Here is a 72,089-nt window from a genome sequence, read left to right on the forward strand (position 1 = left end):
GGGAGCCCCAAGTACTGGGATGCCCACTAGAAGAACCAGGCATAGATGAGTCTTGAACTGATGGTGCCTGAGTCGAACTTTAAGCTGGAAGGGCACTGAGAGATGAGTGGCCCTGATGTGAAATGTGATAACCGTGGCCAGATGGCCCATCATGGTGGCCCGAATGGGCTAGCTGAGCATGTCTAAATGGACGGCCTCTATCGTATTGAAACTGACCTCCCGAAGGAACACCACCAAAACTACCAGATCCCGAGGCCTCTTGGCCTCCCTCTCAACTCGCGCCTGGCATCGAACCGACTCAATCTCTCGAGCAATGTCAACCACCTCCTCAAAAGAAGCACCAGACACCCTCTCTCTGGTCATAAGAATCCGTAGATGATAAGCGAGGCCATCCACGAATCTCCTGATCCTCTCCCTGTCTGTAGGAACCAACCAAATAGCATGACGGGCTAACTCAAAAAACCTTATCTCATATTGCATCACAGTCATATCATCCCAATGCAACTACTCGAACTGTCTACGCAACTCCTCTCTGTGGGACTGCGACACATACTTCTCCTGGAAGAGAGCGGAGAACTACTGTCAGGTAAGGGGTGCTGCACCAATAGGCCTACGCCTCTCATAAGCCTCCCACCAAGTGAAGGCAGCTCCAGAAAACTGAAAAGTAGTAAATAAGACCCCACTAGTCTCCAGAATACCTGCTGTTCGTAACATCCTCTGATACTTGTCCAAGAAATCATGGGCATCCTCGCCCTCTGCACCACTGAAAGTTGGAGGCTGAAGACTTCCAAACCTCTCCAATCGACACTCCTCGTCATCGAGCATAACTGGAACTACGTAATCTTGAACAGGTGCAACCGGTTGGGCTGGTGGTGCCTCCGGTGTCTACAGTCCCCGAATGACCTGCTTGGGTGTACGAGCGGTGGGAGTCTGAGTGCCTCTCTCGACCTAAGAAGTAGTTGTGGTAGTAGTAACTGCAACTACCTGAGCAAGATTAGTGCATACGGTTAGAATCTGAGCCAAGGTCTCCTAAAGACCCGGAATAACAATAGGCATAGTCGGTGCCTGAGTTGGTGCTGCTGGAGCATCCCCCGCTGGAGCCTGATCATAAGCAGGGGCGGCTGGTGGATCTGCAGGTGCTACCCTAGCTGTGGTTCGAGCTACACCCCTGCCCCTACCATGATCTTGACCGCGACCTCGATCTTTAGTGGCTGCAACTGGTGGTACTGGTTGTCGTCCGTCCTGACCGGTAGCACGTGTCCTCACCATCTGTGAGAGAATAGAATAACAGAAGTTTAGTACCAGAATCAACAAATTCAAACGACAAGAATTCAAGAATGTCAAGTTTTTCCTAAAGGTTCTACAGCCTCCCGAAGATAAGTACAGACGTCTCTGTACTGATCCTTGAGACTCTACGAAACCTGCTCATGACACATGAGACCTATGTAACCTCGGCTCTGATACCAACTTATTACGACCCCAAAGCCGACTCGGTCGTGATGGCACCTACCGTGAAACTAGTTCAGCCAACGCATTTCCAAATAATCCATATTTCGTTTAAAACTTAAGTAAAACTATGTTTTCAACTACATTTCGATAAAAGATATAAAGTAAAATCAATACAATGCGGAAAATACAAGCCCGGCCTCGCGTGTCAATAGGTTATGAGCAAAATACTACAACTGTTCGAAATAAAACAAGACTAGCATAGTCTGAGAATAGCCAACAAATACACTAAGAGGAAGATAAGGAAGGAGAAAGGCGGGACTGCGATCGCCAGGCAGCTACCTCGCTATCTCCAAGGGAAGTCCACAACTAAAATGATCAGCAACCGTTACCGTGGCCCGAGATACCTGGATCTGCAAACAAGGTACAGGGGATAACGTGAGTACACCAACTCAGTAAGTAACAAGCCCAAACTATGGACTGACATGTAGTGACGAACCAAACCTCAACAGGTAATACAATTAAACTGTACAAAAAAGTAGACATGCTTGTAGTTCAAGTAAAAACTCAATAATAAATAAATACAGTCTGAACAGTACGGAGTATAAAGCTCAGGAAATCTCTATGTACCAATGGTCAGATAGCATGGTCAATGTTTCATGTACCTCCTCTCATAAGTGCTCAACCACTCAGTACTTTACATGGCCATCCAGCCCAGGGAAGATCCATCTCGGAATATATACACATCACTGACCGCAGTCATCCAGTACTGAGGAAGGCCATTCCAGCCCTATGGAGAAGATCCATCTCCAATTATAAATACTTCGGACAAAATCCATGTCCAGGGAAGATCCATCCTTCAATATCATCAACTAGCTCACTGGGGGTATGTTACAAACTCCGGAGGGGCCTCTACAGCCCAAACGCTATCATACCCATCAACCTAACTGCTGCAGCATACAGCCCGATCCCATAACTGTCACTCACAATCAGGCTCTCAGCCTCACTCAGTTATCACTCTCCAATCTCACACACACGGGCTCACAATGTCATGATACTAGCCTGAACAATGATATGATGTGCCAAATAACAATAATCGAGACTGAGGCATGATATAAAATGATTGAATAGGACAGAGTACAGAATATCAATGAAGCTAATGATATGACAGCAATAAATGACCTCTCGGGTCTCAACAGTATCGGCGTGAAGCCTTAACATGATAATTAGCATAATTTACATCTCATTAACTTAATCACATAATCTCGACATAGGTATCTGCAAGAAAGAGTCACTAAGTGGTGCCATGGAATGATCCAGGCCGTGATTCTCAAGGTGCACGCCCACACGCCCGTCACTTGGCATTTGCGTCACCTCAATAGTAATCATAGAACACATAGTTTGGGGTTTCAAACCCTCAGAATCTAACAAATAATTAGTATATTATCATCAATATACGCTAAAGGAATGAAACTCATACGAAAATTATCAAATTAACTCAAAAATCCCGAAGTTGGCCGAACCCAACCCCCGGGCCCACGTCTCAGAATTCGATAAAAATCACATCACAAGAATTCTCATCCTCCCATGAGTCTATACATACCAAAAACATCCAAATCGGACCTTAAATGGCCCCTCAAATCCCCAATTTAAACTCTCCAATTTCAAGCCCTAATCCCTCAAATTTTAACCCTTAAATCCCACAAATTTCATGTCTAATTAGTTAGAAATCACCATAGAATCGAGTATTGAGTTCACAAATCTTACATCTAAGCGATACCCCTTGAATCCCTCTTTAAATCTTCTCAAAAACCTTCAAAGCCGTTCAAAAATGGAGAGAAAAGAGCTGAAAATCGCGAAGGCCTCTATTTATACTTTCTAACCAGATGTTCCCTTCTTCACGAACGCGGTCAAAGCCTCGCGTTCGCGAAGCACAAAAATTCCACTGCTCAATTTTCCTCTTTCTTGAACGTGAGTACACTCTCGCGAACGCGTAGCTTCACCTACCAGACCCTTTGCGAACGAGTGTTCTCTACGCGAACGCGTAGAAGAAATCCTTTGGGGTCCAGCTGATCCATCTTTCCTCTTCACGAATGCGTTCAACTCCTCACGTTCGCGATCCTTTCACTGGCCATACCTTTGCAAATGTGAGATCCCCTTCACAAACGCGAAAAACAAATCTCTGCAACAAAAATGCTAGAAAATCTGCTATCCTTCCAAAGTCCAAAATGATTCGTTAACCACTCGAAACTCACTCAGGCCCTCGGGACATCAACCAAACATGTCAACACATCCCATAACATCATTCAAACTTGTTCCAACCTTCAGAACACTCAAAACAACATCAAAACATCAAATCACCATCGGATTCAAGCCTAAGGATTTGCAAACTTCCGAATTCCGCAACCGATGCAAAAACCTATTAAACCTCATCCGAATTACCTGAAACTTTGCACACATGTCACAAATGACACAATGGACCTACTCCAACTTCCTAAATTCCAATTTGAGCTCTATATCAAAATTTTTACTGCCGACCGGAAAATGCCAAATTTCCAATTTCGTCAATTCAAGCCTAAATCTTCCACAGACCTCCAAAATATATTCTGATCATGATCCTAAGTCTCAAATCACCTAATGAAGCTATCCAAACCATCAGAATTCACATTCGACACATTTTTCACATAAGTCAACATCCGATTGACTTTTCTAACTTAAACTTACTCAAAAGAGACTAAGTGTCTCATGCCTCTCCAAAACCACTCCGAACCCGAACCAACCAAACTGATACCACATAATACAGCTGAAAAGACATAAAGAAGCAGAAATGAGGGAAACCGGACTGAAATTCACAAAACGACTGGCTAGGTCATTACAACATAATGTTGTTGTTTCACTCACTAGAGAATGTTATACATGTTTGCTTCATACATATATTGGAGACGTTTCCATGTATCTAGTCCCTTCATCGCCCAGTTTGGGGAAGTAGTCAGCAGGTGGGTGGTGAATCATATTGAACTTTGAGACGTCCCCCTCGTCGCCTCGTTAAAAACCTCCCCGAGAAAACACAATTGGGACAAAACCCGAGTGAGGGAAAAAGAGTACGACTTGAGGGATGTCCTTTTTCGGAAGTTGAAGTATTTGAGGTGGGAGACATTCCAATTGTTTTATAGTAGTTTTCCTTCCATTGTTTCAAGTTGGAATGCTCCTTTGCTCGCTTGCATGTGCGAGTGCTTGCGTTCCGATTTAAACTAACAACAGAGGACAAACCAAAATGAAATTTTCTGTACGTCGATCCAATGGGTCAGCGAAAAGAGCGGCATTGTAGCGTTACTCGCTCTGTCTGGTGTTCAAATGGTTGTTTTACATTTGGCGGCCGTGTTCAACTCGTTTTTAACAGCGTGTAGGCTTCGCGGGGGTTGGGCCCACCTCACTTGCTGAAGTGTTGAAATCGAGTCCCGGTCCGATCTCATTTGATTTGTACCAACAACAAGGGAAACATGTCATACTTCATTCATGGACCATCCAATGCGTGGGGAAATGTGAAAGTAGGGAAGGATGTTCACATTCTTTCAAAGGAGTCGTCCCCTCATGAAGAGCGAAAATGCGGGTTAATATATAAGGTAAATGAGTCAAATGGGGGTGTTGTCATGCCAGATGACCATGATCCTATTTTGAACGTGTGTACGTCTTGCTAAACCTATCACTACTAGCGAGATGTGGGTTTTGCATAGATATTGGTTATAACTTCTACTATTATGTATCAGCCTGACCTAGATTAGTACAGTGTCTCGAAGGTTTATTAACCGCTCTTTCGAGTGGGTGGTGACATTTTGCCGGTTCTAGATCTGGAGGAAATTAAGAAATTTGGTTAAGAAATCCCCACAGACGGCGCCAAATTGTTTGACCAAAAAGTGTAAAACCCTTTTGTCGAACTAATTATTGATAATAAAGAAGGTAAATCGTAGCCAAATATAATTAATTCTAGATCCAAGCATATAAAGTGCGAAATAAAAGAAGAATAAGAACGCGTAAGATTTCTTAATGTAATAATCATACATCAAACATGAGAGATGAGCTTACATCTAGGGCAGATATGCATCATAATCATGGGAGCCAAGGAGGAGAAGAGAGGTAATTGTTGATAAACAAGAGATTCCTCTTGTTTTTTCTCTTGTCCTCGCTATCTTCTCAAAAAAAAACCTTTTATCTAGGCTTTCCCCATATATATAGTTCATTTCCCTTTTATCTAATGGTGTTTGACCAGCGTACTTTCTAACGACTGTAACTTTCGTCGTCTGCTTGAACACAACGCTTGTTCTGTGATGTACACTTTCCGACGATTTGACCCTGGCAATGGCCGAGGTGTTCTTTGCTATCTCGCCCTGTGGGCATGATTACAGCTTGGTCGACCCCTTATCATTCCTCTTAAGGATGACCACTCTAGTCAGATTTTGACCCATACAGTTTCTACTTAGACTTAATCTAAGTATTAATTAGACCTCAATCCCCTAGTGCATTTATTTTGTCTACAACTAACTAGATTTTCTATGATATCTTCATATCATCCGAACTATCAGCTTTTCAGCAGTATAGTCCACACTGCATAAATATTCGAACATGATATTAAAGTCGACTTGTTTTTTTACTGCATAGAAAGAAGAAAAAGGAGGGTTGCAATTTGCAAGATTATCCTTAATTTTCCTTGTTTTGTATTATAGATAAAGGGAAAGAGTATTCCCTCCTGTTTTTAATTATTTATACCACTGCCATGTTTGTTTTTCTTCCATATAGTCCTAGTTATAAGATGATGATTTCACTGATTTTATTATTTTTATTTAAGATAATTTAGAAATTAAATGATGAGTCCAAATTCAATATAGAATAATGGAAAACCATTGTCCTCCTTCCCACCTCGGCTAATATTAACTTTTTGCCAACCAAAACCACTTTCACGACTAGCCGGATACAACCTATCATCATTATCCACTTCCGTAACACGTCTCCATGATTAACCATCTCTATTATCGACCTTCACGCACAATCACCACCGTCAACCCCTACAACCACATCACCAACCACCTCGACGATCAACAGCCACCGACCTCCATACACGACCACTATAGCCAATCGATATCACGTAATTCACTACTATCAATCACCTCTACCACAAGCCTTCATGGCATAACCATATTCACCATATATTTGCCATCACCAACCACTTCTATCACTAGCTTCGGCAGTACCAACCATTAACATTAACCACCATATTTTTTAACTTGTTCCCTTTAATGAAATCTGGAGGGAAGTGGGGTAAATGGCCGATACTACTGGAAGGATTTCTCTTTGGATAATAGGTACTGTAACTGGTATTCTTGTAATTGGTTTAAGGGAATACCGTCAGACCTCTCTATAACAGCATCCTTATATAACAGGCATTCACTATAAAAGCCTAGTTTTTCTCAAAACCAATTTTTATATTATATTTTACCTCTCTATAACAGCATTCTGCCTATAACATGTTCTCAGTACGACCCATTTTTATTGCTTGAAGAACTTGAACCATGGGAAGGATAAAGAGGTGGGTTGCTTGGTTGTTGGTACCATGTGGGTCTTTGAAAACCCGAAATTCAATTTGCATGATTATTATTGTTTTTCCTATTTTCTTGATTGTTGCCTCACCAATTCCCTTGATTATTATTGTTGTTATGCTAAATCCCATGATTGTTAGAACCCCAATCGCCTTTGGGTATTTTTAGAATGCCGTTGATTTTGATTGGAGCCTTAAAAATTAATATGTTGCCCTTGGTAATTGTTCACAAATTGTACATCTTCTTCTTGTTTTTGGTAAGAGTCATCTTGGCCATAGCCACCATCGTCATATGAATAATTCTTCACTAGGGATTGAAATTGTGGACCTTTAGTCATCTTCTTGTTGTCTAAGACATTCACTCCTTCCATCTCATAAACTTGCTTAGGGGATTGAGTTTGATGAAGTTGAGCCTTAGTGAGTTGAGTCATGGTTGTGGTTAATTCAGCAATAGCTTCCCGTGATCTTGTGATTCTTTATGAAGATGGATCATGTTGGGATCACCTTGGAGAATATTAGCTCGGGATTGCCAAGTGGAAGAAGTTTCCTCCATCTCATTAACAATCTCAGATGCCTTTGCATAAGGTGTGGTCATAAAATTTTCTCCAGCCAATTGATTGACCACACATTGATTCGTAGTATAAATACCACGGTAGAAAGTTTGTTGGATCATATTGTCGGTCCTATCATTGTTCGGGCAATCCTTCACCATTGTCCGATGCCGCTCCCAAATTTCATGCAAAGGTTCATTGAGCTCTTGCTTGAAAGCCAATATTTCATCCGTAGAGTAGTCACGTGACAGGGAGAGAAGAACTTTGAAGTAAACTTTGCTGCCAATTCATCCCATGTATGGATAGAATAATTAGGCAAGCATTCCAACCAATCCAAAGCCTTACCCCTTAGTTAGAAGGGAAAAATCCTTAACCACAAAGCATCTTTCAAAATATTTATTGTTTGCTCCCCCAACACTTATCTACAAAACCTTTCAAATGCTTTTAGGCATTTTGAGTTGGTGCTCCGGTGAAATAACCATGTTGCTCGAGCAAAGTGAGCATCATATTTGTAAGTTACAAGTTTTCCACCCTAATGCGGGGGGACAATGGAACTTGCATACCCTTCATTCGGAAAACTCATATGTTATGCCTCTTGTGGTGGTGGGGAAGGTAGAAGCACATTGTCTTATTGCCCATGGTCTTGGCGGTTTCATTGTGGAGCTTGAGGAATTTCATCAAGTTGATCCTATTTGTCGTCCACCTCTCCTAATGTAATGTTTCCAACTTTGTTGTTCTCTATTTGGAATCTACAATTACTTCAAAAAATTAGAATCACGAAAGTAAAAGAAGATACTTCAAGAAACAAACTCAAGTATATAGCTAACATTGTAAACACCCCGGCAATGGCACCAAAAATTTGATCAAGTCCAATTCACACCTAATTAAAGTGTATGAAACGGTTATTACAATAATAAAACTCAATACGAGTTGGGGTCGAATCCATAGGGAATTTAAAGTGGTGTTGAAGTAAACACTCAAGAGAGAAACTCGGAATATCTAAATTTATCTTTCAAACAAAAGTGGGTAACTGTTATCAAAATTCACTATTACTCCCTCCGTTTTAGTTTACGTGAACCCATTTAACTGGGCACGGAGTTTAAGAAAAGAGAGAAGACTTTTGAACTTGTGGTATAAAATAAGGCATATATATTTTGTGTGGTTATAAATCATTGCATAAAGGTAAATTGTTTCCAAATAAGGAAAGGGGTCATTCTTTTTGGCACGAACTAAAAAGAAAATAGGTTCACATAAATTGAAATGAAGGAAGTAAGAGTTTTAACTAATTAGTGAGCAAATAATGATTGAAATATTTTTGATGTCCCTTTATCAAATAGGGAAAAGACTATGGTTGTAACCTAACCTACGTGTAAAACTAATGGTTAGAGTAAATCTATTCTTGCTTGGTAGATCGGGGTTTATTATGACTCTCAATGCTCTAGTACCCACTCAATACCTCTTGGCTTGATTATGCCCAAATTAATTTTCTCAAGACCAAATGGGAGGCAATCAAAACAATTAAATATGAGTCCAAGTTGGATTATCCTTATCTCTAGTTCAAATCATTTAATCAACCTAATAAAAAGTTTTACTAGTTTAATTTCTTGTTAGCCAAATTTTTCTAGACTAAGTTCGCTTTCTCAAGTAAGAATTAAGTCAAGTAGGGACGAATCAATATTTACAACTATTAATTCTAAGTATAAAACATACACATGGCTAAATAACATCCACCCATTCAATAGAAAGCATTGTTATTGAATATTTATAAATTTTACACACTAAGTTTGGATGAAAACCCTAGATAAAATCTAGCTACTCATATTAATTGACATGGAAAAGTGAAAAGAAGAAGTAATTGAGACATAAACTAGAATTAAAGTGGAAAATAAATAGGGTTGATTTAATTATTGCTCCAAGTTGCCAAAAATAGCTAAATATAACCGCAGTAGCTACTACAGTACAAATATTTCCCTAAAATGTGTTCTTTATCTATTTATAGTGTTCTGAAATTCTCTGAAAAAAATGCCCTTCAGAGAGTTCTGCGGCCGCACAATTACATCTACAGTCTGAACTTTGGGATGTTGCACTTGCATGTGCTTTCAGTTGAAGGGATTTTGTTGCCGCACATAAGCTTTTGTGGCCACATTTCAGCTTCTGCGGCCGCATTATTTTGTTGCGGCGTGCACTTTGAGGAGGCGTCAGACTTGTTCTATTGCATCTTCTCTGATCAATCAGTCTTGACAGTGCGAACTTCAAATGCGACCGCACTTTTTTGTGTGCGGACCGCATTGCTGTCAAAGTGCTCTAAAGCTTCAGAGCTTCTTCTGCAGCCACATTTTGTTATCTGCTGGTTGTATTTGCTTTTGCGGTCGCAAATGTAATTCTGTGGAGCGCACTTCTCATTGCACTTCTCCTCTTGACTGATTTGAGCTGGAATATATCCTCTTTGAGTTAGATTTCTTTATTGATTTACATTCTCTAGAACACTTGCAATTCACCCATATTTGTTAGATCCGGGAACAAAAATCTTCACTTTTGGACTAAAACTAAAGCAAGAAGGCGCTAATAAGTGGTTAAAATTTATACTTATCAAGGTGCTGCCCTTCTAGAAATGAGATACTAGGTTAGAAATACGTTTTAAGCCCTTCCGTAGCTTAACCATGGTTCTAATGTCTTAATGTAGATTGAAATACGTCGGATATATATATATATATATGATCATTGATTAGGCAACAAAGGTATGTTAAAGCTAAACCTTTCCTTTATTTTGGCATGCTCCCGTAACTACATGCGTTTGATAATAGACATGAAGAGAAGTTTGTATTCCTGAATTTATGTACATTATTCTAGTCTCACAAGTTATAGTATTCTCCTTTATCAGGACTTTATATATATTAGTATTTATATAAATATTATAGTATTTTCACTACCACCGAGCTATAATCGGTGGGCAAGCCCCTATTGGGAAACCTCAGATCATATGGTAAATTATATACCGAGCCTACTATGGCTGAGCGCCTATGAGCAAGCCTAGAATGGCCGAGTTACCGAGCCTAATATGGCCGAGTGCCTATGAAGGAGCCTACTATGGCTAAGCAATTAAGCGTACCGAGCCTTAGAGTGTCGGACAACTATTTTACTTACTATATTGAGAGAGTTGAGTCAATATCAGCATGTAAGCATATCTTCAGATCATATTTCGCTCCCAGTTTCTTTTAGTTATTATATTATCAATTCAGTTTCAGCATTCAATTATTTTGTTGTCTTACATACTCGGTACATTATCTCGTACTGACGTCCCTTTAATCGGTGACGATGTATTTCATGCATACAGGTTTATCAGGTGATGTCCAAGTTCAATTTGATCGGTAAGCTCCACGTATTTTGGAGTTGCCAGGTCTAGGGTTTTGAGTACATATTATATATATACATAGAGATTATATGGGTAGGTGGGGGCCCTGATCAAACCACAGTACAGCCATCAGTGGAGCCTTGTACACATATCCTGTCACTCAATGTAGTATATTAGACTTGTAAACCTTGTATATATATTTTTTTGGTTTGTCAGTTGTAGTAGTTATGACAACCTTGCCGACCCAACTTTATATTCATGTTCAGTTGGAGCTAGTCTCCATTCAGTTTTGTATTCTGTTTTACAAATTATCCTGCAATGAGGCCTTGTCGGGTAAAGTATCACATTGTATGTTCAGAGTCCCTCAAGCTCAGGTTGGTATGCTCGATCAAGTGATCCATCGAGAGCCGGTCTTGCCTCCACTGGTTTTGGGTGTGACAGACTTAGTATCAGAGCGGGTATGTCCTAGGAAGTTTAAAGTCATGTCTAGTAGGGTCTTGTTTATTGATGTGTCGTGCACAATATTATATAAGCAGAGAATTATAAGGCATTTAGGAGTTGGTTACCCCTATTTCAAAATCCAAATTGTGCTGTAAAACTGAGTTGTAGGAAATTTAAGTTAAACTACATATTGGCATTTGCATACAAAGATGCCAATGACTAGAAAGACTACGGTTGGTTAGAGGAGAGATGCAACAGCAGGTGAGGGACTAGCAGGGTACCCCAATAGATGGGGCCCAGTTTGAGGCACGGGGAGAGATCCCTTCTCAACCATTAGTGGATCCTCCACCACCTGAGGAGATTCCTAGGGATACTGCACCTCCCGTTCCCTCTCCACTTCCATCTGATAAGGATTTCAGGAGTGCGGTACATTTTTTGACATAGTTGGTAGCTACCCAGCAACAAGCTAGGGAACCAGCTTGCGAAGGATCTTCTGAGATGTATGGGAGTTCTAGGTTCCGAGAGATTATTGCCTTAAGCCCCCTAGAGTTCACGTGGACAGATTAGGGGGCGGACCTGTAGGATTTCATGTATCAGCTCTATAGGATATTTCGTGTTATGCATGCCACGGAGAAAAAGGCAATTGAGTTGGCAGCTTTTTGACTCCAAGATATAGTCATCCTTTGGTACGAGGGATGGGAGAGGTCCAGGGGACGTGATACACCTCCAACTATTTGGGAAAATCTTTGAGATGCCTTCTTTGACCAATACATACCGCGGGACATCCGACAGGATTGAGTTGATCAGTTTCTAACCCTTAAGCAGGGCAATATGAGCGTCCTAGAGTATAGCCTCTATTTCGACTCATTGGCTAGATATGCTCCATCCATAGTTGCTACTATGTGGGACATGATCTAAAGGTTTATAGCAAGGTTGGCCCCAGAGTTGACCGAGGCATGGATATCTCCCATATTCAGCCGTTTTCCCAGAATATAGAAGAGGACAGGCATCGGCAGCAGGGCATAGAGAGGTGTGGCTGAGGGTGTAACGACCCGTCCGGTCGTTTCATGAGTTACTGCTCTGTTTCTCCCATTTCTGCTTTTTTTGTCTTGTTCAACTGTATTATATGGTATCGGGTTGGTTGGTTCGGGTTCGGAATGGTTTTGGAGATGTATGAGACACTTAGTCTCTTTTGAGTAAACTTAAGTTGGAAAAGTCAATCGAATGTTGATTTATGTGAAAAAGGTCTCGGATGTGAATTTCGATGATTTAGATAGCTTTGTTAGGTGATTTGGGACTTAGGAGCGTGATCGGAATGTATTTTGGAGGTTCGTGGTAGATTTAGGCTTGAATTGCAAAATTAGAAATTTGGCATTTTCTGGTCGGCAGTGGAAATTTTGATATTGGGGTCGAAATGGAATTTAGAAAATTGGAGTAGGTTTGTTGTGTCATTTGTGACATGTGTGCAAAATATCAGGTCATTCGGATGAGGTTTGATAGGTTTTTGCATCATTTGTGGAATTCGGAAGTTTGGAAATCCTTAGGCTTTAATCCGATGGTGATTTGATGTCTTGATGTTGTTTTGAGTATTCCAAAAGTTGGAACAAGTTTGAATGGTGTTATAGGATGTGTTGGCATGTTTGGTTAAGGTCCTGAGGGCCTCAGGTGAGTTTCGGTTGGTTAACGGATCATTTTGGACTTGAGGAGATATCAGATTTTCTGGTATTTTTGTTGCAGAGAATTGTTCTTCGCGTTTGTGAAGGGGGCTCGCATTCGCTAAGGTATGGGCAGTGGAAGGATCGTGAACGTGAGGAGATTAACACGTTAACGAAGAGGAGTTGGAGCAGCTGGGGACCCCAGGAATTGTGCATCGCATTCGCATAGGAGGGGTCGCGTTCGCGAAGGCTTTTGCAGCTGAAGCTTTGCGTTCGCGAAAGAGGAATTTGAGCAGTGTAATTTTTTTGCTTCATGAACGGGAGTCTTTGACCGCGTTCGCGAAGAAGGGAGCACCTGGGCAGAATGTATAAAAAGTCATCTTCGCGATCTTTAGGCCATTTCTCACCATTTTTGAACGACTTTGAAGCGTTTTGAGAGGGATTGAAGAGGGATTCGAAGGAAAATACTTGGAGGTGTAAGGTTTTTGAACTCAATACTCGATTCTATGGTAATTTCTAATTAATTAGACATGAAATTAGTGGGATTTAAAGCCTAAAATTGGAGAATTAGGGCTTGAAATTGGAGAGTGTAAATTGGGGATTTGAGGGACCATTTGAGGTCCGATTTTGATGTTCTTGGTGTCGAGCCTCCTTTTTCCTCGCGGAGTTCGGGTTTCGACATTCATTGAGAACAACTCGTTTCCTTTTGGGAATTGGGTATTTGAAGAGTCGCTACCTAACGGATTAAGGTGTGTTAGGGCACTAGAGCAATTAACTCATGTAACCAGTTTGCATTACCAGAAACTAGGGTAAGGGCTCAAAATAACCTTGAGGGAAGGTGTTAGGCACCCCTCGCGGTCCACAACAGTGGGTCTCGACCGAACTTAGTTATGTGAATTAATCATTTAACATTTATGCAGTCCAAGCACACATTTTGCAAATCAGGGAAGTATATGCAGTCTAAGCACACATACTCAAATTAAAGAAGTTTGGACAGTCTAAGCATACGTAAATTAAGGAAGGGAAGTCCTAAGTTGGTTAACCTATAGGATCACATCTGTACAATACCCGGTAAGCCTTCCTCAACTAGAGGGGTTACACATGGCATTAGCGCACAGGCCATCAATTCCTTTTACTACCCATTACCCTCCCCTTAGTGGTTATATAAGCAAGTTTAATTATCGAACTCTAAGCGTACTTTACCTGCCCCTTCCTTGTGGCCCCGGAGGTGCTTAGGACCTCTATACTTGCGCAGTTCTAAACACTCCTAAGATATTTAAAAGGTAAAATCTAAGTGACAACAAAGAACACATAGGACTGTCAAATAGGAAAGCAATTATGGGCTCATGCTTACCTCCACACATAAACAAATACGTAGCACGACTCAAACAACTGATATTAAAAGAAATTCAGAAGGTCCTAGAACATGATATCTAGATGAACATCATAAACATAGATATGCAGCTTTTGTTTCAAGGCGAAGTGGCGGAATCCTAATCAGTTTGCCTACTGATTTTGAAGCCTGTTAAAACTGGACAGTTTCACACATAAATAGAGCATAATTTCACAGTTATAAGACCATTAATTACCTAAAGCTTTCCTAGGCGTTGGTCTGTATGTAATCATAGTTCTAAAACTAGTTAAAACAACTTGAAATTATCCAGTCCTATAGGCATGCTGATCTTGGCGATTAATGTTACAAAACTGATTTCATGCAGGTTTATACTAGAACTTGATATCTATGTGTGGGGCTGTTTCAAAACCTTTTATAGACAGTTATTCATTTAAGTGACGTAGACATGATTTAGAGCCAAATGCAAACAGAGTCCTAAAGTAGGATTTCTAATGCACAAAGAAAAATGGTCATTTTATTAAGCGTGATTACAGTAATAACTTAATGACGGGATTTCCAGGTGGTAGCAACTTATGCAGAATCAGAAAAGAAGTGATTAACTTATAACAGGTTTGCTAATATGCAGAAGTAATAAACGTGAGCACCCTAAGGCAGGATTTCTAATGCAAATAACATAGACCTATGACATGTTTCTAATGCAAGTAACACAGCATATAGACCTAAAGCATGATTTCTATCATAATATAAACTCAAAGAAGGATTTCTACTGCATATTAACATATATAAACCTAAAAGCATGATTTCTACCTGGTTGGCCCACAAAAATCATATAGGTACCCTCCCTTTTTACTAATCACCCCAATATCTATTTACAAAGAATATTATTACAGACCAGGATCAAATGAATTACATAACTAAATGAAGCTATACTATAGGGAGCCTGAATCAGGCTCAAAGTAAACCTGGGAATGTCAGGCCTTCAACACAATCTTAGATGCCAAAGATCTCACAGCCAATAGTGTGTCTTGGTATGTCAGAGCTCCCTAAGGACCTCAAGGATCCCGTGCAGTGCTCACACCAAGACCTTTCTCAAATAGGGATTGGTTATGTGCAGTATGGAAGGTCCAGCCCTGGTGTGCTAGAGTTCAAAGGGATCTTAAGGATCCCTAAGCAGTACACGCATTAGAGGGGCAGAACCTAATAGTCTAAGAGTAAAGTGAGAGTGTTTGACATAGTTGGAACAAATTTTGGAAAAACAGTATAAAAGTAGAACATTTAGGAGCGAAAAAGAATTTCATGAGTGGAAACAGTTTTTGGAAAAAAAATATTATGAGTGAAAACATTTTTTAAGCAATTCTGAGAAACAGAAAGATTCAACAAACAACAGCACAGTCACAAAACTTAAAGTGCCCAGATTCAAATTCCTTTATTACTTAATTCTAGGGGAGGACAAGCAACTTCATAGATAGGGATCATGGGTTGGGGTACACAGGATTTAGAAACACAAAACAAGAGAGAGCACATTGAGTAACAAGGATAGACAAGGGTTAATTCCCATTTAGCAACCAAATTCATAGCATTAGAACATAGACTACTGATTCAGAGTCTTAACACAGAAATCATACTTGATGCTAAAGTGGTAATAGACAGTAAAGCATAGAGGCTAAGTGTAGAAATGGTCATGCTGAGGGTAGGGATTTTAACCATATGGTATAATTGAAATTAGTGGACAGAAGAGATAAGGGCCTTAAACATAAAAGTAGACACATTGGTTTAAAGCAATAAATAGACTGGAAACTTAAACAGGAATAGCATGCTGATTAAAGCGATTGACATGGAATAATGAACTTAAACATGATGATCAAGGCAGCAGACAGGAAAGAATGTAGCATTAAGTACATAAGTAATTAAACTAGTGCAGAAGAGACATGGATTTAGCAGACATGGAGCAATAGATAATCATATAGGTTTGAACTTCATAATGACATTAGAGATGGAAACATACTAGTTAAGGAAGCAAGAGCAGAAGGTAAAGTAGGTAGGATTCAAAAGTCTAGCCTTGGCTTCCAGCCAGCTAGACAAACAATGAGCACAAGTAGTAGAGAGAGATGAGAGAAAGTTTTTGTGTGTGTATATTTTGAACTATTGTTCGTGTCTTTAGAGATAAAAATAATAGAGTTTATATAGTAGTTTGAGAGTAGAGTAATTAAGGTAAAAGAATCAACTTTAGTCTATTAAGGAAGTCACAGAATCCAATCACATAAGGGTTCAGAATAAACCTCCCTTAATTGAAGGCAATTAGTCAAACGATAATAATAGGGAGTCTAATTAAGGAAAGAAGTTCAAATCAAACCAAATAAAGGAGTTCAGAATAAGATAATCAGGGTTTAATTAAGGGAAGAATCATGCAAAGGAATCAGCAAATATACAGGTAATCAAATGAGGCAAGAATGACTAATTAAGGTCGTAAACAAGGAAACATGCAAGACTTAGGCATACAAATCTCTAATAGAGCAAATCAATCAGCTAAATTTCAAAGTAACAATGATTTCTAGAAAGAATATATCAACTCTCATAAATAGAAAATGAACTAAGTAAAGACTTCACAAAAATATAGAAATTAGCCGGAAAGCCAGATTCGAACCCTAATAAAGCTCAATTAGGGTAAAATTACAGAATACTGGATTTGACAAAGGAAAATCGTGTAAGTCAAAAATACAGGATGAGTTAATGCGATTAGTAACATTGAAAAACTCAAAATCAAAGCAAAGACTGGAAAAATTAGCATATAGAATCAACTAGGGTTTGAACGCTCATGCAAAAATCAGTCGAAGTGAAGAAGAAACATCTTATTAAACATTAATAACTTAGAAAAATCTTTAATAACATTATGAAATAAACACTAGTTTAAGAAGAATGATTAAAAGGCGAGATAATCAATTAAAGTAAGGGGTTTTTGGAGGAAAACACTTGATAATACCCAAATCATCTCAAATCTATGAAGATCTGAGAAGAGTTGACAACAATGAACTAGGGTTTTCAGAAAAAATAGCAAAGATGAGAGAATAAGTCAAAAATCCATAGATTCGTAACAAAATAAAAAGAAGTTCTTACTCACAGTCGAACCCTAGCCTAAGACAGGCTAACGAGCAAAGTTTCAAACCAGAACCAACTAGGTTCTTCGAGATCTTCTAGCCATGGCGTGTAAAAGTCCAAGACTAGTCGGAGAAGCCATCAAAGCTTCATAAAGAGAATATATATATATATATATATATATATATATATATATATATATATATATATATATATATATATATATATATATATATATATATATGTGTGTGTGTGTGTGTGTGTGTGTGTGTGTGTGTGTGTGTGTATGTTATGAATCGGGCTGCACGCCGCAGCGATATTATATATATGGATCGGGTTGCACGCCACAACGATATACAAATGGATCGAGCTACACGCCACCGCAGCGATATATATTGGATCGGGCTGCGCGCCGCAGCGATATGACGCTGACGCTTGGGCTGTAGGAGCCCCTTTAGAGTCTGCACACCCCTAGTGAGCGTAGTCGACTATAAACTATGGATTGGGTTGCACACCGCAGCGGTTACTACTATTATTATATGAGGTATCTATTGAGCCGGAGTGTTGAGTGTGAGTACTTATTGACTAGAGCTGAGTCACGAGTGACTGAGAGACTTGCTTGAGAGGTTATACTCATGAATGATACCTTACCCGAGGGGCCGTTTATGACATTTTGCTGTTTTCACTCTTCTTTTATACTGAGTCTCTGTTGAAAAATGTTGAATAAATGTTTTCAAAATATCTTAATTGAAACTAAAGTTTTACGAGATAAATGGCTATTGAAGCGTAGATTTGACTTGATATTTCTGCTGAGATTCCTTATATAATTTTAAATGCACGTCACTGCACTCAAACTTTATTTACTTTAGTTACTTACTGAGTTGGCGTACTCATGTTACTCCCTGCACCCTGTGTGCAGATCCAGGTGCCCGAGCATCAGAGTGAGAGCTTCCAACACTCTCAGAGTTTATCTGGAGATCACAAAGTAGTTGGACGGCGTTCGCAGCCCTGCCTTCCTCCTTCCTATCTTAGTATTTTGTTATTTCAGACCATTTTGCATTATTCCGACCGTGTTTTGGTTGTACTTAGAGGCTCATAACTAGTGACACCGGATTCGGGCTGTTTTAGTGTATTTCATACTGTTTTCCGCATATTTCTATTGATTTATATACTACTTATGAAAGCTTAGAGATTTAATCGGTTTTAGAAAATGATTTTTATAAAAGGAATTCGATGTGGCAAGTGTTGGATTGGCTTGCCTAGTACTGCGATAGGCGCCAACATAACTGGGGCATTTGGGGTCGTGACATACTCCCTAACCAAACCTTCAAAGTTCAAACAACGTAAATAAAGAATCAGGAGCTGCAAGATAAGTACAAAATAGAGTAACTTGTACTTCACCTTTTATCTCCATATTAAATACAGCCACAGAACCAAAAGAAAAAAATCCAACATTTCTAATCCACACAAAAATGAGAACATATCAATATCCTAATTACCAACACTCGAGAAAAAGCCATAAAAATCATTGAAAAAAAGCAACTAGAATAAATAAGGACCCAAAAGAAAGAGAAAAATAAAAGCCCTTAGCCATGGCAGCAACTTCAACACACATGGCTTCAACTCATTTCAGCATGTTAGGTTATTGGACAACAATGGGAAACAAGCAACTCCAAAAGGAGAAACATTTTCTCAATTTCAGCACAGCAAGCAGAAGTTGAAGAACTAAAAGTAGAAAAAAATGAAGAACAGAAAGAAGAAGAACAAGCAATGAAACAGCCAAGGCCAGTGGAACCACAGATAAATGTGAAGAGCAAGAATATGAGCAGAGAATATGGAGGACGGGACTAATAAATTAAATATAATGATATTTGTTTGACTCTCAAGTGGATGAAAAATACTCACCTTGAAGAACTGGAGGAAAACCTAAGGACTGGCCAAATTCCTATTCAAACATATGCTCCTCTATTGCAAGTTGAACATTTTCATAATTAACATCAAAAAATTGTTCAAATTCTTGTTATTGGAATAGTTCATTCTCGTATATTTCTCCTTCAACCACCTCTCCCATATCAAACAAATCTCTTGGCTTTAAATGTACCTAAGAACTGGTGCATTATACGACCGTAGAACAGGTATGCGAACCGCATTTCTGCCGCATACCCAGACAGTTTGTCCAGATTTTGGGACCATTTTTTTGCGGTCCACTTTGCGGGCCGCATGTCCATTATACGATCGCATATGAGATCGCAAATCGTGTCGGGGCTCCTATTTTCTAACTTTTATAACCCGACCCCATCCTATTAAAAACACCGCATTAGATCATTTTCCTGTTATTTCACGGCATATAGAGTGAGAGAGGAAGCTCTAAAGAGATATGGAGTGATCTTCATCAAGTCCCCACTCCATCCTTGCCCCAAATCCTTGAAGATTGTCAAGTGAAATTGCTAGGTCTTCACCCTAAGAGGTAAGAGCTTGTGCCCTCATCTATAATTTCGAAATTGCCATTAAAATAAGTGATTAGCAAGGGGGTTCATGGGTATAAGGGCTGACAATCTTGCATGCATAAAAGATAATGGGGTATGGGGTGGTTGTGAGCCAAAAGAGATAACAATTATGGTATATGATGATGAAAATCTCTCACAAAAGTGTCTTAAAATCGCTGTGCACACTTAGTGCTTGATAATTTACTTAAATGAGTTAGAATCTCATTCATGCCTCTAATTCATGGTTCAACTTGTAATTTTCATAAAATAGATCGAAATTGCTAGAAAATCCGGAATTTATTATAAGGATTTAAGGAAAGTTTTATTGAGGTATGTATGGCTAAAACCCCGTCTTTTAGAAATTGAGCTCCCTTGGTGTTTGTGTAAATGCGGTAAGATTAAAGTTGGATTGTTATATTGATTGTTGTTTCACATGAATTGGAGTTGCAACCTTATAGGCGTGAAAGATGTGTCTCAATGTGGTCGAAGTGCTATCCTTGATAACTTGAAGAGGGTGCAATGAATATGAATCATGTATTGAAATACCTAGACCTTAAACTAAGATTGAAGCTGCATATGTTGTGCCATTTATGTGAAGTCTCATCTATGTTTACAATTTTATTTGCTCTTGTGTGCACATATTATCCTAAATTACAAATCTAACATTGAAATTGGGAATGATGTGAGATGCGACCTAGTGCCAAATATATGACGTGATAGTTGTAGCCCCAAGTGCCTATGGAATGATATATGTGAAACAAAGATTGAAATGGGATGATTGATGGAAAAAGGAAAACGCCTTGGTAAGGCGGCCTAGCCGATCGGGCCGAGATCGGACGCCATGTCGCATACATAGTGGTATTGTATTTGTGATTGAAGTGTATGTCTCAACTGAGGCAACCTAGCCGATCAGGTCGAGATCGGACTCCGCTCAAGATAACGGTGGTATTGTGGACAATAATGAACAGTATGAAATGCCCCGAAACTAAAAGCTATGGGAAAATAATGTGAAAATTGTGTGATTCTTTTATTTGATAATGTTGTGATCATTTAAAGTGTTTGAGCTATACTTGTGATTTCCTTAATCTTGTATGAAAGTTCTTTCTAACTAGATGGTGTTTAGTTATACATACTAGTACTATTCCATGGTACTAACGTCCCTTTTGCCGGAGACGTTACATTTTTAATGAATGTAGGTGGCTTCATAGCGGATAGTGCCGATCGCGCGTAGCGGAGTATCCTCTTCTCAAAATCTTGGTGAGCCCATTTCTCCTTCAAGGGGTGATGCTGTACATCTTTTGTTATAAATATCCACTTTTGAGGTATAGCCGGGGCCTTGTCGCCAGCATTGTCATACTTGTCTTTTGTATCCTTAGAGGCTCCGTAGACGTTTGTGTGGGTTATGTACGGGTGTTGGGTGGTCTATGAATTATGTTGAAATTCTAACTCTTGTTTCTCTAAAGTGAAATGGTATGGAATCTTGGGAAGTTAACTACGGTTTAAGGTTGTGATGTAAAATGAACTAACAATGTTGAATGTGCAATCCTACTTATTGTTTAAATAAACGAAAGCATGGTTTCCTTAATCATATTGAGTTGGGTAGAAAGTGTTCGATAAGGCTTGCTCAGTTGGGTTCACTCGATTGAGCGCCGGTCGCGCCTCCCGAGGTTGGGGCGTGACAATCAGTTTCATCATTAACACAGTACACCATATTTGCTTGAGATACTTTAATATAAGGATCATGCTCCTCACGATCACCAGTGTGAATCAATCTAGAAAAATTAACACGATTAAAATTTCAAGCATCTCTTTTGAACCCTCTATCTCGATTAATGTCAGCCCACTGGCACTTGAAGAGCACAACCTTAAACTAACCATAATAATTAAGCTCAATAATATCTTCCAACTTCCCATAATATGGCAAGTCTGCTTGCCTCGCATTTCTGTCAGCGTTGGATGCAATACAAGAGGTGCCAGAGATAAGAAAAACTCCATTATTTTGAGTTTGTGATCCTTGTTCTCTAGAAAATGTCTGAAATTTGAATCCATTAATGTTATAAGCAGTGAACCTTCTCACATCTGGACATCGACCTTGTGCTAGAAACTCCAAATCAGTAAAGATTGTGTTTGTTATATTCGGATTCATAATCCAAATAGACAAAATTCTTTTTGTCAAATATTCAAAAATAAAACAAGAAAGTTAATTAATCATAGACAAGCATTTTCACTCACTCGCTTTGGAAACCAATCAGGAAACTCTTTATTAACTCTCCTTTCTACTTCGGTTGCTGAAGGTCTCCAGCCTCTTGAACTCCTTCTTATGCAATCCCTAAATTCACTACAAAGGAGTTAATTGTATCAATTTTATTCACTTCACTCAAAGTTTTTGTAAAAAATTAAATTAATTTATTTTTCTTACCTAATAAATGGCTTTATTGTTGCACAATTAAGTAACACATATCGATGAGCTTGAGTCTTCTCAAGTTGAGTCAAGGTGAATGCTTCAGAACCTTTGACGGGTTTACCTTGTGTAGGGAATGTAGATGACATTTCAGAAGCCTCGTTAAGATTTGGTCCATCATTTACACATTTAGGCCTATTTACCCTCGACTCAATATCCTCAAAATAACGAGAAAAAAGAGTTGGGGCTTCTTCAACAATGTAACCCTCAGCTATGGAACCTTCTGGTTGTGCTTCCCTATAAAGGACTTGAAATGACCTAGCAATCTATAACCAAAATAAAAAGGTATTAGAATAAGTATTTACTTTGAATTATTATTATAAAATCGATGGAAATTATGTTGAATAAGTAATGTTTTACCTTTCAACAAAATACACCCACCGATAATGTACCGTCCACCTTGTATTAATTCATCCACTAGATGGACAGTTAAATGAATCATTACAGTAAAAAAGGATGTAGGGAACAACATCTCTAAATGGCAAAGTGTGAGTACAATCGGGTCTTGTAGATTTTCTAGGTCCGAGAAGCTCAAGCTTTTCGAACAAAGTTGTCTAAAAAGGGATGAAAGCTCTACCAAGGCTGCAACAACATGATTTGGAAGCACATTTCGAATTGCTATGGGTAACAATTGTTCCATAATGATATAACAATCATGGCTTTTGAGTCCAAATATCCTCTTTTTATCTAGATCAACACAACGAGAGATATTACTTGAGTAACCATCCGGCACCGAGATATTTTTTAAAGTTTTGAGAAAGTCTGACTCTTTTATTTTTTGGAATTGCAAATAAATCAAACCGACAATTCTCATTCTCATCTGGCCAAAGATCACGCCTTATACCCATATCTTGTAGATCTTTTCGAGCCTTAACATGATCCTTTTGATTTGTCTTTATCATGTAGCAAAGTGCATATAATATTATCAAATACATTCTTCTCAATATGCATAACGTCTAAATTATGGCGCAACAAGTTGAATTCCCAATATGGAAGATAGAAGAATATGCTTTTTTTTCTCCATTGTTGAGTTGCACTTTCCTCAGTACCTTTTTGTCGATTTCTTTTCTTTCTTTCATTTAATTCTGCTAGTTTTCCAAATGTAACATCAAATTCCTCCACTGATTCAAAATATCTGACCCAGTTAACTTCCTTGGAGGTTTTCTCTCTTCCGTATTGCCAAACAAATGAAGCATCATCAATATAAATTTATGATTTCTTGCCAAAAACCGGCAATGACCAATAAAGCACTATTTTATACTATAACGAAGTCGGCAAGGTTCTGTGTTAAAATTACAAGATGGACAAGCAAAATCGCTATATGTGTTCCAACCGGATAAAATTTCAAGTCCAGGAAAGTCGCTAACTGTCTACATAAGAGCTACTCGCATTCTAAACATTTCATTCTTTGATGAATCAAAAGTTTCCACACCTTCACACCACAACTCATTCAACTCCTTAATAAGCGATTGTAGGGATATATCTATATTATTCCCCGCTATATGTGGACCTGGAATGATCATTGAGAGGATAAAATTTGGTTGCTTCATACACAACCAAGGTGGAAAGTTATATGGAACCAAAATCACTGGCCAAATGCTATAATTAGTACTCATCATCCCAAAAGGATTGAAACCATCACTAGCTAGGGCTAATCGAACATTTCTAGGATCAGAAGCAAATTCAGTAAAAGCAATCAAATCTCTTCCATGTCTCACCATCTCATCTCACCATCTCTGGGATGCCTCATGATTCCATCTTTGTTACTATCTTTCACATGTCATCTCATATGCTCTGCAATTTTAGAGCATATGAACAATCTCTACAACCTTGATTTTAGTGGAAAGTAACGCAAAAATTTTGCGGGCATCTTTTGCTTCTTTTTCTTCTTTCCCGTGGTAGACATGTGATTATTGTTGCTCTTCTTAGTTGGCTTCCATCTAGAAGTATGACAATGCTTGCATGTTTCCTCATTAGCATCATCTCCCCAGTACAACATGCAATCGTTTGGACAAGCATCTATCTTGATATAATCAAGATAAAGCCTTTTGATGGTATTCTTGACCTCATAAAAAGAATTAGGTATCCTTGCAAATCCAAGTGCATCCTTCAGTAAATCTAGCATCATAGCCATTCCCTTGTCATTTAGCCCAGACAAACACTTTATGTGATACAACTTTAACAAAAATTCTAGCTTCGAGTACTTGGACCCTTCGTATAATTCTTCACTTCCATCTCTAAGCAACTCGAAAAATTCTTTGTTATTTCAAGAATGCAGATTATTTAATATTTCTTCTTCTCCAACTACTTGTGATGGACCTGCATCAATGCCATCATGCCTTAAACCCAGGAATGCTTCATTTATCAACAATTCCGTAGGATTTTCAGGAGGCAGTGCATATGGGATAACTTATGTGCTTCTAGAATTCTCGAACACTTCTGTTTCCCATGAAGAATCCATGTGACATAATTTTGAGGGAATGGCTTGCTAATCAAATGATCTTACACTATCTCTCTAGTCTGCCACTTTCCAAAACCACATTTAGGACACGAACATTTTATTCTATCTCCTATAGAAGCATTATTAAATGCAAAATTTAAAAATTAATTCAAACCAAGTAAATACTTTATTGTATTTCTAGGCATTCCAATCCAAGATTTATCCATTGGAAGGTATTGATATAACCTTTCAGAAGTGATCAACCGATAAGGATTTCTCTGAGCAAGAGTGTTTACTATAACCTACAATATTTCGATGAGAAAGGATGATTTAGTAACCTATCAACGCAATAACATTATGAAATTTTGTAAGATAATAAAAAATGGCACAAGAAAATATTTGTTAAAGAATAAGAATCATAAAGTTACCGTGATATATATAACTTTGAAGTTCAGAATGTCTAAAGAAAGTATCTTTTTTTACACAAAGAGTATATCTTCTTTTGCAATAATACCTTTCATGCATGAAGGAGCACCGCTGTATGCAATATTACTAGGAGATCAATGTTACAACGGATTTATGGTATATACATGTGAATAAAAATTTACAACACCAATACCATTTGACTAAATATATCATGTTTCTTCTCTAATAATTAAGGTAACCACATATATGTCACTATCAGGCTTGAAATAAAGAGTTACTAGTATTTATTACTATTAAAATCCAATTTTATAATTAAGTCAATTTTGTGTAAAATAAAATACTGCGTATATACAATTAATGTTAGTGTACAAAACTCAAATGTAACTGAAGGATGCAGAATTGGTGTAGTTAATTATGAAGAGCATGTTTCTGGTGGATAAAGCAATAACTGAAACAAGTTTGAAGAACATGTAAATGCTTCATGAACCCCAAGATCTGACAAAACATCATGTTGTAACACATCCTGAGGTCAACATGTTGCTCCGCATAAAGTAATAGCTTGAGTTCAAAAATTATGGTGGATACTACATGCAGCAGCATACTAGCATTATACCTCAAGTGAGTTTGTACAAACTTAGAGACTATTTAGTAATATTCTACCTAATTGCCATGATTTGAGTATCAGTTAAAGGTCCATGGACTCATTGCAACCAATTGAAGTTCAAAAAGAAATTCATTTCAAAGAACATTTGATTGAGACAGTATTTTTCCAAGATTTAGTACCCTCCACTTTTCCATTAAGCTATCTTCCTACTAAATTACAAACTCATCCATAATTACAATAGCATTCGTTAGGTATATTGTTCTTCTATGTCCTCCTTCTATCTTTGCAAGCCAACACAGAGTTTTATTCTTATAGAACAAAACCAGCCAACTAATAAGCACATAACTGAAGATCATCAACTGCCAACAACAGCATATACACATTGCGAATTCAAAATATACAAGGGGGGTTACATGCTAGAAGTACCTTGCGAATTCAAAATATACACATTTCACAGAGAGATAAACTGGTTACTTGAAATTAACAAAGTGCCCGGCAACATATCACCAAAGTTATATTTGAGTAGAAACTTCATAGAGAGTGCAAAATTGACATATCCACGTGCACAAAATCTGACAGCCACAGTTAGCATCAGGCATGGACTGAGTCCATTCTTTAGCCCAACAAATAAATGAGCACAAGAAAACCAACAAGTATGGCAACAATGGGAATAATAACAACCTTTTAGAAACTTATTCTTAAATGAACAATAACATAGAAACATTTTTTCCTAGAAAATTAGCATTCTACAATAGGCAAACAAGAAACAGGGGAATGAATAGAGATAACAAACAGCTCATAATTCAATTACAAGTACCATAACAGAAACAGAGGTATCCAGAAAACAAATATATGATAATTACTTTCAAAATAACACATTTAAAACTCTTCGAATACCCTATTCAAGTTACAAATGATTACACCACTGTTTTCGTGCTTTTGTTTCTCATAATTTCTCAATGTAAATAGGATAATGCATTGGACAAACAAACAAACAATAGAATGACACAAAACCATCATCGTGGTGTGCAATTTCTAGCTGACCTGGCAACTCTAACTAAATAAACAGGGAAAAAAGACCTCTTTTTAGATCCATTAGCAACTGATTCAAAGCTCAACATATGAATGACTACATTATTCACAATCGACCCGCGAGTACTAATAAAATTAGACAAAATGGAGGCGGTAATATAGAAGTAGTACCTCTTGGAAAAAGCGGAGTTAGAAGTGTTTAAGCCAAAATGTTTTGGGGGTGATTACAATAAATCTTAGCGAATTACCTTGAGACTGATTCAAACATAACGCAGAGCAGAAAGAGGAAATGCGGCCACTGACAATTGTGTCTTCTCTAAAGGTCCCCAGGAGTTCTAAAAGAAAAGTGTGAATTACATTGGGTTTTACTAGAGAATTTATTTCGCAGAAAAAGACAAAGCGCCATAGATTAATATGAAATATTTCTCGGTTTTGCATGTCAGATATTGATGAATGTGCGGATTCAAATGCCAATTTGTGAGAACACAATTGCATAAACAAGCTGGGAGTTACAATTGTTCCTGTCATGACAAGCCTTGCCATTCATGAAGCCCAGGAATGTCTATCACCAATTTTGGAGAAACGAAGTAAACCAAAAAGATTGGGAGTTACAATTGTTCCTGTCATGAAGGATACACCGGAGATGGTAAAGAGAATGGTCATCGGCTCATGGTTGTATTGCACTAAACTCAAACTCTGAGTTCCCATGGATCAAGTTTTCTGTTGGTAAGATTCTCATAAATTGAACCTGTTTCCGTGTTACTAGTTAATGCTTATTGTAGAAATTTACTTACTAATTACTTTACAAGTAACCTAATTGTGTAAATATTGTTCTTTATACCATCAATACATAGAACTTAATCTTTTAAGCAAGTATTATACATGATGGCGTTAGAGATATCACTAATTTTTAAACACGCCAAACAAATCATTGTAAATAAAATGAAAGGAAAAAAGGGTAACGACAGAAATAGAGACATGCAAACTGATTTCACAGCTTAAATAAGAAAATGTTTACTCCTTTCTATAGTTTTTCGGTTTTCATCTAAACCCAGCTTGAATTTTCAGAACTAGACTAGTATTTCGTTTGTGAACTAGAACCAGCAAAAGGAAATATTTCAATTAAGACCCAAATCACATAAATTAACCTACAAAATACACACAAAAAACAAAATTAACCTAATGCAAAAGGAGAAAGAGGACTTACATCTCGATTTCAACAAATAGTGTTATATCCTTCATCAAATTACACCGATTCCACCAAATTTCTGCTACTTTCGGTTGAGAATCGAAAAACATCAAATGAAAGAAAGAGAAAAAAATCAGTAAAGGGAAAACACAAATTAACGGAGAAAATAAACTTAAAACCCACATGCATGAAGAAAGAGAGACAAAAAAGCAAAATCAAAGAATGGAGAAGAGCAAAATCAAATTAACGTACGTCCAATTGATAGATAGATCTGAAGTTATTACATGGATTTCGCTGAGAGATGCTGAAATGAAAGGGTTATTGTAGAGGACCGATTATTGTGAATGGCTAGATGGGAAAATGAAAGGGTTTCTGAGAACGGGGGAAAGAGGGGTAGCTGAAAATGAGAAGGGGGTTTGGGAAAAAGAAAAAAAAGGAATGGATTAAAAAACGAGGGAAACATTGGAGTTAGTAGGCCCTATTTTTTTAAGGGTTGTGGAGGTTAACGACCACTTTAAATTTAATATATTTACGGGGTAAATAAACCCCCGCAATTTGATATAGATTGCGGAGGTCATAGTAACCCCACAATAAAACTTTCGCAAATTTAGTATTTTTTTGTAGTGTTTATATTTCAGACTTATTTTGTATTAAGCAAATAGTGTTGAGTTGTACTTAGTGACTCATGACTAGTGACACCAGATTCGGGTTGTGTTGATGTATTTACGTACTTGTTTCCGCGTATTTCTTTTGATATCTTAAAATGAATGATTTGAGACTTAATCTGTTTAGAAAAAATGAATTTTTCAAAAGACCTTCATATTGTTTGTGTTGTTTTAGCTGGCCTAGTACTGTTATAGGCACCATCATGACCAGGATGTTTGGGGTCTTGACAGAGTGTTGCGTAAGAGGATGAGATTTGCCGAGTATCAGGAGCAATCTCAAGGTAGTTATAGACCCCGGTACTTCGGACGACTACATATGCCTCCAACGCCTCAGTCACAGGGTTACAGGTTCGACCGACATGCTCGGTCAGGACCAGGTGAGAGCTCACGTGCATCGGGTTTCCAATGATAGTGAGGTTCAGGGCAAACAGGTTCGTTTCCTCCATGGTGTGATATTTGTAGTAGAGGACACCTAGGCCATTGTCGCGACCCACCTTCCAAATGATGTGTTTCTCACATAGTTTCCTGCTATCCATTAGTCTTCTCCAAAAGTGTCATTGGGTGTAATTCTTCTTTTTGATAGCTGGATGTAATCTTTTACGATACTTTGCTTTCAAGAAGAGAGTTAGTAATGAAGGGCAAGTTCTAAAATTCCACCAAAAATTAGCAGGGAAAGAGATCCAAATGTCATGCAATGCTCTAAAGCCAACCTCTCCCTCATCTTTTGGAATACATAAATGTATACGGCCAAAATTGGGGAGTTTGATTCTGGGGCTACTATGCCGCCCCACACCTAACCTCGAAGAAGTCCGAAGCAGAGCGTGAGGTGCGACCCCGAGGTGTGTCCCTCGAGGGAGCATATCGAAGGCTCACTGCGGTCGGCCTCGGAGCAGTACAATCGATGATCATCATGGAGAAGCGGGAAAATTCCCAAATATACGTGGTTAGAGCTGACCAGGTTTGCAAAGAATAGTACTAATCCGTACTAAGTCATTATACAGTTGTACCAGTAGAATTTCCTCGTTACTATTAGACATGTACTATGTTGGGATTCTCCCTCATATATAAAGGGGACCTTGTCATCTTGTAGGAGGATTCGGATTATACACCACATATTAAATACAATACAACATTCTCTGCTCTTTGCCTAAATAATTGTTCTTCACACTTATTGTTTATTCTTTCATTGTTCATTCATTGTTCATTTATTGTTCTTTATTCATTACTCATTATTAACCGCAAAAGGCCATCTTTGAAGCCCTCATTATCATTAATTCTTCGTCAATTGCTCATTGCTATTAGCCCATCTAGACCTCGACGCCCTGCTCCAGCCAGCTCGAGGCCCAGTCTTGTGGCCCTATTGATTTGCATTTCTTATCTTCTCTACTTACACCTAGCATCTACTGCCTAACAACTATAGTATTAAAGTAAATAACATATTTTTAGAATCACAAAATCAAATAATAATTATAATTACCATTTTCAAAGTAAACAATAAATTCTGCTAAGAGGACCAATGGTAATTAACCAGATGTCCATTATTTTTTGTCACCACCGCATAGCCATCGGCAACAACTACTATTTCACAACTATCATTGCCAAATATCCTTCGTACAATCAACGACCAAGCATCACTTTACAACTATCATCGAACTACCATTAGTGTCGCATGTCACTGCCTCTAGCCTTTAGAGTGTGGTCCATCAAAGAAGCGATTTATACAATACCATGTAAATTAATATTTTTGTAATATATTGTGGATATAATATTGTTTATGTATTTGAATTCTATAATTAGTTTTACATAAGGTTATAAAAGATTATTCACACTCGAATGAGGAGAAAACAGACAATCTTAAATGTTCAGTGTTTAAATCCAAAGACAAAATCTTAATTATCAAATATATTTAGATTCAAGAAGTTTAATTTTAATAAAAACAAAGGAGGTATGAGCCAAAAAAATTTAAAAAGCAAAATTCTTTCTTTCTTCCCCACTTCTCCACCAATTAAACAGCCATGTAACTCTTTCCCTTATATTCGTTCTCTTTTTCTCCTTTCTTCCCTTTTTCTTTGCCTAGCCTCCAAACACAATATCCTGTGGCGCAAGCTGACAATGACTATAAATGTGATGGTAGTAACGAATTTAATAATTTTGGCACACAGTTACGGCTGCATACTCAGAGTCGCCCTAGAGCAATAATCACTGGTGAGCCGAATGCACTTGACACCAACCAATTTTGAATTTTTTAATAGGGATATTACATGATGTTGATAGTACCAGTACCAACTCATGGGCGTTGAATTTAATATTCAGTAGTGACAAAATTAGCTGGATTTCTACTTTTGGGATGCCCAGTTTGAAAATTGAAATTTCCCTCGAGTCAAGAGAGGAGAGTTTCATGCTTTGTATGGTAATTAATGGAGTCTATCTAACAGATGCATTCAGAACTGAAAGATCCTCGACAGAAAGTACAAGTAACACGACAAAATTCCAAAGTCAAAATTTGAAAACAATTTGAATCAAACTCTAGATTCGAAATAGATCAAAAAGAGTCAAGATTTACTTCTACATTGGTTCATTCTCATCTGCTGCTGCTCTTCATTAGGCATTACAACTCATGAAACTCAGAATCAGAAAACTAGACTTAAATGGGTCAATTAATTAGTAAGAATACAAGGGGTTTCCACTTGGTGCTACTGCTACTATTACTAGGACTTAGGATTAGAGTAGTAATTTTCTTAAGCATAAACAGATCCACAGGAAAGAGCCATCAATAGTATCGCCGCTTGTTCTTCCTCTCTTAATTTGCCTCCCAATGTCATCAATTTCATCTTCAATGACTGTCCAATTTTTTCTCTACTGTTTTTTTCTCCACTGATTTTCCTCTTCTTCTTGCCTTTATCACTTCTTCCTTTGTCCAGACCTAAAAGCTGCCTCCTCTTCTTGTTGTATTTGATCCCACATGCGTTACATAACGACTAAGATACAAGTACAATTAAAAAAGTTAGAACTTTGATAAGGTAAGCAAACACAAGAAAACAAATTGGGTCGATAAGATTTTGAACTAGGAATTTTTACCTTAGGACCTGCTGGACCACTTCTCCAAAGAGGCGTTCTTGTGGTATGACAATCACAGCAAGTTTTCATTTCCTCTACTTGTGATCCCTAAAAAATCAAAGAAAACATGAGATCAGCAATCAGAATCAGAAATGAAAAGCCAAAGGAGATTAATTGATATTCACTTGATTTACCTTTACTTCCGTCAGATCCATTCTCATGGGAAAAAATTTGTCCTAAATGGCTTAACAAATGCTACTGGAAATACCGATCAAGATCAAGTAAGTAAAAAGGGATCTGGAAGAGAAAGGAACAAGTTTAAAGGAGGCTACGTAAGATAAAAAAGATAGAGATTGAAAGGCGGGAGAAAGATTGGTACAAGAGTGAAAAATTTGTACCGTTAATGTGGAGTTTAGTGAGCTAAGAGAGAGACGATAGAAACTCTAGGTTGGAATGGCTAAAAATATAAGGGCAGGGGGGTTGTAAAGGACTAAAGGGGTAGGGAAGCTAAAACGGCGATATCTGGTGGACTGGAGACTAGTCAGCAGGACACGACATCATAGTTGACTCTAGATTCGAGTTTTGCAATTACACTATTACCTCTCTGGTTCCAATAGTTTCCTCTTCACAAATCTCAGCCGTAGAATTATTATTGATCCAACGTTCAGTCATTCGAACCTATGTTGTCTGCTAGTGCTAACGAGGGATGTGGTGGAAATACACACCAGTAGTGATGCCAACTTTCTTTTGTTATTCAAGAAGTGTGGGTAAGATGACAAAAGGCAAAACCATGGGCATGCCACAAGGTTGCTCTTAATTTGATAGTTTGGAGTAGTTCCTAAAATTTACGTTAAAGTGTATATCTCTTTTGTTCCTAAAGAATTATATCAACGGCCCACATGTAAAGCCAAAATATACCAGTAGCTACATCAAATGAAAGTGGATAGCCTGACCATCACTTCAATTATAAGATCAATAAATGGAGCTTCATTTGATAATTCTGGAAAAGGAGACATAGGAGGTGTTTTCCGAAACCATAAAAGTAACAGGATATTAGGATACAGCAAAGCATATTCGTTTCACGACTACTATATATGTTTGCAGAGTTAACACGGATTGCAGTTCATATCCCTTAGTCATTAAATTTGACTTAAAGGAGGTAATCAATATGCTACTCATGAATGGTAACGAATGCTATTCTCATCTAACTGATGGATGCAGGTCAATGATTATATAATTGCTTACCCGTAAAACGGAGTTGAATTTGAAACGGGGTTTATAAACAAGCGAATCGATTTGATCCTAAAATGACAAATAAATTAAATAAAATGCAAGACTTAGCTTTGAAATCGAGATAAGACAGCAAATAACTTGGTTCCGGGAGCAAAGCTTCCGAATGCAGTAATAAGAATATCAATAGATAAGAAATAAAGTGTTATTGAGCTTTTCAATAATATGTAGCATAAGTTTGTCACAAAATTCATCTCTTACCATGGATGTTGAAACCACTATTTATAGATGCACCTAGGGAACTAGGATCAAGCCCTTTTTAAATGACAATTATGGGGGCCATTGATGAATGTGTAACGGCAGGCTATGAATGCTGAAATTCTCTATAACGGATTGTGTATTTAATACTGAAGAATATCCTTCATTGAATGTCATCGGGTGGCAAAAATTCGTTTGTCTTTATTAGGAACATTCTCTTCAGGGTCTTCCCGGTGCCAACCAAAGTTCTTGTCCCCGGTCTTGATTTCTACCTGCCTCGCTTTCTATCTGTCTTCGATTCTATATGTTGCTATATTATTTGAATATTTAATGCGAACTAATTTTAACCTATACATATAGCCCCCTACTTTCCGGTGGCATATGTTTGTGTCATCGGGAAGTCGGTGAAGATACCTTTCTTAACGTAAAATTTTCTGATCCCTTCTGAAAAGTTTCTGACGCTTGATCAGACTTACGTCTCTCCGTAATTAATGCCCCGAACACGCATTACTCCGCGATTTAGCAATACTTTTGCCGGTTCTCGAGGTAATTATGGCCACGATTTTAGCCGCCTATTCCTTTACTTACACATCTCATATTCTTCTTTTACACTTTACAATTTTTTAAAGTCTCTCAACTCTCTACACTCAACCCTTTCTTGATTTCACTCTTCTTTTATCTTCTTTTCATACTTTGTACTTGTGCTGCTTGGCACGATTGTTATATAAAAGTTCTTTTCGTTCAAGCATTGCTCAAAGTTTACTTTTTTGCGTCGAATTATGCAAGGCTTCAAGTGCATTTTTTCCCGATAGCTTTTGGGTTCCGGGCATAAACTCTTCGGGAACCAACCCTTTACTGTGAGAGATTCATAAGAGAGGGCTCTTTTATGTTTACGGTGCTCTTGAAAAGGACGTCTCATGTTCATTCCGGCACTAGCATTTGAAGTATTTGATTAACTTTCAAATGACAAAATTAATTCATTGTTTGGACAAGAAACAAGATAAAAATAAAAGAACTTTATTTTATTCCTCCCATTTTCAAAATACATAAGCATTCATTGTGCTGAAAAGAAATTTTCATTACTTGTGGCTAATTTGTACAACTTATTTCTATGGAGCTGGCCGAGCAGTCCCCGGTCCGGATGATACATCTTTGTTCCTAGTTTTTGGTAGTCCCGATTTATGTGGCAGTAAGGTTGTCGTATTCTCATATCATCCCCCCTCCCCCCCCCCCCGTGTTCGAATGCGAAGAATGTGAATTGGAATATTGGAAGTCCTGTTCCTTTGATGATTCCACTAGTGAATGGTTGGATTATTTTTGGTCTAATAGCAAGCTTCATTTCTTGTTAGGAACTTTGCTACCGAGCCAAAGATTATCTAACCATATCCCTTAGTGGCTTGCATTGAAGGGGCACTCGTGAATGGTCGGATAGCTTTTGGTTATATAGCAAGCTTTGTTTCCTATTAGAAACTTTGCTATCGAGACAAAGACTATCTAATCATCCCGTAGTGGCTTGTTATTTAAAGGTCTTATTTTATGCTAATGTCGTTTCCTTCGTAGTATATTTTCTGTTGCTGTTTCGCTAAAAACCTTGCTAGAAAAATTCAATGTGACAACAACTGGATGAAGGAAAAAAGGGTGCAGCACATACTTTCAGTATAAGCGGTGCTCATAAGCAATAGTACCTTTTGAGATGTGTCATGTTCCATTTGCTCGGCAATTTTACTCCGTCTTGATTTTCCAATTCATAAGCTCATTTCCCGATGACAGTTGAAACCTAGTAGGGGCCTTCCAATGTCGGGCCCAACTTCCCTGCGTTGAGCTCTCCGGTGTTTTGAGTCACTTTCCTTAAAACTAAGTCCCCTACTTTGAAATAACTGAGATTAGCTCTTCGATTATAGTATTTTTCCATTCTTTGTTTCTGAGCCACCATCCTTATATGCACCAAGTCTCTGTATTCTTCCAGTAGCTCCCATCTAACCAGTAACACTTCATTATTTGCTTCTTCGTCCGCCTAAAAGTATCTCATGATAGGTTCTCCCACTTCTACCATGATCAGGGCTTCTGCTCCGTATACGAGAGAGAAAGATGTCTCTCTTGTGCTTGACTTGGCTGCCGTTTGGTATGCCCATAGAACTCCCGGTAACTCTCCGAAGCCATTTACCTTTGGTTGCTTCTTATCTCTTTTTGAGATTTTGAATAATCACCTAATTTGTCGATTCCGCTTGGCCGTTTGCGCTCGGGTGATATGGTGAAGATGTCATTCTTTTGATTTTCAAGTTTTTAAGGAACTTTGTAACTTTTGCGCCTATAAATTGCAGCCCGTTGTCGCAGGCCATTTCCTTTGGTATTCCGAACCTAAAAATTATGTTTTCTAACAGGAAATCGACCACTTCGCGCTTGCTAATTTTTTGGTAAGGACCTGCTTCAACCCACTTAGAGAAGTAATCAGTTAAAATCAAAAGAAATTTTACCTTACCGGGAGCCGACAGCAGCGGACCGACTATGTCCATTCCCCATTTCATGAATGACCAAGGCGACAATACTGAATGTAATAGTTCTGCCGGTTGATGCACAAACAGTGCGTGGCATTGACACTTGTTGCATTTTTTAACAAATGCCTTAGTGTCTTGTTCCATATAGGTCCAATAGTATCCTACCCTAGTTAACTTTAATACTAGCGAGTCTGCACCAAATTGATTTCCACAGATTCCTTTGTGAACTTCTTTCATGATGTAATTAGCCTCGGAGGCTCCTAAACATTGGGCCAACGGGCCTTGGAAAGACTTTCTATACAACTGGCCTCCTCTAAAGTTGTACCGAGCTGCTTTTAATATGGAGTGCCCAGGATGCCTTTGAATCTTCGGGTAGTTTGCCATGATCCAGATAGTCGATGATCTCATTTGTCCAGTCCCAGACCAAATTAGTTGCATTTACTTCATAATAGCCTTCCACATCCAATATTGAATGCATGAGCTGTACGACCTTACTGGAGTTAGATCCCTTTATTTCTGTGGTCGAGCCCACATTGGCTAGTGCGTCTCCTTATGCATTTTCTTCACTCGCGATGTGGGTGATTGACCATTCCCTAAACCATGTGAGTAGAGTGTTACAACCCATATTCACGTATGTTAGCTCATGCCATAAGGTAGTCAACGTAAATCCATGAAGAGATTATCTTTAAGATTATAAGAAGTTAATCCTATTGGTCTTAAATGATACAAAGGTGTATAAGGGTGGTTAACAAGTATTAAATATTAAACGAATCAAGGATATTATCAGCCGTATTTTTGGATAAACCTAGAGGTGCTTAATACACTCAAGAGGTAGTGTTTTAAGGTATTTGAATCATATAATATCCGTATTATAAGTTTTGAAGTCAAATGAGTTATGAGACAAAAGTCGACAAAAGTTGTCACAACTTAGGTTCATAATTTTACTTAAACATTAGATCAAATGTTACTATGCTTTTCTCCCAATTTACTTAGAATTATGGGGTAATATACCCACCAAATTGAAGATCTATGAGTCTAGTTTCCAACGCATTAAACCGTTCATCGATACGATATCGGAGCAGAGAGATATTTGCGTTTTCGTGAGACTGCGCCAAGCACCTCTCTATGGGGCCCACTTAGGCGGTTTAAGACATTTGGGTATATATATGATGCCTCCAACCCGTTTTAAGTCATGTTTTTCACGATATTCAGACTTTAGAATCCTAGGAACACCCTCTAAAGGTTCTCTCAAGATTCAAGACCCAAACAAAGGGCAAACAACACAAATCAAATGTCGGGAATCCCGTGGCACTAGTAAGTTTCTTTTTCTTCTTGTTGTTGCTCATTTTTGTGTTGTTCCAGCTCATGTGGGAGGTTGTTTTAAAAGGTTTATGTTCTATAAATACTTCCTCAAGTTCTTAATATCAACCCTAGGAAATTTCAAGCCTTCTAAAGTGGTTTTAGTGCCGAAAAACTCTAATTGACTGCTAGTTTCACTTTCTTGTTGTTGTGGCAGCATTGGAGGGATATTTCATGGAAAACTAAGGTCAAATTGGAGTTGTTCTTTCTGTATAAAGGTAAGGAACCTCTTACTCTATATGTATTTAAGATTATCCAAGTTGCAGCTAAGTCATTGAAGCTAGAACTTGTGAAATATATATCGAAAGGGTTGGTAGTAATGTTTTCGGTTGGTGTACTGCTTTGGGAGGTTCAATATGATTAACATTGATGTTGTTTGGGCTGTTTGGTGATTGTTTTCACTTGTGGAAGTCATATAAATAGGGGAGGTGTTGTCCTTTTCATCATAAAATAGGTTGTGGTCGGTACATAATAGTTACCACGCTTAAACGTTAACGATAGTGTCATTTCTCCTATTATAGACTAAGGAGTATTGACATTTGCATAGCTTGAGGTTGGGTAGTATATAAAAGGTATGTGAGGCTATCCCTTTCCTTCTTTTGCACGACTCCGATTATACATAATGTAATGAACGAGCTTCCAAAGATACTCTACTCTTAGAAGCTAGCAATACTTACATTGTTTCCCCTCTTATAGAACGATTAATGTTGATGTTGCTTCTCTTATTCTTATATTATCAAGGTTGTTGGTACTTCTTAATTCTTATAAGGCTCATAGTGAAGAGTTAGTCCTAATAACGTGTACAGAGGATACCGACCTTACGTCACTCCGAAAGGTTTAGAACATGATTCCATGAGTCGAGCATGCAGTATATATATATATATATATGTATCTATTTTACTCTACCTTACTCTATAGAGCCACGCTATAGTTAGTCAGGTACGATACCTATTGTGCAACCACTGATCAGTTGGATTTTACCGAGCTCCACATGGCTGGGTACGATTCTACCGAGCCTTATGATGGCCGGGTACGTTTTTACCGAGCCTATTACGGCCGGGTATGATATGATGATGCCCACAAAGGCGTATGTTTTAAAAGTTTATGCATATATACATATGTATCATGCATTGCATGTTAGTAGCCCTCAGAGGTACCCATACATTACAGGTTGTATATTCTCTATCCCTGTTTACATTACTGTTCGTACTTATGGTTCCCTGCCTTACATACTCAGTACTTTATTCGTACTGACGTCCTTTTATTTGTGGACGCTATATGTCGTGCTGCAGGTCCTGATAGACAGCCAGGCGCAGCTCCCCCACCACAGTAGGCGGTCCAATTCAGCGGTGATTGGCGAGATCCCTTCTTCCGACTTGCTGTGGTCTTGGTATGCATTTTTGTTATAGATATTATGGGTATGTCGAGGCCCTATTCCGGCAATGTTGCAACATTTATGTTCCTTTAGAGGTTCATAGACAAGTATCGATTCATGTATAGTTTGGTATGCTTTGTCAGTTGATTTTTGTTGTATAGTCTTTTATGGTAGCGTGGTAGCTCGTACCTTATATATAGTTTCTTGATTGTCTGGTTATCCCCTGGTGTGTATGTTCATATCATCATCTTTTGTTGTTAGTTGTCCATGATCCATGTCTACCAATTATATTGATCTCGTCGGCCCTAAAAGATAATAAAGAAGGTTAGATAAAATATACGTTGGTGCTCGGCAAGTATGGTCGGGTGCTAGTCATGGCCCTCCAGTTTGGGTCGTGACATAGAGTCTGGACTTTCACTACATATTGTTGATTGCGTTCCTTTTTGGTGTTGAAGATCATGTATACCTAATTTACTACCAGTTGGGAATCACATTTGATTTCAATGACCTCAGTGTCTAGTCCCCGGGCTAGTCCAAGTCTTGCAATCAAAGACTCATACTCGGCTTCATTGTTAGTCAAGGGAATAGTTCTTATGGCTTGCTACAGGGTTTCTCCCGTGGGCGTAATTAGTACTATCTCGAGCCCGGACCCTTTCACATTGGAAGATCCGTCGGTGAACAAGGTACTAACCCCTAATGTCATTTCCAACACCATCACCGCTTCTTTGGTGGCCAAAGGCAGCAGTCTGGAACTAAAATCGGCCATGAAATTAGCCAAAATTTGCGATTTGATTGCAGTCCTAGGTTTATACTCCATGTCGGATTCACTCATTTCGACTGCCCATCTGGCAAGTCGACCTGACAGTTCAGGTTTATGAAGGATATTCTGTAGGGGAAAGGTTGTCACTACGGCTATCGGGTGACACTGAAAATAAGGCCTAAGCTTTCAAGCGGCGACTACTATAGCTAAGGCCAATTTTTCGAGATGTGGGTAGCGAGTTTCTACTCCCGTTAAAGTTTTACTAACATAATAAATAGTAGATTGCATACCTTCGTCTTCGCGGACTAAAATGGCACTTACCGCTACCTTCGAGACCGCTAGGTAAATTAAAAATTATTTGCCTTCCTCCGGTTTCGATAGTAACGGAGGGCTCGATAAATACCTTTTCAAATCTTTCAAGTCCTGCTGGCATTCGGGAGTCTATTTGAGGTTGTTCTTTTTCAAAAGTGAGAAAAAGTGATGACATTTTTCTAAAGACTGGGAAATGAACCTGCTTAAGGCAGCTAATCTTCTAACAAATGTGGATTTTAACCACTTATTAGTACCTTCTTGCTTTAGTTTTAGTTCGAAAGTGTTGATTTTTATTCCCAAAACTAATAAAACTGTGCAAATTGTAGGAATGTTGGAGAATTGGACTTTAATAAAGAAAGCTAAATCCAAAAATGAGTGTTTTGGCTCATAAGGCAAGAAGGGCCGCAACAGGCCAAAAGTGTGGTCTGCATAAGTAATTCTGCGACTGCAGAAGAAAGCACGGACCGTAGCATTCTCTCTGCCATAGCCGATCTGGTGATTGATGCTCAGATGATGACTGAAGCAAAGTGCGGACCGCATACAAACTATGCGGCCGCAAAATATGGTCGCACTGACAAGAATTCAAATAGTTCAAAGAGTTTACAAAACGATCAAGTATGAAGCCTTGCCAAGAGTGCATCTGCAGAAGGAAAAGTGCGGCCACATACGCTGAAGTACAGCCACAAACCAAATTGTGTGGGCGCCGAAGTCTTCAACATGCAGATCTGAAGTGCGTACCGACCATGAAATTGTGCGGCTACTGAACCTCCCAAAGGGTATTTTTGTCAGGGAATTTTGGGCCACTATAAACAGACGGGAATCATTTTTTTAAGGTAAGTTTGGTAGTTTTTTGAGCTGTAGCCGTTGTAGTTTACCACTTTTGATAATTTTTGACTAATTTGGTTTAAAAACACATTAGTTTATCATTTTAATTTTGTATTATGGCTTTAATTAGTGTTTCTTTTTTATTCTTTTCCATTTCTATTATGAGTAGTTAGATATTTTCTAGGGTTGTGACCCAACCCTAGTGTATAAACCTTATGGGTAATTAATCTAATGCTTGCTTATGATTGAGTGTTTGTTATTTGGCCTTGTTTATGCTTTAATTCTAAACGTAATGGTTGCAAACATTCACTCATGCCTTTTTTGACTTGGTCTTTACTTGAGAAAGATGGACCTAGTCTTGAAAAACTTGGCTACGAAGAAATTGGGCTAGTTAAGGTTTTGACTAGCCTAATTAAAGGGTTTGAACTAGAGATAGGAAAACCCGACTTGAGCTTATACCAACTATTTGACTTAATACCCATTTGGGCTTGAGAAAGTTAAATTGGACAAAATCACTCTATGACCGAGAGGTATTGAGTGGGTAGCATAGAGTTGAGAGCTATAATACACCCCGATCACTAAAACAAGTGTTAATGTAATTAACCCATTAGGCTAACACCCAGGTGAAAGTTACATCCCTAGGCCTTTTACCCATTTGAAAAATAACAAAAATAATTAACCAATCTCTAGTTTTTCTTCTCTAGTTAATCACTGTTAGTATAGATTGCATAAGCAAATTACAACACCATCTTGTTTGGAAGAGTATTTGAGCTATTTCTTCTAGACTCATCAAGTGTACACTCTAACACCTACACTTAACTCCCTGAGGAAATCGACCCCTACTCATTATTATGTACTATTCTTCCAACAATCATTTCCACTCATTCTTGAGTGTGGATTGGGTGTGGATCGTCTTCCAATTAACCTCTGACCCTCTTTCACATTTGATAGCTAGTCAGGAATATCCTCGATGTCTTTAATTTTGTCGAGATTGACTTCGATCTCCCTTTGTGATACCAGGAAACCTAAGAACTTTCGAATGCACACTTTTCGGGGTTAAGCTTCATGTTGTGCTTTCTTAGGATATCAAAGGTTTCTTGGAGGAGATTAAGTTGATCACCTCTGGATTGAACCGATATCGAGCAATCGAGTTACTTCTTCTTTGACAAACATATTTCTGACCTCGGCAATAGGGCATTTTTCCTACCTTACCGGAGGGATGTTGGGGTCCATGCTTAATTTGTGCACAACCACTTCAAGCGGAATACCTATCATATCCTCATGCGACCACGCAAAACAATCAACATTAAATCTAAAAAATTCTATAAATCCTGACCTGATCTTGGGGTTTAGTCTTGTCCTCAAGTGGAACTTCCTCTCCAAGTACTTCTCAAACAATGAAACTTGTTCGAGTTCTTCCGCTGTGGATTTGGTTGCGTCCGTTTCTTCTGGTACCTAGAAATACCTTGGTACCTGATAGGATTCCGACGTCTCCTCCCCTTGTCGACTTCGTTTGGCTTGGGAGTAGGCTTCGGTTCCTATAATTGTTATGCTGCATGTTCCTTCTCTTTACTACTGGAAACCAAGATGGCGTTCATCTCCCTTACCGCCGGTTGATCTCCTTTTATTTGTTTAATTCCCTCTGGAGTTGGGAATTTCAGAAATTGATTGTATGTTGATGGCACAACCTTCATCTCGTGTAGCCATGGTCTTCCAAGAATAATGTTGTAGCCCATGTGTAAGGCCCCAGAAAAGTTTTTCTAGTAATTTAAGATTTTGCCGTGCCAAGGTAGGCTAATTATTTTATTTTGTGTGAAAATGAGGATTCATGATATAATGGATATCAATTGGATATGTTAATAAGCGTATAAGTCATATTAGAAGTGAATTGGTGTCTAAAGAGAGGCCTAAGTCTAAGCCAAGTTGGAAAATTTCATAATAAACGAAAGTTGTAAATGAGTGTGCACAAGACCTCACTTTGGACGATCATATATCATGTTATATAAGTAGTTGTGTGATGAACAACCTACCAAATTAAATCCCTTTGGGTCTAGTTTCCAACGCAATAAACTGTTCGTCATTTGGAGGTGTATACAAAAAGTTATAACCATTTTACCGGACATGCGTCACCAGCGCGCCCAGGAGCGCGGCCGCGGCGAACCGCAGCAAACCAAGATTTTTCTTCCTGTAAACCGTGGCAGAACGCAGTGGAACATGTAAAATGTCTAAAATACCCCTGGTCAGTGTAAAAACCGAAGGGGTATTACATTTCCTTCATTTTTTGATCATTCAAGCTCGAATTTTGGGGTTTTCTTCACCCTCTCAAGACCTCCAACCTCTCCCATCTTCAAGGTATGCAATCTTCATTAACTTGGTGTAAAATTCCATTATTCTTACACTAGTATTGATGAAGTCTACTCATAAAACACATAGATCTTCAAGAAATTCCTTTAAGAACTCAAAGGAGGGTTTTGCAAGATTTCTTCCAAAAGGTAATCCTACACCCTTAGACTTACATGTATGAATTTATTATAGGTATATGAGTGTGAATTAAGTATTGGGACTCTTGATGTGGTGATTAGAAGCCATAAGTTCCTAATATAAATACATAGTCATTATAGAGATTGGAAGGTGATTATTTGATGAAATTTTGTTGGTTGGGTGAAGATGGGTTGTCACACATATGTTATTGGAAGTTATAAATTAGTTAGGAATGATGGTGGAATGAATTGTTGGTTAATGGTGATAGTTGGGTGAACCAATACTATAGTTATGGGGTGTAAAGATCTATGCCTACAAGGTGTTTGATGATATGCCTAAATGACATAAGTTATGGAATTTATTACTAATATTGGCCCTATTGAATGTTGTATTGTAGATTGAGGTCGCTTAAGTGTATTGGATCATTGTAGTATCACTAAGGGAGAATTTGAGGCATGTATGGCTAACTTTAACTCTTGTAGAATCCCCTTGTTATGACGAGCATACGGTATGTGTACCTTGTATGAAAATATGTGTATTGATTGTCTCAGTTGATTTTCACGCCATCGTGTTATATGTGATTGTGAAAAGTGATTTGATGTGCCTACCTTATCATGTGCTAAGCTTGTAAATGTTTGAGGATGACGATATGAGAGTATGTGTTAACGAACGAAAGAACGTTAATGTATCCAAATGTGGGAATATGTATAATGGCTAAAACCCTGCATGGTAAGTAATTAAATAGGGTATTGTGAAATGACGTAAATGAGTTGAACGATTACGACAACACCTTGTACATGAATTACTGCTTGGTGACAATTATGGTGTCTTGGGCCCAAATGTATGAATTGTTGATATGAACTTGTGCTATTTTTGTGATTAATATGCCTTGAACGTTGTTGGTTAAGTCTCCCAATATAATGGTGTAAGTAAATGGCAACAAACCAAGTGTGTGTGTGTGTGTGAATGTGTTTATGTGGTAAGAGCTGTGTAACAAATGATGGAAAGAAATCGTAATTAATGCAATTGAAACAACTGTGGTAATATTATACGTGACTTGTCGCGGGCAATTATTGTTGTGACTTAAATTGTATAATGTCATGATTGGAAAAGAGTAATTCAAGAACAATTGGTGTGATTGCTTGCTTATGCCTTTGATGTGTGTTTTTATTGTGGTTTGGTGTATCCCCTCCTTTTTGGAAGAATCCGTTGTGTTTAAAGTTCCATTGTTAATAAACTTGAGGTGTATGATTTCTGATATTATATATGCACATGGTTCATGATTCCTCTCATGTGTACTTGACATCTTGAATTGAATGGCTTATTGTTGAAATTGATATTGATGTGAAATATGTGGAAATCATGTGAAATGTGGGAAAGAAAAGATTGAGTTATGAAATGTGGCCTAGTGCCAAGTATGATGTAATAATTGTGGCCCCAAGTGCCTATGAATTGATATATGTGAAATGAAGATTGGAATTGAGATGATTGATGGAAATGGTATTTATGTTTATGAAAATTCTTTGTGAATTGTTTTTGTTGTCATGTGAAATGTGATTATCCGGTGGGATCGGGTTGCGCGCCGCAACACGAAGTAATAAGGTGTGGGTTGTGGTGATAAGGGTGGCCGAGGTAATAAGGGTGGCCAAGTTAATAAGGATGGAAAAGTGATCGAAATCACTATTGAAATGAGAATATGTGAACGTTGTGGAATCATTAATGTGATGAAATATTGTTGAAAGGGAAAAAGGAGAGATTGTGGAACTTGTTTGGCTTTGGTTGTTCCTTTCATGTGCATTGGATTGTTGATTCTATTACTGTTTGTTATCTGTGTATTGATTGATTTTACTTGGGGTAAAGTTTGTTCATACATACCAGTACAATTCAAATGTACTGACGTCCCTTTTGCCGGGGCGCTACATTCGTGTTATGATTGTAGGTGTTTCTATAGCAGGCAATGATGGTCGCAACTAATGACGTATCTCCCTTTCAGCTGACTTGGTGAGCCCCACTCCATTTCGGGGTCCTGTACCATTGTTTATCATGTATGTTGTAATTTGAGGTATAGCCGAGCCTTGTCGCCGACATTTCCATATTAATCTTCAGTTTTACTTGGAGGCTCTGTAGATAGATTGTGGGTGGTGTTTGATGTTGGGGATTTAAGTAGAAATGTTGGTATTTGGAAGTCAAGTATTTTTTTAAGAAACTATAGATTTGTAATATTTTGGATATTATGGTTAAAACTGTAAATGGAACCAAAGTAAAAGTTGTTAATGAAATATTTTTCAGAGTTGTATAATGGAGTATATCTCCTCTTTGTTCAAGGGTGACTTTGGGTAGAATGAAATCTAGCAGGCTTGCTCAGTCGGGTTTACTCGGTTGAGCGCCGATCGCGCTCCTCGGTTTTGGGGCATGACAAACTTGGTATCAGAGCCTAAGGTTTTAAAGTGTCCTAGGATGTCTCGGAGCCGTGTCTAGTAGAGACCTTATTATCAGTGTGTTATCGACCACATCTATAATTTGGAGGCTACGTGGACATTTAGGAATGTTACCCTTTTTCAACACTCCAGATCGTGCGATAATGCTTGACTATAAGATTGTCTTCTAACTCGTGCGTTGAGATTCGAGATAAGTTTAAACGCTCTTTCGCCTATTTCAAGTAATGTTGTCATAGAGAATGACCAATGGGAAAGGCCTGAATATTAATGAGATGGCACGTGTATCATGTTGAACAAATTGTACGGATATATGAGATGCGTACATAGTACCAAAAGCATACTTTATATGAGAAAAATGTTTAAATTGATCACCCACCTCCAAAGAGACATTGACTTGATAAATGAGACGCGAGCTTATATGGCACATGTTGATAGCGTGGGAAGCATGTATATGATCCTAAGGTGTAAAAGAAAAATTTGTTATATAAGCATGTGATATATGTAAGGCATGACCAGGAGAGTAATGACAAACATGTAGGTCTCTCACGGGAGACAAGAAGTCATGAAATGAGAGTCAACTGAACCCATAATGAGAAGTTCCTTATGCTATGAATGTTATAAGAATCTCATAAGTGTATGAAGTTGTGTTACACTCCTAAAAGATATTGACATGAGGAATTGGAATCCCAAGTTCGTATGGCTGAATAAGAGTAGAGAACTTATGAGGTTAATACAATGTTGACTTCAATCTCCCTAATAGTCGAACATATATGTGAGGGATAGTGATATGAAACATATGTCCATGAAGTTGCTAAATTCAAGACTTGTGTCAAAATCTGGGGCATTCGCCCTAAGTGTGGGAGGAAGGGTCATAGTAAGGCCACTTAAATACAATGAAACAAGAGTAAGACCATGTATCTAGAAAGGTGATAATGCATAACGTGATTATCTGAAAGGATATGGTAATGATAGACCACTAGTACCTCCCCCCCAAAAAAATATGGAAGGTTAAGGAAGGTAAATTCTTCATACATGGCAATGTGAATGATAGGTCAACGATTCTAGAAATTAAGAGTATGTTTGTAAAGGAATTTTATACTTGTTAGAGGGTTAGGAACAATGGAACCTAAGACAAATGTGGAAGGTTGCGAGATTTTAGAATGGGAATGAATATTCCAGTTAGAAAGAAAAGATGGTACCAGCATATTGTTTGGGCCAGTGGCGCTTTCTGAATTGAATATGTATGAAGGGTGTTGATATGTGTTTTGAGAAGTGTTGAAAAGTAAAGAGAGATCATGAGAATGTTCACAAGGGAAAGTGGAGTGGTTTCTTAATCCTATAAGGCACACAAGGAGGAAAGAGGTTGACCAGGAAAGGTCTGATCACAATGTTACATTAGATTTGATGCAATGTCATGCATGTTGATGATATTAAGGTGTGTGCGCAGGCTAGAAGATGTTATTCCTTTGAAATAGAAGGTTCTATAAGAAAACTCATTCAGTAATATCTTTTGTTGAGAATTTGGAAGAGTTAGTTGCAAGTATTCACAAGAGATTGTAACCATATCAGGGAAATTATTGTAGAACTCGATTCGTGGGAGGTCTTATGTAAGAGAAATGTGATAAAGATGTTCCACTAATGATGCAACATGTTAAGGTGATAGTTTAGGCCTCTAGGCAACTCAAGAATTATGGAAAGAACTATACAGCACATGACTTAGAACTTACAGCGGTAGTTTTTGTATAAACATTTGGCGACATTATGTTTATGGGGTCCACATTGATGTATTTAGGGACCACAAAACCCTTCAATATATTTTCAAACAAAAAAAGGAGTTGAATCTGAGGTAGAGAAGATGGCTCGGGTTACTCAAGGACTATGATATTGAGATTCTCTATCACTCGGGAAAGGCCAATGTTGTGACGGATGCTCTTAGCCGGAAATCTATGGGTAGTTTAGCGCACTTGGAGATATGTCAAGGTAGTTGGCCATGGAGGTTCACCAGTGGCTAGTTTGAAAGTTTGTCTTGTAAAGTCCAGTAAAGGTAGGGAAATTGTGCAAAATAGGGCTGAATTGTCGCTTGTGGTGGAGCAGTATGCTCAACTGTATATCAAAGAAATAGATAGGTTGCATGGCACTCTAGCCTAAATCATTTCCGATCGAGGGGCTCAATTCACGGCAAACTTTTGGAAGAAATTTCAGCAAGGTTTGGGTAATCAAGTAAATCTTAGTACAGCCCTTCATCCACAAACTGATGGGCAGGTAGAGCAGACCATTCAGACACTTGAGGATATGTTGCATGCTTGTGTTTTTGATTTCAAAGGTAGCTGGGATGATCATTTACCCTTGTGAGCACGTGATTTTTGCCCTACAAGAACTACTCCCACAAAAATTTAAAATAAAATAGTTGTGTGTTGCTTGTGATTTATTTGTATTTGTCTGTGCATGTTTATTCTATTTTTACTACTGAAAAATACAAAAATATATGTGTTGCATTTGCATTTACAATTTAGGATTAATTAACTACTGATTTGTTTTACGAAAATGAAAATCATAAAAAATAATGTACTTTGCATTTTTTAGCATTTAATATTGAATTGTGTGATTTTATTGTTAATTGGCATTTAATTATATGTGATAAATGTTATTAGAAGATAATTAGTATTTTTAATAAGTTAACTTGGTTTATAATTTTAGAAAATAATTTAGAAAGCAAAATGAATGAAAAGAACAAAAACTAGGAAGGAAAATCGGATTGGGCTCAAATCACTGGCCCAATGGCATGTCCCAAACCCGGTCCAGGCAGCTCCTCTCACAGGATGGTGAAACGACATAGTATAGGTACCAAACTACGTCGTTTCAATGGAAAAAATCTCATCCATTCAACCAAGCCACATCCAACGGTCACAGATCAATACCCGTATCCAAGAACCGAACCTGACCCATTTATCCCGAACCAAACCCGCCTCAGTACTTAACCAAAACGACCCCGTTTGACCCCTAACCTAATCTGGACCGTCGATCTTCACTGATCCAACGGATCACATTAATCCCCTCAATCTAATATACCAAAATACCCCAGACCCATTACCCCCTCTCATTTCCAAACACCCCCCCTATTCAGTCGTCTCTTTCAGAGAGACCAAACGACCAAAAACCCTAATAGCCGCCACCATACTCCATCGCCTGAAACCCGGCGAACAGTGCTCTGTTCACCCCCAAATTCACACCCCAGCTTCCCCACGATCCCTTAAACCTAACCCCTCTAACCATTCCCCTCGAATCCTGATCAGGGCCTTCGAATCTTCAATCAAAGATCGACCAAAAAACCCTAACTAATCCAATCGATTCCAGGCTAACACCCAACGTCCACCTGACTTCCCTCGTCCCTAAACCACCCCTAGTTCCCCTCGAATCAAACCGTAGTTTGTCGAATCTCAATTCGAATGAACGAACGTTGAGTTCTCAGATCAAGAGCATGTATTGAAGATTCGAGGCCGAAATAGGTTTTATTCGTGTGTTCTCGTTTGAGAACTCGTGATTAAGACCTATTCCGATCAAAATCAAAAGATGCCGGATTTGGTTCAAGCCGAGCTGGTCGTTCATCTTAGGTATTTTCCATTTCCATTTGGAGTTTGTTATTTAGCTTTCATTTTCCTCATTTTTGGTCTTCTCTGTTCTTTGTTTCATCTCTTTTTTTTATGTGTCTTTTCGGATTAATATCCTGTCACGTCAATTTTCTTTGGTTTGGTAATTGGTGTTGACTCGTTAATTTTAGTCAATTATTGAAGCTAGACAGTTTGTCGATTTGTTAGAACATTTCCGATTTTGCAATCGATAAATTAAGTTTGCCCGTTTGCTAAAATTAAGGATTAGTTCATCACAATGTTTGAATCGTTTAGTCAGTCGTCACATTGTTTTGAATTGCTTGGTCAGTTGAAATGCTTTGAAAATATATGAACTTTGTTTTGGTTGTCACCTGAACCTACTGTGTCATTCCCTGTAAAGGTGTTCTGAATCATTAAAATCCTGGGCCTTTATTTTGTTGCTATTTGATTCAACCTGGTTCAAGCTTAAGCTGTTGTTGAGTTTGATGAATTGAATCCTACTGTTTAGGGTCTGAAATGAATCTGACATTGGTTTGAATTCAGTGTTGGTATGATAATGTTAATTAGATAGTAGTGAGTTATAAGGTTGCATTCAGAACTTAGGAGAATTGGTTATAGCTGCAGTCACAGGGTCTTCAGGGGTATTTTGGGGGTTTAAAAGTTTGGCAAATGGTCTTGCTAAGTGGGCTATCAGTAAAGCACTTAATTAACATTAAACTAATGCATTTGTTTAGTGCTAATGGGGAACAAAATATAATTGTGTGGGGAGGCTTAAAAAGACTTGATTAAAATATAGCATTGCCCATACACCTTTAAAACTAAACGATGAAATTAGACACTTAGTAGTGGCTGTCAGGGAATATGATGGGAGACACACATTTCTTAATTCTGCCTAGTGTGAAAACAGGCTGGAAAAGGGATCTATCTTAGGGTATAAAAGAGGGCAGACCTGAGATAACAAGGGGGATTTTTTTGGAAAAGAATCTGAAAATAGAGAGTTCCTTTGAAAGGCAGTCTGGTTTAGTGTTCTCAAAGTTTTAGAAAGTTTTTCTGGTTTAGTTTCGAGCATAGTGTGCTACAGTCAGGTCTGTTTGGGTATCTACTGTTGTTGTTGTTCTACAATTCATTCCGGATTTAAATTTGAGTGTGCTGAGTTCATTTCTGGGTTGAGACTGGTTTGTTGTTGCTATTTGAGTTCTGGCTGCTGATACCCATTGAAAATTATTGCTGATTTCTGTTGCTACTGCTGTGAAATTACTGACCTCTTTCTTCTCCTTTGTTTCACTGCAAGCCCAGGTACACTTTCGCGTTCAGCATAATGTACATTGAAAGTTGAGAAGTGGAACGAAAATGAAGCATGTTTGATTACAGAATTGACTACTTTTGATTTTTTTTTCTGTATGATTCGTTGTAATGAAGTAAGACTGGACTGTTTGGACTATTAATTTGTATTGGAATGTTAATATTCAGTAGCTTACCATGATTGCATGGGATGATTAGTTTAACTGTCGACATTAGCAACAACATAAATATAAAAGTTGACTTTAGATCTTAACTTGTAGTTAGCAATTCAATATTCAAACAGCTGTGAGCAGCTAAGAAATGCCAGCATTAGTGTGAATCAATTCAGATTTGTTAGTGTCATAGTAGGATTGAATTTAACTTGGACTGCTGGGTTCGTACGACCGTATATGTGCACTATTGATGACATAGATTTGATCTCTTAGGACCTTAACGATCAGAACACGTTTTTGGGTTAGTGATGTTCGTTTAGTCTTACTAGGGGTATTAAAACACATTGCTCTACTTTGAACTCACAAGTAATAGACAGTCTTTGCCTGCTGAAAAACTGTCTCACTTCCAACCGCGGTTAAACTTGTTTGAGGAGTTTTAGGTGGAATTAACTAGTCATTAAGGTTACTTAAGCAACTATCCATGTAAAAACATTTTAAATGAATTGAATGGTCTGACTGATCTATTGGCTGAGAATCATTGCTCGATTTGAATTAAGGAGATGTCTGGGTCTAAGGCATTGGCAGGCCTCGAAATTAAAACCAGCGTCGTATTTTTGGGCTCGTCATAAGCCCAAACTATCCAGCCCTTTATAAATGAAATATGGGCTGTTATGTACAATTTGCTGAAAATGTTCTGCCTTTACTTACTAAGTTATTGGGCTTAATTGGTTTGAAACAGATTCATAAGGATCTTGGGCCTTTCATATATGCTAGTTAATTAGTTAGGATTCAGAGACAAATTCAAAAGAAAATAATAGCTTGCTTTAGGATGTCCTTAAAATAAACGAGGCGTGCCACGCCAAATAAAATCACAAATTGCGTGGCCCTCTTTAACTACTTCTTTAAAAATGTTAGACCTCGGGACGCGCCCTTTAGCGAATTTCGTGGCTTCCCTCAAAGTTAATAAAACGCTAGATTGTTTTAGACGCGCTTTTAATAATTTACTTTCTTAAACTCGGGTGCACATTTATGTGAACCAAATCCAAATCTCAACGGAGTCGAAATGTATCGATAACCATGGGTGCATTGATGTGACGTGGTTCGAGATGTATTTTCACGATGTTGCAATTCTCGTTAAAAATAATAATAATAATAAAAGCGGTAAAAAGTTAAAATTTGCACATAGGTTCAACATGTATATAAAAAACAAATCAGATAAATAAGCCGAATATGACAGTTGAGCGACCGTGCTAGAACCACGGAACTCGAGAATGCCTAACACCTTCTCCCGGGTTAACATAATTCCTTATCCAGATTTCTAGTTCGCGGACTGCAATACAGAGTCAATCTTTTCCTCGATTCGGGATTCAACGAGTGACTTGGGACACCATAAATCTCCCAAGTGGCGACTCTAAATTAAATAATAAATCCCGTTTCGATTGTCCTTTAAATGGAAAAACTCCCTCTGCGCCCTTGCGGGCGCCAGTGAAAGAGGAGGTGTGACAACCCTGGCGACCTGCTGGGGATACGAACCCAGAATCTCTGGTTCAGGGTTCAAGAATTCGAGCTTAGATAAATTGTTATATTTGGTTTTATGTGATTTTTTTACATGTTTGGGCCTAATGTGCTAAATTATGCTTTTACCGCTTTGATATTATATGAAATGTATATAAACTGTGCCGAAACCCTTCTCTTCTTACCTCTGGGGATGTGCTTACTAGTTGAGACCCTTTATTCTGTTAGTGTCATACCCTGAAATAAGAAAGAGGCCGGACAAGTTACAAAGCTGGACGATCTCACGGGTCCCCGGTACGTTGCCCCCTCCTCGACTCGAGTTGTCCGCTCAGGTACATAGTCTATAACAAATACCTAGGCTTTGAACCTAGAATAACGTGACTTCATGCCAGATCCCTAGTAGGAATGATTATTTGCATCATGTTGCATTTGACTTAAGGGACTCAACACAGAGGTTGGGTCCGTCTAGGACTAGCAACCTGAAATGAAAAAGACCATCCTGATGCATCTTATTTGTTTTCCGCGCATTTATTTGCTTCGGACTTGCATGTTGACCGACTTTTGAATGTTTTGCGGAAAGAGAAATAGCAGGATGAGGGTTAAAGAGAGTTAATCGCCTGTTTTGAAAAAACCAATGTCCAAATAGTGTTGAAACTCTACCGAATTTTTGAGAAAAAAAAAAAGAAAAAAGGGGGTTTTGTTTATGAAAAATAGTTTTATTTGTCAATGAAAAGAGTCTTGTTTTCAAAAGAAGTTTGTTTTATCGTCCCGAACTAAGCCGGTTTGATTCTCACAGGGTGCGGGATACGTAGACAACCCTCATCGGGTCCAACCTCCCTTTTATAAAAATTTCAAAATTTTTGTCATAAATAAGTCGGGTGACGCCATTCTTGCTTAAAATAAGCTGAATGTTCCCAAAAGGGCACCAGAAGGCTATTTTCGCCAGAACAGCCACCCTGAGTCATTTTTAAAATGGTTTGCGGGCACAACCTTAAAATTTTCCTCCCGGAAGCGCTGCAAGGCCGTGTTTTCAACCGGGTCTTTTATTTCAATTTGGAAAAAAAAAGAAAAGAGTCAATAATAAATCGAGTAATGCCATTTTTGGCAAAAATAGCCGAATATTCCCGAAAGGGACGCCGGAAGGCTGACTTTGCATAAACAACCACTTTTAGGAATTTTTGGATTTTTGATCGGTTGACTCACCCAGCTTTAAAATCTTCGTTCCCGAAGTGCTGAAAAGCCGTGTTCGGAACCGGATCTTCCTTTTAATCTGTGGAAAATTAAGAAATAGTCAATTTGTTGAGTCAAATAAATTTTATTTCTTAATCACCTTAATAAATGTGCAGGATGAGCACGATGCAGAATGAATCTTTTTCAATAATGACTAAAATCCCTTTCGAGTTGCGGCTATGGTGGGATGATTTAGGTGGTAAGGGGCAAGATGAGGTCAAGAAATATCTAAAAGGTCTTACGGGTTTATTGGAAATCCAGCCTCGGGGGGATATCATAAGAGCTTTGGTCACCTGCTGGGACCCGACACACAATGTCTTCCACTTCCCCGATTTTGAACTCACCCCAACTTTGGAGGAAATAGCCGGGTACATCGGAAATGCTGAAGTTCCGATAAGGCAAAAATACCTGGTTGCTCCAAGAGCTGTCACCGCGCATCGGTTCTTAGATTCATTAAATATACCCAGGACGGTCCATAACCCAGATTTGGCCGCGGGTTTTTGTAATCCACGCTTCATATACGATAGATACGGTCATGTTGGAGGATTCAACAATCCGGGTAACAAGTTATACAGAAAAAGTAACCGTCAGAAATGGGATGAGCATAGACGAGTGGCTTTTATGATAACCTTTTTGGGCCTTTTGGTGTTTCCAAGGAAAGACGGAAACATTGATTTGAAAATAGCCGGGATCGTCAGTACCTTGCTCACTCAAGATGAAAGCACTCTTGCACCTATGATTAGTATCTGATATCTTCCGAGCTCTCACAGCCTGCAAAGCCAGAGGGAACTTTTTCGAGGGGTGTAACTTGTTGCTACAAATATGGATGACTGAGCATCTCTGCCACCGTTCCCAGCTCTTGAGTTATGGTGCCTCAAAGAAAACTTGCATAGAAGAATTCCACACAAGAATCAAGGGGGTCAGTCTACCCGAGGGAGTTACGACGTGGACATCATTCTTTCGGACCCTCACCGCCAGCCAAATACAGTGGATGCTAGGATGGTTGCCCGTTGATGAGGTCATATATATGCCAGCAGCTAGGACCCACTTTCTATTGATGGAGCTCAAGAGCATTCAGCCCTACGCGCCATATCGGGTTTTGAGACAACTCGGGAGATGCCAAACAGTGCCACAGGAGGAAGATCTTAGTGCTCAAGTAATTGAGATTATCCTTGACGGACAGTTTCCTGAAGCAAGAGTCCGTCAGATCTGGAGTGAATGCCAATATTTAAATGCAGATACTTGCGTGCAGGATCGGGCCAAAGGCGAAGTGGCGCCATGATACCTTGCTTGGTACAGGAGATAACTTGAGCACGAAAGGCCGGCTAAAAGACCCCATCTCCAGGAGTTCATCAAGGCATCGCAAGAACAATGGGATTGGTTGGCTAAAGAACACGAGTACAGGGTGACAATAGGCAAGTTGAAGAAGCAAGTTATGGATTTGAAATTTGAGAAAGATTTGCATATCGCTGCAGATGAGGGAGAAAGGAGAAAACTAGCTCAGGAAAACGAGGTCCTCAAAACTCAAATCCAGGAAATGAAAATAGCTGCCATAAGCCAGGAGAGAAGCCAGGCTGATAAAAGGCTCATAAACGGTCTAAAGAAGAAAGTCCTCGAGTATCAAAAAGACCTGGAAAAATCTAAAGCTGGTCTAGAGAGAATCCAGGTGAAATAGATAAAGAAGACAGAAGAGCAAGTACGGTTCATGCAACAAATGAAGAGGGACTACGAAGAGCGGATCTTCAGGCAAGCCCGAGATGCCAAAACAGATAGGAAGCGCTACTATGATCTGATGGCCCGAATGAAGAAACAGATAAATGAGTTTCAGGATCAACTCTTTTACAACTCTCAAGTGCTGGGGACGCGGAATCAACAAATAGAGCGATTGCTTATGGAAAGGGACAAAATCAAGGGAAGAATCAACGATATCGGGCACTACATCACCATAACGTGCTTAGCTTGTGAGGATATGTCCCATACCACCTTCTTTGCTTCAATAATGATTTATGTCCACCAGATCATGGAAGAATTGAAAGATCTGCAAAGGGGCCTTGCGCCAAAGCCCGCGGCGAGGCCGAACGAAGCCCCGCGGGCGCCAAAATTCAAAACTTTGAGACATTCATCGTTTGAGTCTGTATTTTCCTTGTCTTCAGAGTCTATTGTCCGTTGGAGTTTGTATTTTCCTTTTTGCATAAAGTCTGTAGTCTGTATCAAACCTGTCAGTTTCCTTTCAAAAATGTTTTGCCTTGTAATAAAACGTTTTGCTAATGAAGATTGAAAAATCCAAAAATGGTGTCTTTATTTTCCGCACTCGGGCAGAACTATGCACGGTCTGATTCATGCAGGGACATGATACGTAGGTAATCTCTATAGGATTCGACCACCACTAAAAAAGAAAAGGAAAAAATGAAAAATAAATAAAGAAGGATAGAATAAAGGAAGCTTAAAAAAAGGGGCACAATTATGAGAGGCCGGAATGACGCACGCAACCGAAGCAAATGCATGATAGAAAATGGTTAAATTGCCTAGGTGCATTGCATCCCAACGTGTAATTGCATATGTGTTAAACTCTAAAAACTAACAAGTTTGTTGATTTCCAGAGAATTCAAGCAGTTAGTTTATTTAGAGGATACTGGCACATTATCATTACCAAACCAGATCAAAGGGACCAATACCAGAAATCATGTCTATCCCAGATGTCGACACTAGTGTTGAGGTAGAGGAGTTGGACGTCTATAAAATGAAAAAGGAGATGCTCAAGCTTAAGCAACAGATGGCCGAAATGTACCAGGCTTGGTCCAAAGGGCAATCACCGCCAGCTTACCCAGCCAACCCGGCTTTTACCCCACCATTAACTCAGTCTCAGGATCATCCCGCCACCGATCCAGGTTTTCCCATTTATCAACACTACCATGGCACTACTTCTCATACGCCACAAGCTCCACCACCAAAATCAATTCCATACCCTCCTCCGCCAATCACCCCTGTCTTTGTGTCATCCCCACCAACTGCACTCCATAAATCCCTGAGTGAACCTGTGTTCCAAGCTCAAGACAACCAGTATTATCCCCCGGAGCCTACCTTCAAAGTGCCTGGAGCCTATCCACATGATCCACATTCTGACCTACCGGAGAAAGCAGAAAAACCGGCCAGAAATCTTGAACAGGAAGAGATGTTCAGAAAAATGAAAAGCATAGAGCAATCCTTCAGGGATATGAGAGGGCTAGGAGGTCAGGTAAGCGTGGCTTACAAAGATCTATGTTTATTCCCGAATGTACAACTACCGGCAGGGTTCAAAATGCCCAAGTTCGACTTGTACAACGGACACGGTGATCCGGTGGCTCATCTGAGAGGTTTTTGTAGCAAGATGAGGGGAGCGGCCGGAAGAGATGAATTACTGATGGCATATTTCAGCCAAAGTTTGAGTGGATCGGCGCTAGAATGGTACACCAGGCAAGATCATAATAGGTGGTACACATGGGACGATTTGGCCCAAGCATTCGCTTATCACTTTCAATATAATCTTGAGATCATTCCGGAACGACTGTCCCTGACCAAACTGGAAAAGAAGCATAGTGAAAGCTTTAGAGAGTATGGTTTCCGGTGGAGAGAGCAAGCAGCAAGGGTAGATCCCCCAATGAAAGAGAGCGAGATGGTTGATTACTTTTTGCAGGCTCTGGAGCCAACTTACTTTGGTCATTTGGTGTCCGCAATTGGCAAGTCTTTTAACGAGGTTGTAAAAATGGGAGGCATGGTCGAGGAGGGGCTTAAGTCCAACAAAATCATGAGCTATTTAGCGATCAAGGCAACCACTCAGGCCATCCAAAGCGACACTGGGGGTGTACTTGGGAAGAAGAAGAAAGAAGATGTCACGACTGTTGAGTCCGGAGCCTGGTTCGGATCTAGAGGCCCATCACCCTACTATAGCCAACCACGACCCTACCACCAAATTACCCCCATATTCCTCCACAACATTACTATCCACCGCCATATCCCTATTTTTCCGTCCATCATGCACAAACCTATACCCAAACTCCGGCACACGCTCCATGGCGTACGCCGGCTCCACAAAATCTATACCCAGCTCCACAAAACACATATCCACCCCCAAGAGCCTACACAAACCCCCCCGGGATAGGTTTCTGACCAAACCCAGCCCTCAAGAATGAGAGGTCACAGAAGCAAAAGACTTTCACTCCACTGGGGGAATCATATACCAGTCTTTTCCACAGATTGAGGCAGTTGGGCATGTTGAATCCAATTGAGCCTAAAATGCCAAATCCTCCCCCTAGAAATCTTGACCACTCGGTGAGTTGTGAGTACTGTTCAGGGGCCCCAGGGCACGATACAGAGAAATGTTGGAAGCTGAAAATAGTTGTGCAAGAGCTTATCGATACTCATTGGATCGAGGTTCAAGCACTAGAAGCACCAAATATTAATCAGAATCCACTGCCAGCTCACCATGAGACACACATGATTGAGTTGATACACAAAGAGGGGGAGCCCAGGAAGCCCTTACAGACGGTAATGATGATCCGTTCCAGTGAAACCAGCTCAAAGGAAAAAGTAACCAGTGGGAAATCAGTGGTCCAATTGAGAGGGGTAGATGATAAGCCAGCCGTGGTAGCCGAGAGAGGGTCATCGAGCCTTGTTGCAGTGGAACCCGAGCAAGCTAAAGTGGTAGTGCCAGGGGTTGCAAGTAAACCTATTGTGGTTGTGAAGGGTGCTCGCACAGAGCCTGTTATTATAAGACCGGTAACTCAGCTTCCAGTGATCAACAACAAGGCTGTTCCTTGGAATTATGAATGGGTGACGGTGGTTTACAAAGGGAAAGAAGTCAAAGGAGAAGTGTGTGAAGCCCAAGGTCTAACTCGTTCGGGGAGGTGTTTTGCTCCCGCAGAGTTAAGAAGGGCCAATCCAGTAGCGACAAAGAATCCAGTCACCGAGGAAGAGGCAGAAGAATTTTTAAAGAAAATGAAGGCGCAAGATTACTCCATTATGGAGCAGTTGAGGAAGACCCCGGCACAGATCTCATTGTTATCCTTGTTGATCCATTCAGATGAGCACCGCCGGGTATTGATGAAAATTCTGAACGAAGCCCATGTTCCGGATAAGATCTCTGTGAACCATCTGGAGAAAATAGCAAACAAGATTTTCGAGGTCAACAGGGTCACTTTTTCAGACGATGAGTTGCCCGTGGAGGGTACAGAACATAATAGAGCCCTCTATTTGACTGTGAAATGTGAAGACTCGGTAGTCACTCGAGTACTGATTGATAATGGGTCCAGTGCCAATATCTGTCCTTTGACCACGTTGAACAAACTGAAGGTCGATGGAGACAGAATTCACAAGAACAACATCTATGTTCGAGGGTTTGATGGAGGTGGTACAGACACAGTGGGTGACATCGTACTTGAATTAACAATTGGTCCGGTCGAGTTCACCATGGAGTTTCAAGTGTTGGACGTGGCAGTGTCATATAATCTTCTGTTGGGGTGACCCTGGATCCATGCCGCCAAAGCAGTGCCTTCTACATTACATCAGATGGTCAAATTCGAGTGGGATAGGCAAGAGATCGTAGTACATGGGGAAGACAATGCAAGTGATGCCATCGTACCCTTCATAGAGGCTGACGATGACAAGGGGCCCTGGGTTTACCACGTCTTCGATACAGTTTCAGTGGACAAAGTTCCCGAGGGTGAAAGCATCCCACTTCCCAAAATAGTAGCTGCAACTGTCATGGTAGCCTCGGAGATGTTGAAAAACTGGTTTGTGCCAGGCAAAGGTTTAGGGGCTGATCTTCAGGGTATTGTTCAACCGGTTTCTTTGTCCAAAAATCTGGATACCTTTGGGCTGGGGTTCAAGCCTACAGTGGCGGATGTGAGACGGGCCCGCAAGTTGAAGAAAAGAATCTGGGTCCTTCCCAAGCCAATCCCGCGCCTGTCCAGATCTTTTGTCAGGCCGAGCATCAAAAAGCAATTGCTGTCCAAGGTTACTTTGAAAGATTATTCACCGAAATCAACATGGTAGGAGTCGGGGAGGGGTCCAACAAGGCGGATGTGCAGTTTGTGGGGCCAAAGGAAAAAATCAACAATCGGATGACTACTCCTTTTCCCATTCGGAGGGAGTCTTGGTAGTTGGCTCTGATTTTCCTTCCTGTTTTCTGGATTATTCCAGGGTTATAATGCGGATTTCTTTTATTTTTGTTGTGTTCATCAAGTGTGAAACCTTGTTATCCCGTAATTCAATAAAATAAAGAAGTTTCTTCTTCATTCCTTATTTTATTTTAATTTTTTTTCTGTACAGTTCTCTTTATACTGGTCTTAATGACATGGCGTGCATAAGGAATCCTCAGCCTTGTCTTAAAACTCAATCTGATTCCGAAATGATAGTTCAAGAAGTAGATTGTGGTTACGAATCAGAATATGATGATGAGGATGAAGCCTTCGAAGAAATTAGTAAGGAGTTAATTCACTTCGAAGAAAAACCCAAACCCAATTTGAATGACACAGAAGCCGTCAATTTAGGAGACACAGACAATGTCCGAGAGACTAAGATAAGTGTCCACCTTGAGCCAGAAATCTGGGAGGAGTTAATCAAAGCACTCATTGAGTACAAAGATATTTTTGCATGGTCATATGACGACATGCCAGATTTAAGCACTGATTTAGTGGTCTACAAATTGCCCACTGATCCAGCATTCCCACCCGTCAAGCAAAAGTTGAGGAAATTCAAAACTGATATGAGTGTGAAGATTAAAGAAGAAGTTACCAAACAGTTGGATGCAAAGGTTATTCGGGTCACTCGATATCCTGTCTGGTTGGCTAATGCCGTGCTTGTACCGAAGAAGGATGGCAAGATCAGAGTATGCGTCGATTACCGCAATCTCAACAAAGCAAGTCCGAAGGATAACTTCCCACTACCCAATATCCACATTTTGATCGATAATTATGCCAAGCATGAGATCAGATCTTTTGTGGATTGCTATGCCGGGTATCATCAGATTCTAATGGATAAAGAAGATGCAGAAAAGACGGCCTTCATCACGTCGTGGGTAACTTATTGCTACCGGGTAATGCCATTTGGTTTGAAGAATGCTGGGGAAACTTATATGAGGGCAATGACTACTGTGTTTCATGATATGATACACAAGGAGATTGAGGTATACGTAGATGATGTGATCATAAAATCAAAGCATCAGGCCGACCATGTTGAAGATCTGAAGAAATTCTTCCAGAGGCTTCACAGGTATAACCTCAAGCTTAACCCCGCCAAGTGTGAATTTGGCGTTCCATCCGGAAAACTGTTGGGATTCATAGTCAGCCGGCGAGGCATCGAGTTGGACCCATCAAAGATCAAAGCCATACAAGAATTGCCCCATCCGAGGAATAAGACTGAAGTGATGAGTCTGTTAGGAAGGCTGAACTACATCAGCAGGTTTATTGCTCAGCTCACGACAACTTGTGAGCCTATTTTCAAGTTGTTGAGGAAGGACGCTACGGTCAAGTGGACTGATGAGTGTCAAGAAGCGTTTGACAAGATAAAAGGTTACTTGACAAACCCACCTGTGCTGGTTCCGCCAGAACCAGGGAGACCCTTGATTCTTTACTTGACAGTCTTGGAAAATTCATTTGGTTGTGTACTGGGGTAGCATGACGTCACCGGCAGGAAGGAACAAGCCATCTATTATCTTAGCAAGAAGTTCACGGCTTATAAGGTTAAGTACACTCACCTGGAAAGGACATGTTGTGCCCTAACTTGGGTGGCACAAAAGTTGAAACATTATTTGTCATCCTATACTACTTACCTCATTTCACGCTTGGATCCATTAAAGTATATCTTTCAAAAGCCTATGCCGACAGGAAGACTTGCAAAATGGCAGATTTTGCTCGCAGAGTTTGACATAATCTATGTGACTCGGACTGCGATGAAAGCCCAAGCATTGGCCGATCATTTGGCCGAGAACCCGGTCGATGAAGAGTATGAGCCACTGAGGACTTATTTTCCTGATGAAGAGGTGATGCATATTAATGAACTAGAACAGGCCGAAAAAACAAGCTGGAAACTTTTCTTTGATGGGGCTGCTAACATGAAAGGAGTCGGAATAGGAGCCGTGCTTATTTCTGAAACAGGGCATCACTATCCTGTTATGGCTCGGCTTTGTTTTTATTGTACCAACAATATGGCTGAGTACGAAGCATGCATTTTGGGTTTAAGGTTAGCTGCAGACATGGATGTCCAGGAAGTCTTGATCTTGGGAGACTCGGACTTTCTGGTACATCAAATTCAAGGAGAATGGGAAACGCGAGATCTGAAGCTCATACCATACCGACAATGCTTGCACGATCTTTGTCAACGGTTTAGATCAGTGGAGTTTAGGCATATTCTAAGGGTCCATAATGAGGTCGTCGATGCTTTGGCTACCCTAGCATCAATGCTGCACCATCCGGACAAAGCTTATGTCGATCCTTTGCATATTCAAGTCCGAGATCAGCATGCTTATTGTAACATGATTGAAGAAGAACTGGATGGCGAACCATGGTTCCACGATATCAAGGAATACATCAGAATGAGGATATACCCAGTGCAAGCCACGGGGGATCAAAAGAGAACAATTTGACGGTTGGCAAGTGGATTTTTCTTGAGTGAAGGAGTTCTGTATAAAAGAACACCAAACCTGGGATTGTTAAGATGCATAGATGCTAGACATGCTATGACTGTCATGTCCGAAGTACATTCAGGAGTCTGCGGACCACATATGAGTGGATATGTGCTGGCGAAGAAAATTCTCCGAGCAGGTTATTATTGGCTCACCATGGAGCGAGATTGTATTAGTTTTGTGCGCAAATGTCATCAGTGCCAGATACACGGAGATTTGATTCATTCTCCGCCATCGGAATTACACACAATGTCAGCGCCATGGCCCTTCGTCGCCTGGGGCATGGATATCATTGGACCAATTGAGCCAGCAGCATCCAACGGGCATAGGTTCATTCTGGTAGCCATTGATTATTTCACCAAATGGGCTGAGGCCAAAACTTTCAAATCTGTGACCAAGTAGTGGTCGATTTTTGTTCACTCAAATATCATCTGTCGATTTGGAATCCCGAAGGTGATCATTGCTAATCTTAACAGTAAATTGATGGAAGAGGTATGCCAACAGTTTAAGATTACACACCGCAATTCTACCCCATATCATCCAAAGGCGAATGGAGCAGTTGAGGCAGCCAACAAAAACATAAAGAAGATACTTCGGAAAATGGTAGAAGGTTCGAGGCAATGGCATGAAAAATTACCATTTGCATTGTTGGGTTATCGCACCACTGTCCGTACTTCCGTAGGTGCAACTCCTTATTTGTTGGTATATGGAACTGAAGCCGTAATACCTGCGGAAGTTGAAATCTCGTCCCTTCGGATTGTCGCTGAAGTTGAGATTGATGATGATGAGTGGATCAAAACTCATCTGGAGTAGTTGAACTTGATTGATGAAAAAAGATTGGCAGTTGTGTGTCATGGCCAGTTCTATCAAAAAAGAATGGCAAGAGCATACAACAAAAGGTGTGTCCCTGGAGGTTTGAAGTGGGCCAGCAAGTGCTGAAACGCATCCTTCCACATCAGGCTGAGGCAAAAGGCAAGTTCGCCCCGAATTGGCAAGGGCCATTCATTGTGACCAGAGTGTTGTCCAATGGTGCTTTATGTTTAACAGATATCGAAGGAAAATGCATCGACATGACTATCAATTCTGATGCAGTTAAGAGATATTATGTATGATTTCTTTTAATTGTAATTGTTGTTTGTTTGCATTTGGCATGATATCGGAGAATGAAATGACGGAGACAATTTGTTCTTCCATCCAAATACTTCAACCTTTGCTTCCCCTTTTGAGCCTTATTTATTCTTTTATACCCCTCTTTTGGAATCAGTAATGAAAATGAACAAAGGGAGAAAAGAAAAATAATGATAATAAAGACAAAAGAAAAGTCACAAGAAAAACAAAGGAATTGGGAACTACGTTTGACCTAATTCCTCAAAAAGGATATGTAGGCGCCTCACGGCTCGGTCATAGTGTAATAAGAATCCCCAAGCAAGAAAAACTGGGGCAGAAGTGGTGTTTATAATTTTGGGGAAAGAAAGTTGATTCCAAGAGTTGTAATGTTTTACCCATCAAAATTATTTTAAATTTTTCTTTAGCCATACACCAGAAACCCATATTGATGTCCAAAAGACCTCCCGATCAGTATCCGAGAAGTGCCAAGTCGGGCAAATGGAAGTCTGGAGTAACACTCTGGTCCCCTGCAGAAAAGAAATGAAATGAGAGAATCCCCAGCATAAAGGAAATGAAATGAGAGAATCTTATCAGTAACACCCCAATCCTCAGCTGAAAAGAAATAAAATGAGAGAGTCTTATCGAAGAAAACCTTCACAGGCACCATAAGGCGACGGAAGTTGAGAGAAATAAAATGAGAGAGTCTTATTGGTGAAAACCTTCACAGGCACCATCGGGCGACAGGAGTTGAGAGAAACGAGAGAGTCTTATTAGTGAAAACCCCTCGAAGGGCACTATAAGGCGACAAGGAATTGAAAGTGGGCAAATGAGGTAAGGTTGACAGAAATGATCCGTCGAGGCATCAAGCAGAACAAAGATGTTGATTCGGCAAAAGAGTTGGGTGGCGGGACCTTTTGAAATGCAAAGTAAGGTCATCAGAAAGATTGAGTGATATAATAGACTGGGTTGATTAAACTGAAATGCACGACATGATCATTGAGATCGGTTATACCATTCAAATAAGTCCTTTTCCTTTTTCTCTTCAAACAATTCTTTAGGAAGATTTTTCTTTTTATCTTTTGAAGTCATCATCTTTCATTTCTTTTGGTTAAAGATTTTTATAGTAGTTTGTTTTTAAGAAGGATTTTCAAGGCCAACTACCAGTCGCCAACATGGGACAAGGTAAATGGGGATAAGACAGGCCGAAGATAATGTGACGGGACAAGAAAGACGTCATTATAAGACCAAATGATGGATTGCTCTAAGATGTCGTGGAAAGTATGGAGTAAAAGTGGAAAACAACGGTTGAGAAGTTGGCAACTAACAGAAGCATCAAGAAGGTTGAAAGTTATCGGCCAAGTTTCAAGATGGTCGAACAATGCAGAGCATGGGAAAAAGAAAAGGGGAAAACCATCCCCAGCAGGAACGTCCCCCACATTTTAAATTAACAAATTTTCTTTGATTTGAAGCAGGGACAAGAAATGTTATTGATGACGGGAAGACATGCCACAAGAAAGATTGTCAAACTGGGGCAGAAATTTTTTTCTCATTTCGAAAATTTTCTGGAAGTCTAAACACAAGTTTTGAGGGAAGCGGTATCCCCAGCAGTTTTCGGAAGAAGGCAAAACAAGTTTAAAGAAAGCAATTTCAGGAGGAAGATAACACAAGTCGTAAGGGAAGTAGTTTCAGAGGAAGGAAAACACCAGCTTTAAGGGAAGTAATCTTTGAAGGAGGAGAATAACATATTCTTGAAACACCGGTGTTATCCCCAACAGTTTTCAGAGGAATGAAACACCAGTTTTGAGGGAAGCAGTTCTGAAAGAAGATGATTCAAGTTAGAAGGAAAATGGTTCAAGAGGCAGGAAGGAACCACGACGATAGAATGCATTTTAAGAAGTTGTTGAAATCAGGAGCCCGCTTGGAGAATGGAGGTTGTAGTTGAAGTCAGGAGCCCACCTGGAGAATGGAGGCGTTATATCTTTAAGTTGTAGTTGATGTCAGGAGCCCGCCTGAAGAATGGAGGCGTTATATCTTTAAGTTGTAGTTGGAGTCAGGAGCCCGCCTGAAGAATGGAGGTGTTATATCTTTAAGTTGTAGTTGGAGTCAGGAGCCCGCCTGGAGAATGGAGGTATTATATCTTTAAGTCGTAGTTGAAGTCAGGAGTCCGCCTGAAGAATGGAGGTGTTATATTTTATTGAAGTTAGGAGCCCGCCTGGAGAATGGAGGTATTATATCTTTAAATGATAGTTGAAGTCAGGAGCCCGCCTGGAGAATGGAGGTATTTCTTAAGCTCCTGACCTGGAGAATGGAGGTGTTATATTTTTAAGAAATTGTTGAAGTCAGGAGCCCGCCTGGAGAATGGAGGTGTTATATTTTCAAGTTGTAGTTGAAGTCAGGAGCCCGCCTGGAGAATTGAGGTGTTATAATTTTAAGAAGTTGTTGAAGTCAGGAGCCCGCCTGGAGAATGGAGGTGTTATATTTTAAGGTTTATTGAAGTCAGGAGTCCGCCTGGAGAATGGAGGTATTATCTTGTTAAGTCATAGCAGAAGTCAGGAGCCCGCCCGGAGAGCGGAAGGTTGCAACAAAGATCCCCAGCATAAATTAAAGTTCAGAAGTCGGAAGGAAGGCAACACTAGTCAGAAGAAGGCAGTTCAAGCTTCGAAGGAAAAATAATTTGAAGCTCACAAGAAGGAAATAAGCAGTTCAAATTCGGCAATCAAGAGAGAATACGAGTCAAGTCAGAAGCAAAGAAACATCATAGGAAACACAAGACAGCAAGGCAACAAGGCAACAACAGTCACATGACCAAGTTTGAGAATAAATCTTTGTAATTCATAGACCATAGCTTAGTATAACTTCTTTATTTTTATCAAGGTGTAACAAGGAGGTCAGTAAGTAGCGGCAGCAGCAGCAACAGCAGTAACAGTAAATCCACAGCTCCAGGGTAGTCCCAGCTACCAAAACTTCCCAAACTACATTGACTTGATTCCCTTTTAGCCAGGGATATGTAGGAAACCTTCGAAGCAGAGGTTTGGTCAAATCTTTAAAAAAATGCTTCACACGGAGTAGCCGAATGGGCAAAAATCGCTCATATCCACTCACTTTATCTTTGCACGAAAACTCTTCGTGTTTCCGGACAAAGAGGGGCAGCTGTGAGCACGTGATTTTTGCCCTACAAGAACTACTCCCACAAAAATTCAAAATAAAGTAGTTGTGTATTGCTTGTGATTTATTTGTATTTGTCTGTGCATGTTTATTCTATTTTTACTACTGAAAAATACAAAAATATATGTGTTGCATTTGCATTTACAATTTAGGATTAATTAACTACTGATTTGTTTTACGAAAATGAAAATCATAAAAAATAATGTACTTTGCATTTATTAGCATTTAATGTTGAATTGTGTGATTTTATTGTTAATTGGCATTTAATTATATGTGATAAATGTTATTAGAAGATAATTAGTATTTTTAATAAGTTAACTTGGTTTATAATTTTAGAAAATAATTTAGAAAGCAAAATGAATGAAAAGAACAAAAACTAGGAAGGAAAATCGGAATGGGCTCAAATCCCTGGCCCAATGGCATGTCCCAAACCCGGTCCAGGCAGCTCCTCTCACAGGATGGTGAAACGACGTAGTATATGGACCAAACTACGTCGTTTCAATGGCAAAAATCTCAGCCATTCAACCAAGCCACATCCAACGGTCATAGATCAATACCTGTATCCAAGAACCGAACCCGACCCGTTTATCCCGAACCAAACCCGCCTCAGTACTTAACCAAAACGACCCCGTTTGACCCCTAACCTAATCTGGACCGTCGATCTTCACTTATCCAACGGATCACATTAATCCCCTCAATCTAATATACCAAAATACCCCAGACCCATTACCCCCTCTCATTTCCAAACACCCCCTGTTCAATCGTCTCTTTCAGAGAGACCAAACGACCAAAAACCCTAATAGCCGCCACCATACTCCATCGCCTGAAACCCGACGGACAGTGCTTCGTTCACCCCCAAATTCACACCCCAGCTTCCCCACGACCCCCTAAACCTAACTCCTCTAACCATTCCCCTCGAATCCTGATCAGGGCCTTCGAATCTTCAATCAAAAATCAACCAAAAAACCCTAACTAATCCAATTGATTCCAGGCTAACACCCAACGTCCACCTGACTTCCCTCGTCCCTAAACCACCCCTATTTCCCCTCGAATCAAACCGTAGTTTGTCGAATCTCAATTCGAATGAACGAACATTGAGTTCTCAGATCAAGAGCCTGTATTGAAGATTCGAGGTCGAAATAGGTTTTATTCGTGTGTTCTCATTTGAGAACTCGTGATTAAGACCTATTCCGAACAAAATCAAAAGATGCCGGATTTGGTTCAAGCCGAGCTGGTCGTTCATCTTAGGTATTTCCCATTTCCATTTGGAGTTTCTTATTTAGCTTTCATTTTCCTCATTTTTGGTCTTCTCTGTTCTCTGTTTCATCTCTTTTTTTATGTGTCTTTTCGGATTAATTTCCTGTCACGTCAATTTGCTGTGGTTTGGTAATTGGTGTTGACTTGTTAATTTTAGTCAATTATTGAAGCTAGGCAGTTTGTCAATTTGTTAGAACATTTCCGATTTTGCAATCAATAAATTAAGTTTGCCCGTTTGCTAAAATTAAGGATTAGTTCATCACAATGTTTGAATCGCTTAGTCGGTCATCACATTGTTTTGAATTGCTTGGTCAGTTGAAATGCTTTGAAAATATATGAACTTTGTTTTGGTTGTCACCTGAACCACCTGTGTCATTCCCTGTAAGGGTGTTCTGAATCATTAAAATCCTAGGCCTTTATTTTGTTGCTATTTGATTCAACCTGGTTCAAGCTTAAGCTGTTGTTGAGTTTGATTAATTGAATCCTACTGTTTAGGGTCTGAAATGAATCTAACATTGGTTTGAATTCAGTGTTGGTATGATAATGTTAATTAAATAGTAGTGAGTTATAAGGTTGCATTCAGAACTTAGGAGAATTGGTTATAGCTGCAGTCACAGGGTCTTCAGGGGTATTTTGGGGGTTTAAAAGTTTGGCAAATGGTCTTGCTAATGGGCTGTCAGTAAAACACTTAATTAACACTAAACTAATGCATTTGTTTAGTGCTAACGGGGAACAAAACATAATGGTGTGGGGAGGCTTAAAAGACTTGATTAAAATATAGCATTGCCCATACACCTTTAAAACTAAACGATGAAATTAGACACTTAGTAGTGGCTGTCAGGGAATATGATGGGAGACACACATTTCTTAATTCTGCCTAGCGTGAAAACAGGCTGGAAAAAGGGTCTATCTTAGGGTATAAAAGAGGGCAGACCTGAGATAACAAGGGGGATTTTTTTTGGAAAAGAATCTGAAAATAGAGAGTTCCTTTAAAAGGCAGTCTGGTTTAGTGTTGTCAAAGTTTTAGAAAGTTTTTCTAGTTTAGTTTCGAGCGTAGTGCGGTACAGTCAGGTCTGTTTGGGTATCTACTGTTGTTGTTGTACTACAATTCATTTCGGGTTTAAATTTGAGTGTGCTGAGTTCATTTCTGGGTTGAGACTGGTTTATTGTTGCTATTTGAGTTCTGGCTGCTGATACCCGTTGAAAATTATTGCTGATTCTTGTTGCTACTGCTGTGAAATTACTGACCTCTTTCTTCTCCTTTGTTTCACTGCAAGCCCAGGTACACTTTCGCGTTCATCATAATGTACATTGAAAGTTGAGAAGTGGAACAAAAATAAAGCATGTTTGATTACAGAATTGACTACTTTTGATTTTTATTTCTGTATGATTCATTGTAATGAAGTAAGATTGGACTGTTTGGACTATTAATTTGTATTGGAACGTTAATATTCAGTAGCTTAGCATGATTGCATGGGATGATTAGTTTAACTGTCGATATTAGCAAAAACATAAATATAAAAGTTGACTTTAGATCTTAACTTGTAGTTAGCAATTCAATATTCAAATAGCTGTGAGCAGCTAAGAAATGCCAGCATTATTGTGAATCAATTCAGATTTGTTAGTTTCATAGTAGGATTGAATTTAACTTGGACTGCTGGGTTCGTACGACCGTATATGTGCACTATTGATGACATAGATTTGATCTCTTAGGACCTTAAAGATCAGAACACGTTTTTGGGTTAGTGATGTTCGTTTAGTCTTACTAGGGGTATTAAAACACATTGCTCTACTTTGAACTCACAAGTAATAGACAGTCTTTACCTGCTGAAAAACTGTCTCACTTCCAGTCGCGGTTAAACTTGTTTGAGGAGTTTTAGGTGGAATTAACTAGTCATTAAGGTTACATAAGCAGCTATCCATGTAAAAACATTTTAAATGAATTGAATGGTCTGACTGATCTATTGGCTGAGAATCATTGCTCGATTTGAATTAAGGAGATGTCTGGGTCTAAGGCATTGACAGGCCTCGAAATTAAAACCAGCATCGTATTTTTGGGCTCATCATAAGCCCAAACTGTCCAGCCCTTTATAAATGAAATCTGGGCTGTTATGAACAATTTGCTGAAAATGTTCTGCCTTCACTTACTAAGTTATTGGGCTTAATTGGGTTGAAACTGATTCATAAGGATCTTGGGCCTTGCATATATGCTAGTTAATTAGTTAGGCTTCAGAGACAAATTCAAAAGAAAATAATAGCTTGCTTTAGGATGTCCTTAAAATAAACGAGGCGTGCCGCGCCAAATAAAATCACAAATTGCGTGGCCCTCTTTAACTACTTCTTTAAAAATGTTAGACCTCAGGACGCGCCCTTTAGCGAATTTCGTGGCTTCCCTCAAAGTTAATAAAATGCTAGATTGTTTTAGACGCGCTTTTAATAATTTACTTTCTTAAACTCGGGTGCACATTTATATGACCCAAATCCAAATCTCAACGGAGTCGAAATGTATCGATAACCACGGGTGCATTGATGTGACGTGGTTCGAGATGTATTTTCACGACATTGCAATTCTCGTTAAAAATAATAATAATAAAAGCGGTAAAAAGTTAAAATTTGCACATAGGTTCAACATGTAGATAAAAAACAAATCAGATAAATAAGCCGAATATGACAGTTGAGCGACCGTGCTAGAACCACGGAACTCGGGAATGCCTAACACCTTCTCCCGGGTTAACATAATTCCTTATCCGGATTTCTGGTTCGCGGACTGCAATACAGAGTCAATCTTTTCCTCGATTCGGGATTCAACCGGTGACTTGGGACACCATAAATCTCCCAAGTGGCGACTTTTAATTAAATAATAAATCCCGTTTCGATTGTCTTTTAATTGGAAAAACTCCCTCTGCGCCCCTGCGGGCGCAGGTGAAAAAGGAGGTGTGACAACCCTCATAGCGGCTGCTTATAACAACAACTTTCATGCTAGTATTCAGATGGCACTATTTTGAGCATTATATGGTAGGAGATGTAGATCTCCCATTGGGTGGTTTGAGGTTGGAGAAGCTGAATTGATAGGGCCAGACCTTGTGCATCAGGCTATGGAGAAGGTTAAGGTCATTAAGGAGCGGTTGAAAACTGCTCAGAGTCGTCAAAAGTCTTATTCAGATATTTGTCATGGAGATTAAGAGTTCAAAGAAGATAATTGGGTATTCCTAAATGTTTCCCCCATAAAAGGGGTTATGCAGTTTGGAAAGAAAAGGAAATTGAGTCCGAGGTATGCAGGGCCATATAGAATCATTCAGGGGATCGGTCAGGTGGTATACAAGCTCGAGTTACCATCCGAGATGTCATTAGTACACCCGGTATTACATGTGTCTATGTTAAATAAAGTAGTGGGAAATCCATCCGCTATTGTGCCGGTTGAAACTATCGAGGTTAGTGAAGAGATGTTATATGAGGAAATCCCATTTTCCATTCTTGATAGGCAAGCCCGAAAAAAATTGAGGAACAAGGAAATTGCTTCAGTTAAAGTATTATGGCGAAATCAACAAGTCGAGGAAGCCACATGGGAAGCGGGAAAAGAAATGAAAGAGAAATATTCCCATCTGTTCGAACAAATCTAGTAGTGATCGTGCGAACGATTGTATTTAAGCAATTTGAGGTAGTGTTCAGATTTGTGCAAGGCATCCCATTTTCCCCAAATTGCCTTATTGTTGTAACTTCCCAATGTGGGACAAATTGCAAATGTTGTTGCTATTTGGGTAATGTGCAACCCTTTGTGGTAAATGAAAATTTTGTGAAACTTATGTGGTAGGTAAATGATTAATTGAAGCATTTCTGGCATGTTAAAGTGATTAAATTGTATGGGGCTCATTGAAGTGACCCAGTTGTGTGCAAGTAAATGACACTGGTTGAACCATGTGCAATTTGCGGTGTAAAGAGAATGAGCTACGTGTAAGTTGTTTAAAGTGTATAAATATGTACAGGTTGTTGAGGTAATTAATTGTACACCAGTTGTAGGGATAGCAGAAACTGTGTAATGGTACTTGGAAATATGTTTCGGGGGCTCTCTGACAGGTAGATAGGCCTAATTACAATGGGAACTCTGGCGAATTTTTCGGAAATTTATGGAGTTAGCCAAATTCGGGCCTGTTGATATATTTCATGATGTGAACAAGCTAAATTTACATAAGGATTGGCTAATGAATGAACCTCGATCCTCATTCGAGGACGAATGATCCTAAGGGGGGGGGGAGAATGTAAGGCCCGGTAAAAAAATTTCTAGTAATTTAAGATTTCGTCGTGCCAAAGTAGGCTAATTATTTCATTTTGTGTGAAAATGAGGATTCATGATGTAATGGATATCAATTGGATATGTTAATAAGCGTATAAGTCATATTAGAAGTGAATTGGGGTCTAAGGAGAGGCCTAAGTCTAAGCCAAGTTGGAAAATTTCATAATAAACGAAAGTTGTAAATGAGTGCGCACAAGACCTCACTTTGGACGATCATATATCCAGTTATATAAGTAGTTGTGTGATCCACAACCTATCAAATTAAAGCCCTTTGAGTCTAATTTCCACCGCAACAAACCGTTTGTCATTTGGACGTGTATACAGAAAGTAATGACCATTTTACCGGACATGCGTAACAGCGCGCCCAGGAGCGCGGCCGCGGCGAACCGCGGCAAACCAAGGTTTTTATGCCTGTAAACCGTGGCGGA

At 39.3% G+C, this 72,089-nt stretch overlaps 2 protein-coding genes across 8 annotated transcripts; both read right to left on the reverse strand.

The window, feature by feature from the left end:
* Window positions 1-1,190: 1,190 nt before the first annotated feature.
* On the reverse strand, window positions 1,191-28,582 carry LOC104210851 (uncharacterized). 7 transcript variants are annotated; one of them, XM_070156188.1, is made up of 8 exons: window positions 28,373-28,582; window positions 28,139-28,205; window positions 27,180-27,266; window positions 22,790-25,171; window positions 22,388-22,695; window positions 22,201-22,306; window positions 1,789-1,859; window positions 1,191-1,269 (listed from the first exon to the last, which is right to left on the reverse strand). In XM_070156188.1, the coding sequence occupies exons 5-8, from the start codon at window positions 22,516-22,518 to the stop codon at window positions 1,263-1,265; spliced, it is 315 nt and encodes a 104-aa protein (XP_070012289.1). In that variant the 5' UTR covers window positions 22,519-22,695; window positions 22,790-25,171; window positions 27,180-27,266; window positions 28,139-28,205; window positions 28,373-28,582; the 3' UTR covers window positions 1,191-1,262. The 7 variants fall into 7 exon arrangements, 1 of the variants encoding a protein (XP_070012289.1); XR_011402251.1 differs by lacking the exons at window positions 1,191-1,269; window positions 1,789-1,859 and adding an exon at window positions 18,370-22,065; XR_706978.2 differs by lacking the exons at window positions 1,191-1,269; window positions 1,789-1,859; window positions 27,180-27,266 and having other exon boundaries at window positions 18,370-22,306.
* Window positions 28,583-31,287: 2,705 nt separating this feature from the next.
* Window positions 31,288-32,275, reverse strand: LOC104210849 (GATA transcription factor 16-like). Its single transcript, XM_009759825.2, has 3 exons — window positions 32,037-32,275; window positions 31,864-31,950; window positions 31,288-31,763 (listed from the first exon to the last, which is right to left on the reverse strand). Exons 1-3 carry the CDS (start codon window positions 32,061-32,063, stop codon window positions 31,524-31,526), a joined length of 354 nt encoding a protein of 117 aa, XP_009758127.1. The 5' UTR covers window positions 32,064-32,275; the 3' UTR covers window positions 31,288-31,523.
* Window positions 32,276-72,089: the final 39,814 nt, after the last annotated feature.

Source organism: Nicotiana sylvestris, chromosome 9 (assembly GCF_000393655.2).
Source record: "Nicotiana sylvestris chromosome 9, ASM39365v2, whole genome shotgun sequence".
Taxonomy (NCBI): domain Eukaryota; kingdom Viridiplantae; phylum Streptophyta; class Magnoliopsida; order Solanales; family Solanaceae; genus Nicotiana; species Nicotiana sylvestris.

What these genes read in the sequence shown, in the direction of transcription:
- LOC104210849 (XM_009759825.2), bottom strand. Translation starts at nt 32,063, where the DNA reads ATGAGAATGGATCTGACGGAAGTAAAG. An exon ending in TGGATCTGACGGAAGTAAAG is followed by an intron (nt 31,951 to 32,036) that starts GTAAATCAAGTG and finishes TTGATTTTTTAG; the next exon opens with GGATCACAAGTAGAGGAAAT. An exon ending in GTGGTCCAGCAGGTCCTAAG is followed by an intron (nt 31,764 to 31,863) that starts GTAAAAATTCCT and finishes CTTGTATCTTAG; the next exon opens with TCGTTATGTAACGCATGTGG.
- LOC104210851 (XM_070156188.1), bottom strand. Translation starts at nt 22,518, where the DNA reads ATGTCATCTACATTCCCTACACAAGGTAAACCCGTCAAAGGTTCTGAA. An exon ending in ACAATAAAGCCATTTATTAG is followed by an intron (nt 22,307 to 22,387) that starts GTAAGAAAAATA and finishes ACTCCTTTGTAG; the next exon opens with TGAATTTAGGGATTGCATAA. An exon ending in CTGATTGGTTTCCAAAGCGA is followed by an intron (nt 1,860 to 22,200) that starts GTGAGTGAAAAT and finishes CCTTGTTTGCAG; the next exon opens with ATCCAGGTATCTCGGGCCAC.